The sequence below is a fragment of the Brachycentrus maculatus genome, unplaced genomic scaffold (genome assembly GCF_059751285.1).
Source record: "Brachycentrus maculatus isolate JH-2025_06_01 unplaced genomic scaffold, ASM5975128v1 h1tg000597l, whole genome shotgun sequence".
Taxonomy (NCBI): domain Eukaryota; kingdom Metazoa; phylum Arthropoda; class Insecta; order Trichoptera; family Brachycentridae; genus Brachycentrus; species Brachycentrus maculatus.
The window spans coordinates 363,851-435,939 of record NW_028281337.1 but is presented as its reverse complement, the minus strand read 5'-3'; the positions used below and the strand labels follow the sequence as shown (position 1 = coordinate 435,939).

At 31.2% G+C, this 72,089-nt stretch overlaps 2 protein-coding genes across 10 annotated transcripts in view; one reads left to right on the top strand and one right to left on the bottom strand.

Annotated features, from left to right (window-relative positions):
• Positions 1 to 24,830: 24,830 nt before the first annotated feature.
• LOC148301176 (fructose-bisphosphate aldolase-like) lies at positions 24,831 to 50,046 on the bottom strand. 9 transcript variants are annotated; one of them, XM_088273705.1, is made up of 10 exons: positions 50,002 to 50,046; positions 39,026 to 39,182; positions 37,955 to 38,046; positions 36,830 to 37,004; positions 35,837 to 36,040; positions 35,318 to 35,433; positions 34,403 to 34,502; positions 32,750 to 32,949; positions 30,803 to 30,877; positions 25,686 to 25,881 (listed from the first exon to the last, which is right to left on the bottom strand). In XM_088273705.1, exons 2-10 carry the CDS (start codon positions 39,135 to 39,137, stop codon positions 25,786 to 25,788), a joined length of 1,170 nt encoding a protein of 389 aa, XP_088129831.1. In that variant the 5' UTR covers positions 39,138 to 39,182; positions 50,002 to 50,046; the 3' UTR covers positions 25,686 to 25,785. The 9 variants fall into 9 exon arrangements, with proteins under 9 accessions (XP_088129823.1, XP_088129828.1, XP_088129831.1 ...); XM_088273697.1 differs by lacking the exon at positions 30,803 to 30,877 and having other exon boundaries at positions 24,831 to 25,881; positions 36,830 to 37,007; XM_088273702.1 differs by lacking the exon at positions 30,803 to 30,877 and having other exon boundaries at positions 24,831 to 25,881.
• A 10,750-nt stretch (positions 50,047 to 60,796) lies between these two features.
• The window catches only part of LOC148301175 (ras-like protein family member 10B), a 174,612-nt gene continuing 163,319 nt past the window's right edge, over positions 60,797 to 72,089 (top strand). The window contains exons 1-2 of the mRNA XM_088273710.1: positions 60,797 to 61,408; positions 66,083 to 66,256. Of these exons, the coding sequence (XP_088129836.1) occupies positions 66,121 to 66,256 (136 nt within the window). The 5' untranslated portion in view covers positions 60,797 to 61,408; positions 66,083 to 66,120. The remainder of the gene's footprint in view (positions 61,409 to 66,082; positions 66,257 to 72,089) is intronic.

Genomic DNA, 72,089 nt, shown 5'->3' with positions numbered 1-72,089 from the left:
ATGTATGCAACTCTCTGATTTTTACTACATATATCTCCCTTTCATAAGACATTATTTATTTATAGTTCACAAACAATGAAAAACACATTATAAGAAATGAAATACAGTGGAATACAAATTCTTTGAATGTTTTTCAACAATTAGATGAAAACACAACAGACTAACAGAAACAAATAAAAGTGCAGGTTAAAAAATACATGTATAAAGAATAAAAAAATTGTTGTAAAAAAGAGTAATAACAATTAAAAGTAATAAAATAAAAATAAAATAAAAAACTTTTACTTTTTATAACTAGTTAGTGTCCAGGGGCGGTAGTACTCGCTTATCGGTACTAACTTTGTAATAAACCGTTAATAAATATTGCTTCACCCTGTATTTCCATTCCTTCGGATATCTCGCATTCATGAGATTCTCCTATCCAACGAATACGTTTGCATATACCGCCAGATTTGAATATCATCCCGGATGTGTCATTCACAGTGTTGCCAGAACACGAAAACGATTTCTAAGAAAGAGAAAAATTCACAGAGCAGCTCGAATTTGAATAAAAGTACCTACTTAGAGTGACAGGAGCAATACGTTTGGGATGTTAATATGTAGGGTCTTTAATACGTTCAGTTTGACATTATCAATCGATCACAAGTTGTCATCGGTTGGTTAAATGATCACACGTGCAACATTCACCATATTACCCATGATTGACAACCACACTATTGAAAATTTTGGAACTCCTACATGTGTTTCTTTTTTGTCTTTTTTTTATTAATAAAAAAGATCCCACAAAGGCATGGCCTGTGTGTGGGTACCTATACAATATAATTTAGTCATAGTAAAGGGTTTAAGGGTATAGGTTTTATAAGTAGAGCTAGAATAAAGTGTTAATATAAAATACAAAAAATACTCGACTCTCAGAAAAAAATATTCTTTTAAATAAAATTAAAAAACTTAAAACATAAAAAAAAGAAAAAGTAAAAAGTAAAAAGCTAGCGAACATGCACTACAAGAAAAATGAGCTTAAATCTGTCTCTTCTATAAATAATCCAAGCAAATTTTAAAATTTTAAAATTTTTATGAAAAAATATAAACATACATATAAACATATGTACATATAAACATACATATAAAAATAATCACATAAATAAATTTATATTTATATGATTATTTTTATGTGTATGTTTACATGATTATTTTTTGACATCTCATCAAAGATGAAGAAGATCCTACATGTATCATTAATCTTACACACTGCACATGTGAGTTTACTGTATCCGTCTACGCTTGGATTGGGAAAGCTTTTGTTCAACAGAGACCCTTTTGTTTGGCTGTGAACCTCAATAGTGTGATGGTCACCCCGCTCGGCTACCGTGCTGGAGGTCCCGGGATCGATTCCCAGGGGTGAGGTCAAATAATTATAAATGATTCTTTCACTGTAATATTTACTCTAACCGAGGGCTGATAACCTTTTTCATGTGTTAACTATAAAGATAACACTGCGTTTATATGATGCAGTGCCCTATGCACCATTAAGGTGCGGATAAGAGTTTGAAGAAGAAGAAACTCAATCATAGTTGGTGCCGAAAAGTAGCATGTGAAAAAAGGTATCAGTTGAAGCATAAATATAACTTTTGAAATTAAAGAGTGTGGTTGTTATTAAATTTTTATTTATTTAAATAGAAAAATTAAAATAATTATTATTACATTCTCTCTCGTTTTTTTCTAAAAAAGTGTCAACAGGTGAAAAAGTCAATCGTCATCTCTGCAAAAATTGTGACGCTTTTATTTTTGAGAATACCGTAATATCTATTTAAAGAAATGACCAAGTAGTCTAAAATATTAATTTTCACTTAGCGTCTCGCAGTAAGCTGACAGAATTTTGTTTATTTAACAAAAATTGTGAAAACATTTCTCTGGCGTCACTTTTGACTGATCCCGGGAAAAGTATCGTAGCATATTTGGGACGGAGGGAAACGCCAGTTTTCGTATTGTGTTTGTAAAAAACAGTCTGTCTTCGTCATAAATGCTTTCTAATGAAAATGGCGTTCTACGTCAATCTGAAATTTCTGTACCAAATATATAAATAAAAAATTAAGCAATAACATTTTATTTATTGTTTCGGCATTAACTTTGTGGTAAGACATGTTACAATGATTAAAGAAAACACTTGTTTTATAACACTTGAGTTTTATTAAAGACCACATGTTTCGGATGTTAAATTTCTATCATTCAGGTCTGTATAGTAACTAAAATATAAAATATAAAATTGTTCTATAAATAAGGAGAGGGAAAAGTTAGGGGGAGGTGGTTAGTCAAGGGGCGGAGTTTTAAAACATAGGAAAAATGGAAAACAAAGGTGAAGAATCTTGAAACAATATCTTATTTAATAAATTATTATTAGAATTTTTTTTTTTTTTTTGATTTCTAATTTTTTTTAATAATTCATAATTTGGCCTTTATGTGGAACTACGTGTAATCATTTTAATTTATGAGAGTGGAATGAGTGATTTGTATCTATTATCTATTCCGAAAAATCATTACTAACAAGACCGCTACGATGTTCTTTAATTCTAATCTTTAAATTTCTCGCGGTTTGGCCTATATATTTTTTATCACAATCTCCACACGAAATTTCATATTTTTTTGTCAACTGCATACCCTTTTTCGCACAATCTGATTCCAATTAAAGTGTTTCTTTTAAAAAAAAATCTTTCTTTTTAACAAATCCACACTTAACTACCAGTTAAGAAATTGTGGTATTTAAAAACTGTATTTAAATTCAAAATAAAATATTATATACATTCCGACTACAAGATACGAAGATGGTTTACAAAGTGTTAAGATTCTCTTCGCCCTATATGCCCATACCATCTCAATTGCCTTTTCTCTACCTCACTATTGATATCAGTTAAGATATAGTCGCATTTACCAAGTATACTTTAAATAAAAAATAAAATATTAATTCTAATTACAAGTTATCGCCCACATAATCGCATATGATACATATGTACACGAAACGGACGCGTCCGGACGGTGTCGCATATAAATTTACTACTTCTCTAGAAATATTAGGACTCGTGAATGAAGTCTGTTGAATGAAAGCTCACTGCTCCAAGTTTAGCAAAAGCGTAGGCTTACTATAAGAGACAAGTCAGTGCAATTTGTTGTGACTTGGTGCATAATATTCGTGTGTACACACACACACACATACACACACATATATACATATATATATATTTATATATATATATATATATATATATATATATATATATATATATATATATATATATATATATATATATATATATATATATATATATATATATATATATATATATATATATATATATATATATATATATATATATATATATATATATATATATATATATATATATATATATATAAATATATATATGTGTATATATTTATCATATGTGTGTATATAAGGGTGTTTAAATAAGGGATGCTAATAAAAATATGAGATATTGTGCTTGGTATGACATTATGTATGTATGTATGTATGTATGTATATATATATATATATATATATATATATATATATATATATATATATATATATATATATACATATATATAATATATATATATATATATATATATATATATATATATATATATAAATTTATATATATATATATATATATATATATATATATATATATATATATATATATATATATATATATATATATTGTGCTTGGTATATACAGCAAAACCTCGATATATCGGACTAATTGGGGGGAGGGGGTGATCGTTAAAGCTGGTAGTACGTTATATAAAAATAGGTTTAAAATAAATGAAAAAAACCTTTAAAAACACTTTATTAAGATATAAATAAATAAACAATACAAAACACAACAATTATATTTATTGTCTTCGGACACTCGTCGTGAAGTGATTTTGTTGTTTGATATCGACGAGCATTTTTTGGTTATCCTGCTTTGAAAAATGAATCGAGTTAGTTTTTTTTAATTATTTTTATAATCAACTCTCTAATATTACGAAGATGCTTAAAATATAGTCGAACTTCGTTATCTGACGAAAAGTAAATAAATCATATTAGATCGTCTAGATGTGATCTAACCACTGATAACTTCATTTTTGGCAGTGTTGTTTTTGCTCCAGCTAGGTTTAGTCTACGAACAGGACGGCATTATGCCCCAAATTTTAGCGCTAGGCGTATGACGTGTTTATCATACCCGCAAAAATTGTTTACATGTGCCAATACTTGAATTTATGCATGTTTATTTTATTTTTATATTAATATATTTACATTTTTATTTATAACATAATACATTTGAAACATTTATACATATGGAAAACTTTTATATTTCGATTCGCTGTGCCTCTCCAAAAAGAGACTGAGTTCTTGTGCTTGGAGAGGGACTTACACTCATGGTTTAATGTTATATAATAAATGAAAAAATAGTTTTTTTGTAGATTTTTTCAAGATTTAAATGCACAGAGCTTTAATTTTTTTCCTAAGCATTTTTATATCATCTGTTTTTTATTTCTTTAGGGAGTTTATTGAAATAATTGATTGCCAAATATTTGAAATTTTGCTGAAATTGCTTAGTGTTGCATTTTGGAGTAGAATGTTTATGTATGCTTAAATTCAAGTATGACTTCTATTTGACGAACTTCTGATATAACATAAAGGTGGAATTGTATAATTGGCTTTATTTTCACTAATGTAACTATTTATTTTATTACTTTTTTAAACGTAAAGCTGTACAATTCCTGAACAAAGAAAAAAAACGAAAAAAATCCGCCTTAATGTGAAATAAAAAACATCCTATTGATATTATTATCAACAGGATGTGTTAAGTTTTTTTTACATTTCATTGGATGATTTATTCGTTATATCAGAAGTTCGTCAAATAGAGGTCCGTTATATGGAGGTTTTACTGTATTCGAAAAGCATTGCGTGACGTCACTTAAACGCTTTAACAAACTTTAACGCTTATCTCTCTTATTTAGTAATAGTTTGTCTCTTGCGAGTTTTCGCTTCAATTTATTTTCAAATATAAGTTAGATAATAACCCCATGATTTATGATATGATATTTTGGTCACTCACGCAATGTTAGACGTTTTGGAGACATTCTTATAAATAAATTCAACTCGAACCGCGCTGTCTCTAGTAAAAAAAATATTGTCTTCCACATAATTTAGGTGCGTGAACAAATTTTCGACGGAAATTAATGGCACCAATAATGAATGGGGTGTTTATTGGAAACTTTTATTTATCCACTTTATTTTTTTGCATATACAGGGTCGATCGGACAATATTTCTTCAGAATACATTATAGAGTAATACAGCTCAATAAATCAATAGTCAAGTAAACTCGTTTTTCTAGAAAATTCGATGAGAGAGAAGGTCGGAAAATATCTTACATAGCGAAAAATATATCTATATATCTGTATAAACATATCTCGGTATCTGCTATTTTTTTTGGTGGCGGAAAAAGGCACGAAACATTATCTTAAACAGCGAAATAAACACGTAACATAACCTTTATTTACGAAAAAATAAGTTACATTATCATTAACACTGAACAATCACGTTACATTATCTTTAATAGCGAAAAATTACATTATCTTAAATAGCAAAATAACAGGAACATAATCTTTATTTGCGAGAAAATAAGTAACATTATCATTAACACCGAAAAAACACGTTACTCTTAAATAGCGAAAAAACGTTACATTATCTTAAACAGCGAAATAAACACGTAACATAATCTTTAATTGCCAAAAATTAAGTGACATTATCATTAACACCGAAAAAACACGTTACACTATCTTAAAAAGCGAAATAAACACGTTACATTATCTTAAATAGCGAAATAACAGAGACATTATCTTTATTTGCGAGAAAATAAGTAACATTATTATTTACACCGAAAAAGCACGTTACACTATCTTAAATAGTGAAATAAACACGTTACATAATCTAAAATAGCGAAAACACAGGTTCAATTATCTTTAAAAGAGAATAAAACAACATTTTGAGTGTGTCCAAATACTTGTTTACAAATCTGGATTATCTCCAATTATAGGAGTTATTTTTTTATATTATTATGTGATATGTAGACTTCCTTATTATTCTTCATCTATGTTGAGAAGTAAAAAAAAAATTGATAATAAAACACATTACATTGTCTTTTATGCCGAAAAAAACGTCATACAATCTTTCATAGCAAAAAAAAAACACGTTACATTATCTTCTTTAACACCGTATAAATTTATAAAACATCATATAAATTTACACATACCTTCATGTGTGAGTTCTGGGCAAAATCTATGATTGAGTTAAGTAAGCATTTTATTTAGCAGAGCCCCTTATTTAATTAGATATATGCAATATTCTACGAATTATTTCACATACTAGAAAACGCCTGATTTTTTATATTATACTCATAGCTGGCCAGTTATTTGTTTTAAATCATTCTAAGTGTGTCCGAATCATAGTTCACAAATCTGGGTCTAATCACTTAAGGATTATTTTTATGCCAAATAAAATAAAAGGGGTAACATGTTGTGTCGGGTTGTGGTCCCGTGGTTAGTGTTATGGATAGTGTTAAGTTAGAGTTTCTCGGTTCGTACCTAACTCTACCACAATTTGATACCTATTTCAAATATTGAGCCGCTTAGACTCACAGAAATAGTATTAAATTGAATTATTTTTGTGAATAATAAATCTTTATATTTGTGATTTTATTATATTACTTAGAATTGGTGTCTGAAACCAAGGATTTACGACCTTCCCTTTATGTAAATTATCAACGAATTAATATAGTGCTAATTGGATGCAGTGCCCTATGCAAAATTTGGTAAAAAATATAAATTATGCAACATCCTAGAGGCGATTTCGAGAATAAGATAAATAGTATATGTGACAAGATTTATTCCTTGTAATTTCTATATGGACGTTAAAACAAAAATTTAAAATGTAAGAAATTAATTTAAAATATAATATATTTTTCATTCGAAAGCCATGGTGTTTTTTTCCGCAAGAGATGGAAGATTGCCAACCGGAACTTAATAAGCTCTCGTGATAAAGCTTTTATAACTATATGTGGTTCTCATCAGCGATGAGAGAAGAGAATTTTTACGATTTCATAAAAATATTCTTTAAAATACTTAAGAATTATATATATATATATATATATATATATATATATACACTTATATATATTTATATATAAATATATATATATATATATATATATATATATATATATATATATATATATATATATATATATATATATATATATAAATATATATATATATATATATATAAATATATATATATATATATATATATATATATATAAATATATATATATATATATATATATATATATATATATATATATATATATATATATATATATATATATTTATATATATATATATATATATATATATATATATATATATATATTTATATATATATATATATATATATATATATATATATATATTTATATATATATATATATATATATATATATATATATATATATATATATATATATATATATATATATATATATATATATATATATATATATATATATATATATATATATATATATATTTATATATATATATATATATATATATACATATATATATATATATATATATATATATATATATATATATTTATATATATATATATATATATATATATATATATATATATATATATATATATATATATATATATATATATATATATATATATATATATATATATATATATATATATATATATAAATATATATTTATAATCCCTTCAAGAACGTCATAAATCAAAAAACTTGATTTTTCAGGTGAACGTTTTTAATGTTTAAAAATAAAATACAATGTATTAAAAATACATATCAAGCCACCAGTTGAACTTTTTACTGTGCAACAGATCTTTTTAGGTAAAACCTAAAGGTTTTTTTCTCCAATCGAAAAATATTTAGTTCATTTAAAAAAATAATTCAACAAAACCTTTTCTTCAAAATGCAAAAACAATACTTTCTGCCCTGTAGCGGGTAAATATTAAGTTAAAAATATGCCCTTTTTGCTGGGATATAGTACATTTTCTGGGTACTCCGAAAACATTCACAACTAAAAATTGTCGATTTTTGATTTATGACATTCTTGAAAGGACTGAGCGATATGTATATTTACTTCCTATGTATTATTATTATTGGTTTTTTCCCTCTTTCTACTGCTGGATGTAGACGTCTTCTATTTTCCAGACTTGCTTGTTTTTGCTTATTTTAAATTGTTGCTTTATTTATTTCTAATTTTTCTAGATTACAGTCTCTGTTTAGATAATCTAGAAAAATTAGAAATAAGTAAAGCAAAGCAACAAAGGCTTACCTGCAATAATAAATAACCAACTAAATTTGACTACAAGTACACTTTTAAAATATTTCCATTGTGATTCTAATGCCTTCTTTCTCTTTCAAAATTTTATTTTTGTACAAATGTCAGACGATCCCCGTTTATTCCCCTCCCTACAGATATCCATCTCATCCTGGCGAGCAGGAACCCAATTTTGTACAGACTGTTAGTTGTTTTTCTGAAATTAAATGCAAAAAATTTATAGTTTATCTTTATAATTTATAGTCTATCATATTTTATAATTAAGAATTCAATTAACTTGACATTGGCAAATGCATTGTATTACATGTGCAACGCCATTTCATATTAAAAAAAAAATGTCAGATAATAATTATTTTATTTTTAATGACCGGACGATGGAATGATTATTCTGAAACTGGTAGTCACGAATTAGTGTTTATAAATGTTGTATTACTTATTTATTTATTTATTTATTTCAAAACATATTACATACATAAATCATATATACATAAAATATTCTTGATAAGTAATTTATATTTCTCATTTTGGGACATGGGATTAAGGTCAAGAAGACTGGAACACAAATAATAAAGTAACAAAAAAGATTTTTTTAAATAACCAAAACTAATACTTACACAAAGTAAACGATGAATCATAAGGAGAGTGTATGGTTTATGTGTATGTATAAGAGGCCATAGATTGTTTGCAATGACAGATTGATTTGGCGTTCAACTCTCTTTTGGCGTGATGGTCAGTTAGCAAGTCAGTTTTATGAGCAATCGAGTCCGGAGAAGTGCGATTTGATGATGGCTTAGTTCCGATGGTCACCTGATTGATTCGCTGACCTTTATTCGCAGGTGTTTCCCGGGAGCCGATATTCCGTTTTGGAACTCGGTGACAATCGCGTGGCTAGCTGGCTTGTCGCCAAACACCGCTCTGCCAAAATATTCATCTCCCAATATATACTCCACTCTGGACGCCGTGGTCTATTTAACATTCGAAGGGCTCAGATTACAAGTGACATAAATGCAAAAAAGGTCAATTTTTCTCATTTTTTAAACACCGTATCCGATTAATCAGAAAATCTTTATTACGATTAAGCATTGTTTGTTATATCAAACAGTATATCTCTCTACAACAATTTGAGTTTGTCGAAATACTTGTTCGCAAAATCTGGATTATCTTCAATTACAGGAGTTATTATCATATTATTTTTGACATCTCATAGCCCCGTAAATGCCCAGACTTCCATTCTTCTTCATCTTTGATGAGATGTCAAAATAATAAGTATATCTCTCTCTTACCTTTATCCGCATCCAATGGTGCATAGGGCACTGCATCGTATATGAAGGCAAGGTGATCACTCCTGTGCTAAAACAGTATACATATAAGAAATTGGATGTGGAACAGATCCGCTGAGGCGCTGTTTAAAGCTGCCTAAGATAAGGGCAATTACTCTCAAGTGATAGCCGACGTCAGAGGGACCTGACATGACATGTACAGAAGAAGAGAACATATCTCTTTCATGACTTCATCCCAACTTATCGTCTTTGTAGACTTTTGAATCAGCTCTCCTCGTCTTCAGGTTGTAGGTCCTTCTATCATATACAACGTCACCTAGGCCATGCTTTCGAATCATGTTATCTTTCTGCAGCATCCATGAATTGTTTGTCCTTCATCTAGATGTCTTTCGGGGAAGATTCATGGCGATTGCCTGGTTCATAATATGATTAGGTTTTCTACGTCCTATGTGCCTTTACCATCTCAATTGCCTTTCCTCTACCTTACTATTGATGGCTGTTACACCCAGGCTTCCATGAATGCGTGAACTCTTTATTTTGTTTTTTGACATCTCATCAAAGATGAAGAAGAATATGGAAGTCTTGGCATTTACGGGGCTGACGACCGTCATAGACTGATTTAAGTGATCACTTTACACACGTGTAACATTCACCAATTCAACCCATTATTGACAACCACACTACTCAAATTCTTGGAAGTTCTATATATATGAACAGATTTTAAAACATTATTCTTGAATCACTAGAACTTCACTAGAGATATCTATTGGTGAGATGATCTATATTTCATCATCTTTATTTTGTCTCTAAGGGACACTCCAGCTGACCACTGACCATATAAGCATTAGCATTTCAGCAGTTTCTAGTAGCCTAGAGTAGGTGTTAAAAATCGTCGAACATTCGGAGTCATAAAGGAGTTCGGGTCTGACAATTGTTTGGTAGACTTTTCCTTTTAGCTTGGCTGGCATTTGGTATATATGTATATTATATAAATACACATACATAAATGGGGAAAACGAATTTTTATTACGGAAATTGTTACTTATACCTCAATTGCCTCCACATAGCTGGCCGATGATGAAGACGAAGTGTGAACTGTCAGCGACACTATGACGCAAATTTAAATAACGACTCTTTTGATGGCAAAAATCAAAGTCACATCTTATCTCGGTCATCAATCATTATATAAGGTAAATAAAGTACTGCTAAACTTGTACACACACACACATATGTATATATATATATATATATATATATATATATATATATATATATATATATATACACTGTCCGCCTCCGTAGTGTAATGGTCAGCACGCTCGGCTACCGTTCTGGAGGTCCCGGGTTCGATTCCCAAGGGGGGTAAAATAAATATAAGTGATTTTTTTCACTGTCATATTTATTCAATATTACCCTGGACTGGTACCTGAAGCGGAGGGCTGATCACCTTTCCTTCATGTGTAAACCATCAAGATAACACTGCGTTTATATGACGCAGTGCCCTATGCACCATTGAGGTGCGGATAAGGGTTTTTATTATTATTATATATATATATATATATATATATATATATATATATATATATATATATATATATATATATATATATATATATGTATATATATATATATATATATATATATATATATATATATATATATATATATATATATATATATATATATATATATATATATATATATATATATATATATATATATATATATATATATATATATATATATATATATATATATATATATATATATATATATATATATATATATATATATATATATATATATATATATATATATATATATATATATATATATATATATATATATATATATATATATATATATATATATATATGTATATATATATATATATATATATATATATATATATATATATATATATATCGAAATAGTTAACAAAAATAGAGAACAACCATTAAAGTCATAAAATAAAACTTATCCAACGAAATTATTATTTTCAACATTTACATAAAGTCTCTAATGTAGATTTCAAAAAACAGCAATTCTCCAAAAGGTGATAAATATTTTAATCTAAATTTATCTTTGAGATCCCAAAACGATAACCTTCCGACATATTAAAAATAAAGAAGATATTAAAATTCTTAAAATAAATTAATATAAAATATATTTAATACAATAAAACAATGCAAAGAATAAAACTCTCATATCATTTTTTAGGATTAAAAATAAACAATGAGTGTAAGCACCTCTCAATACTTGTTGAACAGAGAATATAACTAACGTTTTGATGAAAATATTGATGATGTAAATATTTCTCAAAATTTCCAAAATGTTTGATGTATTATTTAATCATTGGTTTTCCAAGTTTTGATTATGCAACGCTAACACCCGCGCTCACTGCGCATCAATAGTTAATAGTAAGGTCAAAGTCACTTCATATTATGATATATTTTTATATATTATTTACAGCACCTTGAACTTGATAAAAATATTATTTTTATAGTAGAAATATAAATGCTTCTTATCGACTTATTATTTTCTAGGAAAAAATATATGTTATTCTTTTGAATTGTGTTAAAATATTTATTTTTGTTGAAATATAATTTCAGTTCAATATCTGATCTTCTGATGTTTTAAAATGGTGTTTTTTTTTTGGTTTGCTACTAATTTCAGGATACATTGTCTCATCTATCGTTGAGGTTCAAGTCTTTATTTTTTATACTATGTGTACCCGGCCACGCGTTGCTGGGGCTCAGTCTAGTTAAAAGGAAAAGACAGAAAATAGGTAGTATTACTTACAAAAAAGAGAAATATTTGTGTTTTTATTATTTACACAAATATTTCAATTTCATACTATTTCTGTGAGCCTAAGCGGTTCATTATGAGAAATAGGTATCAAATTGTGGTAGAGTGGGTTCGAACCGAGAAACTATGGCTTTAGAGTCTGCGACACTAACCACGGTACTACATACAACCCGACACAAATATTCATTTCGAGAGATCGCATTGCAACTGCATTCGGTTTACTTTTATCCTTCTTTTGCCAACTCCATTCTTCCCTTTCGTGCATTAGGGTTAGAACCAGGAGTCCATTGTACATTGCCAATTTAATCCATAGGAACTTGGTTTAAGGCTCAATATACGAAAAATCACCAATAAATCCAGGTTACATTTGACGTTATTGAATTTTTTTGTTTAAAACATCGCTTTTTAATAGAAAATTAGTTTTTCTGCTAAATAAAATTTCTGTCCGCCTCCGTAGTGTAATGGTCAGCATGCTCGGCTACCGTTCTGGAGGTCCCGGGCTCGATTCCCAGGGGGGTTTAATAAATGTAAGTGATTTTTTCACTCTAATATTTATTCAATATTACACTGGACTGGTACCTAAAGTGGAAAGCTGATCACCTTTCCTTCATGTGTAATCGATCGAGATAACACTGCGTTTATATGAAGCAGTGCCCTATGCACCATTGGGGTGCGGTAAGAGTTTTATTATTATTATTATATATTCTGAAGCGGAGGGCTCATCCATTTTTCTTCATGTGTAAAGATCAAGATTACACTGCGTTTATATGATGCAATCCCATATGCACCATAAGGTTGCGGATAAGGGTTTGAAAAATAAGAAATATTGTAAAATAATCAAATTCCAATATATTCTATAAAAAAAATGTCCGCAGAAACACTAACGAGTAATTCTTTAAGTATGAATGCTGAATTAATAAACATGATACATATTTTAATTTATTGGGTTTGAGGAAATATTTTAATCGTTGACCTTGAACGTTTCCCGATCACAGAATTTAGTTTTTGTGAGACAAATCAAAGATTTCCTGGGTATTTCCCATTACTACTTCCGGGAGGCAAAAACTACCGTTTATTAATACAATTAATTGTCTTCTTCCTAACGGTAGTATTAAACGAAACAAGGACACTGTCTTTTTTATCAATTAAGGTAAAAAAACAGTACACTGAACTTACTTTTTACACGTTTTTTTAATTAAACGAATTTGAAATAACACGGTGCAAAAAGGAGAAATTAAAACATTCATTTAGGAATGATACAATTATTGATTTGGAATTTCCTACCCCTCTCGCTTTCCGAAATCAAGCTTCCATAACTTACCACGAAGGAATCTCTTAAGATCCCTTAGGTGTACTCTCAAACATACAAATTCAGTACGCGACTGTTGTCTGCGCACAAGAATATCTTGTTAGTCCACTACACTCACTTATCGTGTGAGTCCACTACAGCCATTTATAGTAAGATTGAGACAATCTAAAAATTAACTCCTAAATCCAAATCCATTAATATCTGGGTTTCTCCACATAGGAGTAATTGTATTATTTTACTATATTTTTGTTACAATTTACAATCCAACCACAGATGGCTGTAGTGAAATCACGCATACAATCACGAGATTAATAATTTATTTGTGAACAAGTATTTGGGCACACTAGAAATGTGTCATTTTTGTTAATGTTGATTTAAAAAAATAATAAATTAAGATACAAAAACAAATAATAATTTTATTAATTGATTCGGCAGTCACTTTGTAGTAAAAACTATTAATTTTTAATTAAAGTTTTTCTTAGTAAATACCACTTTTATAATAGTGGTATTTACTATGTAAAACTGAAATTATAATTGAATAAATATATAAAATAAAACCCTTATCCGCACCCCAATGGTGCATAGGGCACTGTGTCATATAAACGCAGTGTTATCTTGATCGTTTACACATGAAGGAAGGGTGATCAGCCCTCCGCTTCAGGTACCAGTCCATGGTAATATTGAATAAATATTACAGTGAAAATTTCACTTATATTTATTTTACCCCCCTTGGGAATCGAACCCGGGACCTCCAGAACGGTAGCCGAGCGTGCTGACCATTACACTACGGAGGCGGACAAAAATAAATGAATAAATAATGAATTTAATTTCTTGATATCCTGAAATGATTTTTGTACTAGGTTTTTATACATCATATTTACTTTTATTAATTCAGTGTGTTTTTTTACACGGTATCGCTTTAAACGTATCCACCGTGTAAATGGAGGTCGTGTAAATAAAAACACCGTGAATGTTATACTAGACCGGTCGCAGATGTCGCAATACTCGAACGGGCATTTGTTTGAAGAGGAAACAAGTCACAAATCCGGAAGTTTAATTTTGTCGCCTAATCCATTTCCTCTTTGTTTTATGTAGCATTTTTTCCCAGATAGCAACATCAACTTGTTTTTATCGGAAAATACGTTAAATAAGGTTTTTCTACCATCAAGGTTATGTGTTATTTAGTTATACTAAGTATGAAGGAAGAGATATGGTCTCGTTTTTCAAATTTCTTAGGACTTGCCAACAGTAATGTTCTCCTTCTTTTTCTTCTTAGGCATTGTGGTCTGTTTTTAAGAGAGATTACCCTCCTGCGATGTTGATTCCCAGCTGTCAATCCATCTCTTTGACGGTCTGCCCAGGAGTCGTCTACCTTGGGGTCGGTTTTTGTGTTTAGTTTAGTTCAGCGTTAATGTTTGTACAAAGATATAAATAAATAAAAGTAATATATGGTAACATAAATTACTATAATGTACAAATAATAACGGTATTACCACCATTGCATATACTTATATGAAACTGTAAAAAAAAAACAGACTAATGATGCTGGTTCAAAATAAACATAAATACAGCTCCCGATATTTGAGTAGTGTGGTTGTCATGGGTAGGAAAGGTGAATGTTACAAGTGTAAAAAGTGATCACTGTGCACAAATTATGTCATACAGATAAACTTAAATTCGTGTAATTTTTGAAAACCTATAACTTTGTTCAAAATCTACTCTCTATTTAAACGTAATAAATACCTGTATTTTATTAGGTATAATCAAGCCAATGACAATATACAAACATACACACACACACACACACACACACACACACACACACACATATAAATATATATAGTAGTAGTAGTAGTAGTATATATATATATATATATATATATATAAAATATACAAATATGGACATTTTTCATTACCTTTTGAACCCGTTTTTATAAGTCTTTATAATTTTATGATTTTTCATACAATTAACCTTTTAAAGTTTTAATTACGAAACGCTTCAATGATTAAAAAAACTAATTTCAACTATTAAAAAACGCATTTTATTTTTTTGTTGAACTCGAGGTCCGATGCTCGAATATTTTCGACAAATTGATAAATTTATATTTAATTATTTCTTCAATATGTTTAGTCAAGTGTTAACCATATTTATCATAATTTTTAGCATCCCAGGGCTTACGACATGTCATTATCCGGCTTATGCGTAAATATATATATGTATATATATATATATATATATATATATATATATATATATATATATATATATATATATATATATATATATATATATATATATATATATATATATATATATATATATATATATATATATATATATATATATAATATATATATATATATATATATATATATATATATATATATATATATATATATATATATATATATATATATATATATATATATATATATATATATATATACATGTGTGTGTGTGTGTGTGTACACACGAATATATGAATATCCATGAATAAAAATATGTACCAAGTCATAATAAATTGCACTGACTTGTCTCTTATAGTAAACCACCTACGCTTTCGCTAAACGCAGATGGCAGACGTCCTGCATCTTTACAAAAATAGACATAAACAGTGTCCTATGTGTCATTGAGTGCAGATGAGGGTGAGAAAGGAAGGTTCTGATTGACACTTATAAACTATGAAGTTATTTGAAGTGATTTTGAGTTCAATTTAAATATTAAATGTTAAAATCAAACACTGATTTTTAGAGTCTAACAAATTGGATTTTATTGTTTAAAAAAAACTCACCAAAATAATATTAGTGACAATTCTTTCACCTTGTTATGACATTTTCAAACACTACATAATATAACTATATAACATTACATAACATATTTCACATAACATAACTAGTTTCCATAACAAGACGAAACAATTATCACACATTTTATTATGTTGTGTTTTTAAAAAATAATAAAAAACGATGTAGTAGACCATATAAATCAGTATTTGATTTTAACACATAATATATAAATAACGAAGTTCCCTATGCAGCATTGGGCGTGAATAACGGTAAGGAAAAAACTAGCCTTGTTAGAAGATAGGATAAGCTATGCCTATTCATGGGAACTTCTGTTCATCTGCCTTGGGGATAAATGTATATGTATATGTAGGTATGTACTACATGTATAAATACGAGATGTCGTTTTGTCGTAAAATCACCTTAAGATTCAAGAATCGGACCTGCAATTAACGCTAGGTACATCTAAATTACAAGATTAATACGCTTAAAAGGTGTTTTCTCGGTAAATAATGCATCGAGTCTAAAGTTTTTCCATTAACAAATTAATATTTGCTCGATAGATTCAAGGGAAAACCTTGGATTCGATAATTTTGAAGTACTACTTATGTTTTTTTTATCTTATAAGATTATTAATGCGGTGAAAATCATTGACACAATTACGATTTACATTTTTTTGTTTAAATGTTTTTTAAACACAAATTATGCTCATCGCCGAAGATAACCGAGAATATCACTCTATTTTGTATAGGTATATATATATATATATATATATATATATATATATATATATATATATATATATATATATATATATATATATATATATATATATATATATATATATATATATATATATATATATATATATATATATATATATATATATATATATATATATATATATAAATATATAAATATATATATGTATATATATATATATATATATATATATATATATATATATATATATATATATATATATATATATATATATATATATATATATATATATATATATATATATATATATCTGGATTTAAAATTGGAGTCAATCATAAGTTAGTATTGGGATCAATATTTCATCAAATTTAATCAAAATATTGATACACATACCTCTTTTACTCAAAATAACTTAGATTATTATGCAATAAAGTTGCACAACCTGCTTCTACAATCCATAAAGTCATTAAAAAAAATAAACTAAACAAAAAAAGCTTATAATTAAAATGTAACTTTATTTTAAAATCACTATGAATTCAACGTGATTTTAAAACAAAGTTACATTTCAATTATAAAACGAAAAATCACAAAGTTAGTGCTGCAAATATAAATGATTTAAAATAAGCTATTCATACATGGATTATGAAGGTTTTGTGCATTTAAAAATAATACATATGAATATATCGTAGTCGTACAGGAGAAAGTGACTAACTAAGAAAATGCAAAATGTTCAGGAGGGCCATTTAAGTCACATTTGCTTGGCAAGCAAATAAACATCAATGCAGTTAATCATTTTTAACAAGTCAATATATTAAACTTCCAAGTTTAAAAATTCTTTGGGATTTTTTCAGGGTAATATTAAGCCAGTAAGATATCAAACAGTCAATGATCACGTTTTAGTAAAAAATGCACTTGGTCACTTTCTCCTGTATGACTACGATACGTACATTATAATTGGCTTTGCTGTCATGTAACTTTATGTAAATTTAAATAAATAAATAAGGTTCATTACCAATTTTCATTCATTTAGTTTTTTTTTAATTAGCATTGTATAATGCGCCCTCGACACAGGAAAACTCAGTAAGGGCACATCATTGTAATTTTTTAATTATGTGTACGATGAAAATTAAATAAATAAATTCCGGAACATCAAGGAAGTCAGGCCGCATTGACTAGAGGCGCAGATAGATCGGTTTATTGATTTAAGGTCAGTTATCAGACGCTCTATAATTATCCGTGACCTTGGCCTAATCTCCGAGAAGAAATCCTAACTGGGCGGATGCAATAAAGGTACTCTTTCTGTACTTACATGGACAGAAGAACCCACACGACAAAGGGACGAATGCCAAACGCTGTAAAATAGGTCAAACAAAAGACTTCCTATAGGTGTCTCAAATTGAGACGAAGTATGTATTGTTTATATATTGTATATATTATACATGTGATAGATGATGTCCACCTCCCTAGTGTAATGGTGATTGGATAGATGATAGACGATAGATGATGTCCACCTCCCTAGTGTAATGGTCAGCACGCTCGGCTGCCGTTCTAGAGGTCCCGGGTTCGATTCCCAGGGGGGTTAAATACATAAAAGTGATTTTTTTCACTCTAATATTTATTGAATATTACCCTGGACTAGTATCTGAAGCGGAGGGCTGATCACCTTACCTTCATGTGTTTACGATCAAGATAACACTGCGTTTATATGATGCAGTGCCCTATGCACCACTGGGGTGCGGATAAGGGTTAGAGAAAGAGAAAGAGATGATGGATGTCCGAGCATCCCAGGGCTTGCTGGGACTATCACAGTCTTTATATAAAGTTATGGAATGCTCAGACTTCCATCTTCATTCATAGATGTATCAGATCAAGTTAAGACCCAACATAAGTACGATAAATCGCATCTTAATTTTCTTTAAAACCGGGTTGCATTTGGCGAGATTGAATTTTTCCTACAACACCGTTTTTGTATTGAAAACATTAGTTTTTCATCAGGTTTTGAAAAGAAAAGACTTATTGAAAGGTAAGGAGTTATAAATGTTTTTTTTTCAATATAAATTATATTTCTAAAAATAATTTGTTAAAATCAGAATGCGTTCAGCCACGCTCAGGGCTGGTCGTGTGCTCATGCTCAATTTAAAAAAAAGGATTTTATTTATTGGATTTTTTTGTTGTTTTTAATAAAACATAAGTATACGGATTTTTTTTAACAATCCTTACCTTTCAATGACTCTTTTCTTTTCAAAACCTTATAATTATTTCGATGAAAAACTTATTTTTTTCAATGCAAAAACGATGTTTTAAAAAAAATCATTTACGCGAAATTTTGATTTATGAGATTTAGATAAAATAAAGTTGCGACATAACGAATACTTCGGCTGTCCAAATTTAAAACACAGTAAGGGACATTTTTTGTAGTACGTTTTTTTTGCATATTTGGACTAAGTAGAGTCTACTTAATCCATAAATGCAAAAAAATCGTACTACAAAAAAAATGTCCCTTACTGTGTTTTAAATTTGGACAGCCGACTTGGCATTAATATTTTTTCTTCACGTGTCCAAACCATCTCAACACACCTTTATGTATTTGATCGATAGTGCTTATCTCAGTCTTGCATTCTTTCATGAATATGCCTTTAATTTATTTTGATTAGATAGTCAGAATTCCCGATTGATTACAATTTGGCACGTGCCACACATATTTACTTTGGCAAGCGAGTCATAGAATCACGACTTTGTATAATAATTTGATTAAACGTCTGTTTCAACGTTATTATGCAATATCCTTTACAAATTCATAACCAATTTGTTCCATGAATATAAACTAACTAACTAAAACTAACTAACCATCACGCCGCTTCCCCGCAGGGGTAGGCAGAGAGAATCGGACGCCACACCACTCTGTCTTTGCAAACATTCTTTGCCTCTTCTACATTCATGCATCTCCTCACCCGGCGATTATTACGACTCCTGACCCGGCCGCTTTCAAGTATTTGACATGCCTGATTGTGCCAAGTTTTCCTCGTCGTCCTCTGCTTCTTTTTCCAACTACATTCGCCCCATAAATTTGTTTAACCGTTCTTTCTTCACTCATACGCTCCACATGTCCAAACCATCTCAACACACCTTTCTTAATTTTATCGATAATGCTTATCTCCGCCTTACATTCTTTCCTTATTTCATCATTCGAACATCTATCAAACATCGTTTTGCCACACATTCGTCTGAGGGATCGCATTTCGACTGCATTCAGTCTGCTTTCATCCTTCTTTTGCCAACTCCATGCTTCGCTTACATACATAAGGGTTGGAGCCAGAACTCCATTGTGTACTGCCAGTTTAGCTTCCGCTGATAGATTTTTATTTGCTAAAACTGATTTTAGTGCACCATTCACTCTGTTCCCAGCATTCACTCTCCTTTCTATGTCTTTATCAATCTTTCCATCCCTAGAAAACTGCTAGTAAATAGGATTGTATGTTTATACATACCTTCTTCCTTCTCCCTTGGAACTTCTTATTTATTTTGAATTTAGAATTTTTTTCATCGATGTAAAAATTAACAAATAACAATATTTTGAGTGTGTCCAAATACTTGATCACAAAATCTGAATTATCTCCAATTACAGGAGTTATTTCATATCATTTTTTGACATCTCATCGATTCTGAAGTTTTATAAATATGAACCAATTTTGAAACGTTATTCTTGAATCAATAGAACTTCACTAGAGACATCTAAGGGTGAGATGAAAAGATTCGGACCTCACATTCTGATAAAATAGTTTCCGCTCAATGAAAAGTTTCTTTTCATCGCACCAATAGATGTCTCTAGTAAAGTTCTAGTGATTCAAGAACAACGTTTCGAAATTGGTTCATATAATATATAGAACTTCCAAGAATTTGAATAGTGTGGTTGTCAACAATGGGTAGAATTGGTGAACGTTACACGTGTGTAAAGTGATTACTTAAACCAGCCTATGACGGTCGTAAGCCCCGTAAATGCCCAGACTTCTATATTCTTCTCCATCTTTGATGAGATGTCAAAAAATAATATGAAAATAAATAACAAATTAGTATGATATTCGTTGAGTTGCAACTAAGTGTTCTCTAAACATAGGTAACATTTTAACTAATCGATTTTTTTCTTCTTCTTAAAATTGGCCGTTTTCGCATTGAAAAAATAAGTTTTTCTTTGAATTAATTTTATGGTTTTGAAAATAAAAGAGTAATTGAAAGGTAAAAACTAAAAAAAAATATATTAAATTGTTTATTCTACGTATATTCTAAATAAACAAATAAAAATCCAATATTCATATGCAGAATATACGAAGAAATGTCGTACCATGTATATATTCTATGCATGGCACGTATGAACATTCTTCAAAAAATCGGGCTTGAACAGACATCTGGCCTCTCCGGTGGAATGAATTCTGTGTTTGCGAATATCCCCTTTAATTAAAATCTCAACATAGATGAAGAATATGGAAGTATAGGGCTTTTAATGGTCAAGGTGTTGCCTCGGTACTCCCTACTGCTTAGATGTCCATCGTAAATTTTACGAATGTCCGTAATCGTAAGGCCAGATAGTAGTACCATCTATGTTTAAAAAAGCTAACTCGTTTATATATACATACATACATGTATTTGGTTCTTGACAATTATGAACTGATTGGTCAAAATCTGAATATTTATTTAATTCACCCTGGACTGGTACTTGAAGCGTGGGACTGATCACCTTTTCTTTATATAATTCACGATCAAGATAACACTGCGTTGATAATATGCAGTGCCCTTTGCGCCATTGAGTTCGGATAAGGGTTAAAAGAAAACGATATGAATAGCAAAGTTGTCAAAAAAATTATCGGCGCCTGTAGATAGGCAAATATTGTAACACATAAGACAACAGTTTGCATTAACATGGCGCACGTTTTATAAATGAAATTTACAAAACTAGCGCCATGTTAATGCAAACTGTTGTCTACTGTGTTACATTGTTTGCCTATCTACAGGCGCCAATAATTTTTATTTTATTTTTTGACAGCTTTGCCTTTCATATCTTTTTCTAAACTAACTTACTACTCGTTTTTAACTTACTACTACTTACTCACGCCGCTTCCCCGCAGGGGTAGGTAGAGAGAATCGAACGCCACACCACACTTTCATTCCAAACATTATTCGCCTCTTCTACATTCATGCATCTCCTCATACATACCCGACGATTAGTACGACTCCTGACCCGGCTGCTTTCAAGTATTTGACATAAAAGCAATGTATTTCATGTGCAATGCCATTCTATATTAAAAAAAAAAAGTATTTGACATACCTGATTGTGCCAAGTTTTCCTCGGTCTTCCACTGCTTCTGCAATCTTTTTCTTTTAAACCTTATTATACGAACTCCATGGTGCATGGGGCACTGCATCGTTTCACGAAGTGCCATCTTGAACGTTAATTATACGAAGGGAAGGTGGTCAGTCCTGCGCTTTAAGTACTGGTCCAGGATGATATTAAATAAATATTAGTGAAAAATCACCGATTTATTTTGAGCCCCCTGAGAATCGAACACAAGACCTTCACAGCGGTAGCTTAACACGCTAACCGCTACCTTACGAAGCAAGAATGTTGTTACATTTATGCTTTTTATTTAAAATAAAAGTACTGGCTAGTTATTACCCAATTGTTGTAAAGAATCATCTCAAAGGTGTTTTTCTTCATCATTTGACCCTTATCAACCCATCCAGAGGGTATGCCTACATCAATGAAATGCATTTCATCGATGCAGCATTAAATAAATCATTGATAGCATCTCTTTTTTTAAAGAAATAATCCGCAAAACCTCTTTTTAAAGGCTTATTCGCAAGTAGGATAGTAAGGGAAGGTATGGTAAATGTGAATATATCACAAACATCCAAACCAATTTCAAATGAATATTTCTTTTATTCATTTTGCTGTTAGCGAGAATCAAACCCGCAACACCAGTTTTGCAGTCGAGCGTCTACCCAACTACGTCACAGAACCTGTCGTTTAAGTTTGGATTATAAAATTTAAAATATTTCCACCACATCATATACATATATATATATATATATATATATATATATATATATATATATATATATATATGCTACATCTTTGAAATTAGAGTTATATTTGAGTCAATTATAATTAACTAACCATCACGCCGCTTCTCCGCAGGGGTAGGCAGACTGAATAGAACGCCACACCACTCTGTCTTTGCAAACATTCTTCGCCTTTTCGACAGTCATACATTTCCTCATATATGTATACATACATACCCGACGATTATTACGTCTCCTTACCTGACCACTTTCAAGTATTTGGCATACCTAATTGTGCCATGTTTTTCTCGGTCTTCCTCTGCTCCTTTTTCCAATTACATTCGCCTCGTAAATCTTTTTTCCCATTCTTTTCTCACTCATTCGTTCTACATGTCCAAACCATCTCAACACAGCTTTCTTAATTTTATCGATAATGCTTATCTCAGCTTTGCATTCCATCCTTATTTCACATTTCACATTTTCTGTTAATACCCAGAATTAAATAACGTTTCCATCTTTGTTGCAATCAATATTCTTAAGGTTCCTAACACATACCTCTTTGGTTAAAAGAACTTTGATTATTATGCAATAAAGTTGTACGACCTACTTCCATTATCCATAAAATCACTAAAAAAAGAAGCTTTATATAAAAAAGCTATTCATAAATGGATAATGGAGGTGGATAGATCTGAAACCGAGTCATTTTGACATATTGTATTTGATTGCATGTCATAAACAATTTTCTTTAATATAGATTTATAAATAAGCTATAATTGAAATGTAACTTTGTTTTAAAATCACTATAAATATTTTATTACCATCAAGTTTTAACAAAATATTTAAAGTGATTTTAAAACAAAGTTATATTTTAATTATAAAATGAAAAATCACATATTTAGTGCTTCAAATATAAATTATATTATAAATAATAATAATAATAAACCCTTATCCGCACCCCAATGGTGCATAGGGCACTATGTCATATAAACGCAGTGTTATCTTGATCGTTAACACATGAAGGAAGGGTGATCAGCCTTCCGCTTCAGGAACCAGTCCAGGATAATATTGAATAAGTATTACGGTGAAAAAATCACTTTTATTTATTGTACCCCCCCTGGGAATCGATCCCGGGACCTCCAGAACGGTAGCCGAGCGTGCTGACCATTACACTACGGAAGCGGACAAAAATTGGCGGACATATTGTAAATAAGTATTGTAAAATGATGACATTGTCGCTGTGGGGGGTAAAAACTGGCTGCAAGCAGCAACCTACCGCAGGAAATGGAAAGAAGGGGAAGAGGCCTATATCTAGCAGTGGAGGTCAGAGGGCTCAAAAGAAGAAGACTGTAAAATGTGTCCTCGGCACAGGAAAACTCAGTGACGGCACATTATTGTAATTTGTAATTATTTGTATGATGAAATATAAATACATAAATTAAGAATAAAACAAGTTTAGTGTTTTATAGACTGTATTTTATTTATACATAAGTTACATTTATTGATGATTTAAGGATGTGTTTTTGAACCTGCATTTCTCGTGTGTTTTAAATATACGTACATTAATTATAACTTGATCAAATTCCTACACATTAAACTATGTATAATATTCACTATACTTTTATATAAAGTTCATTTAAATATCAGAGAAATAAAAACATGCATTCTATTTTAATACACATAAAGAATTTCATGATAAAGAAATAATTATTTACTAAGAAAACCCACCAAAGAGAAAACAGTATAATAAATATCAATTTGATAGATATAATATTTTTTTCGTTATAATATGTAACAACAAGCAAATTATTTCACACATTGACGTGTCTAATTCAACAGTTTTTTAATCGTAAACTTTAAAAGTTACATAACGAGTGAGAACATTAAAGGATTTTCAAAAATGTATATAATTATAAAATAAACACGAAAATGATCATGTATATAAAATAAAAATCATACTGTTCAAATATTTATCAGCTGTGAAACAAAATGCCAATGAAGCGACAATGCTTAGTAAAAATAAAAATTTTTGAGAGATCAACAAGCATACATAGTGGTTGATAATGTTAGCTTTGCCCATTTTAACGAGACATAAAATGGCAAGACTTCAAAAGATAATTAGAATTTAAAAATAATAAATCATCTTTGATGGCTTCTGAAATTTGTTTTAAATTTCAACAGAGAACGATCAATCTTTGGTGAATGCTTTCCAAATCCTTTAACTTTATTAATTTCCTAAATTGTCGACAGGTGTCGACGCTACGTTTAATCGAAGGAGAAAGCCATTAAAGAGACAAAGTGGATAGATAGACATTTATATAATTATAGCATTTTGGTTTACTAAACATTTTCATACACTTTTGAGGCAAAGGTTCTGACTATTTGCAGTTTGCTGCAGGAACAGCTGGGAGAACTTAATAAGCGTGGTTCTGAACGAACAGGGATGCATCAGCTCCGGCTCCTACGACTGACCCGGCAACGTATTTGCCAAGAGAAGCGTCTCCGTTGGCCTAGAAAGAAAGAAGAAAAAAACATGATAAAGTAAACATTTAAGTATTAACCTTTCCGTTTGTAGTGCCACAACAGTGGGGCCATAAAAAAACAGGTTTGAGGCATGGTGATTATTTCAAATTGACAATATTTATTTATTACGTGCATGCCCTTTTTTATTATTTATTTAATATTCATTCATTCAAACCCTTATCCGCACCCCAATGATGCTTAGGGCACTGCATCATATAAACGCAGTGTTATCTTGATCATTAACAGATGAAGGAAAGGTGATCAGCCCTCCGCTTCAGGTACCAGTCCAGGGTAATATTGAAGAAGAGTGAAAAATCACTTATATTTCTTTGACCCCCCCTGGGAATCGAACCCGGGACCTCCAGAATGGTAGCCGAGCTGACCATTACACTAAGGAGGCGGACTAAGGAGGATATATTTAATATAGTTACAAAAAATTTTATAATTTTATATTTTGTATATATAAAGTATTGTGGCAATATAATACACTCTTATCATTCACTGTCATGAATTAGTTCTTATTAAAGTGGTATTACACAAAGTGAACGATGAATGATAATGAGAGTATTATATTAAAATTTTATTCATTTGCTAGACATTTCTACTTTTAACAATCAATAAGCTGTTCTCTCCAAAAAAGAGTCTAAGCTCTTGTGCCTGGAGAGGGACTTATGCTCACTGTTTATACTTATGAATAATTTAATAGTTTTATTTTTATTTTGTGTGTATGTTTTTTTCCCAATTAATATGCATAAAAGACATTTGAATTAAAATTAAGTTTTAAAATTTAAAATGCATTTATGAAAAAAAACTCACTCTGCAGGGTGCAACTTTTTCATTAATATCTTACTACTCAATCGGTTAATTTTATAAAACACCGAATTTTGCTATCATAAACCATAATTTTTCCTTTTTTTAGACCATCACTCCGAAATTTTATACGAATCAATTAATTTTTTAACCCATTATTTGTGAAATGCGATGCCAAGTATTTAAAATAAAAATATTATAATTCTATACTAGTGTCATCTGCCAACGAAATCATGAAACTCTAAATGATTTGTCAAAGTTATTATATACAAATCAGTAGCATTTTTTGTATGTGCGTAGGAAAACCATAAATGGTTTCATAATTCTGCCTCTATTCGGATTTTATCAAAATCCTTTGATTTTTACCATTTTTCAACTCTTATTTTGGACAAATTCCCAAGGAAGATTAATTTTGATCTGATAATTAACCATTTTTATTCATGTGTTAACCTACAAGTAATTTTTCCGGTTGTACATAAACTTTGTGATGTGAAGGAAGCTAGGAGTGTATGTCAGGACAGAAGAGTGGCGTTCCATCCTCTCTGCCTACCCCTGCTTGGAAACAGCGTGATGGTAGAAGTAGTAGTAGTAGAAGTAGTACATAAACTTTTGTATCATAGTGCTACTGTTTTGTATAATGGCATTGCCATGTTTTATAAATCTACATTTTAATTTTGGATTATAATTGCAAGATCGCTTCTTTAAATTGTTCTGGGTAATGTATTATATTTTTCAAGTCATAACTTTCCACCTCTTCTTACCTTCAGGTAAACTTTTGACGAGGATAATCTTTAAAAAAAAAAGCAGAAAGGGCGATTTCGGAGATTCCTGTCTTTGATTCCAATACCCTAATCGTACAAAATAAGGACTTCCACATATAAACGACATCAATTGAATCAATTTACATCTTAAAAAAAAATTCTTGCCATCATCTAATTTGGGATCACGAAAATACAGCATTGACACAAACCAGTGCCTTGCGCACCATAATAATAATATACGATTTTGCTTAAGAAACTACTTACCATACTAAGTGCTCAATTGATATACAAACCATCCAATTTCTAATCTACAAAGCAAGCAAAGCTAGGGAAATTTCAACATCAAATTAATAGGGTGTCACGAATGTATTCTTATTCAGCTCGATGGATCGTGTTGAACTCCCCATTTACAAGGTACATACAATCAACTCAATACCGTAAAAAAAGGTGGTTCCGTGGTGTCGCAGATTCTTAAGTCTCTTGGTTCGAACCCACTCTACCACAATTTGATACCTATTTCTAATAATGAACCGCTTAGGCTCACAGAAATAGTATGAAATTAAAATATTTGTGTATATCGCTCACCCCTTTCAAGAACGTCATAAATCCAAAATTGTAAATTTTCAGTTGTGCATGTTTTCGGAATGCCCAGAAAATGTACTACATCCCACCAAAAACGGCATATTTTTAACTTAATATTTACCTGCTACAGGGCAGAAAATGTTGTTTTTGTAATTTGAAGAAAATGTATTTTGTAATTATTTTTTTAAATATACTAAATATTTTTCAAATGGAGAAAAAACCTTCAGGTTTTACCTTAAAAGATCTGTTGCAAAGTAAAAAGTTCAATAAGTGGCTTAATATTTATTTTTATTACATTTTGTTATATTTTTGAACTTTAAAAACGTTCTCCTGAAAAATCAAGTTTTTTGATTTATTACGTTCTTGAAAGGAATGAGCAATATAATAAAAACAGAAATATTTCTCTTTTTTAAATTAGATTAAATAAAAAAAAGCATTGTATGACGTATTCGTATGCGTAGAGCGAGTAGGAACAATTTCTGTGATTTCGGATATACTTTTTTGAACCTGAACGTACAGGATACGGCTTGTTGCATTCAGGCGATAATATAGCGAGCATGTCATGTACCTCGTATGGGTAGGGTGATTAATAAAAACCTAACCCTTAACCGCACCTAATGGTGTATAGAGCACTGCATCGTATTGACGCAGATCGTTACTAACGAGAAGGCAAGATGATCACTCCTGCGCTACAGGGACCAGTCCAGAGTAACATGAAATAAATATTAGAGTGTAAAATCACTAATATTTATTTTTTCCCACTTGGGAATCGAACCCGAGACCTCAAGCATGGTAGCCTAGTGCGCTAGCCACTACACTATTAATAAAAATACATAGTTTTATGTCTAATTTTGGGAGGACTTTGTTCAAATCTCAAATTGCTATTTTACATGAATTTTTATTATAAGTTTTTCTAATTTCTGCAAAATGACTAACAAGCTTTAACTATCAAAGGGCGTTTGTGCACTACACGGTATTTCACTGTCCGGCACGTCAGTTAGCATATAAAATGGATGATTGGCTTGTGCTTTTGTCCATCTTTCTTCAGATCGGTGCTCTTGATCGGTGCGTGAACACGTTGCGCGTAAATTCGATCACGCTAAACTGTCGCAGTAGCTTTCATTTTTCAAAACTGGACTGCTGGACAGTAAAATTCTGTGAAGTGCACAAGCGGCAAAAGGTTCCTTTTTAAGATAATATATTAGATTACATAACTAATCTACATTACACATATCCCTCATTCCTTTTAAGAACGTCATAAATCAAAAATCGTAAATTTTCAGTTGTGCATGTTTTCGGAATGCCCAGAAATGTACTTTATCCCACCCAGCAAAAGAGGCATATTTTTAACTTAATATTTACCCGCTAGTAACAGAAAGTGTTGTTTTTGCATTTTGAAGAAAAGGTATTGTTTAATTATTTTTTTAAATATACTAAATATTTTTCAAATGGAGATAAAAACCTTCAGTTCAATAAGTGGCTTGATATTTATTTTTAATACATCGTATTATGTTTTTAAACTTTAAAAACGTTCTCCTGAAAAATCAAGTTTTTTGATTTATGACGTTCTTGAAAGGAGTGAGCAATATTAGATTACATAACTAATCTACATTACACATATCTATTTACGAGTATTTTTAAAATGTGCACAAAAAAATAGAAAAATTGGTGAGAGGGTGAGAGGTTAGGTAAGGATTGGTTAACAACACAAGGGAAAAGAAATAGAAACATAAAACATTCAATTGTTTATTGAAAAACAAAAAAAAATAACAGTAAATGCAGGACTGATTAATTTTGTTTAAAAATGCATGCTTAAAAATATAAAGCTTTTTTATATTTTTACAAAAGCGGTAACAGATAAAAAAATATCTAAAAATACATCAGAACAAAGCACATTGAGCAAAATAATTATATATATATGTAATAAAAAAAATTAACAGTTAAAAAAATAACATTTACAGATTTCTGCTAGGAATTCTGAATATAAAAAAAATGTATTTAAGTATTAAAAACAGATAAAAAAATAACAGTCTTTTTACCATCTATGGGAGTGTATTTTAATATTTTTGAATAAAATTAATAATTCAATTCTTTATTTGAACTTTTGTGAGCTAAACTCAACTTGATTAAGATTTTTAGCCATTAAAATGTTCAACTTTTAATTTTTAGTTTCATAAACTGATTCGGCAGTCATTTTGAAGTAAAATCTATCCATTTTTAATTTTTGTTTTAGTAAGTACTTAAATGCATACCACTATTGTGGTATTTACTAGGTAAAAGTTAAATTATTTTAATTTTTACTTGCATGAAATACACAATAGTGCACATTTTTTAGAATATAAATATTGGAATTTGATGTTTTTTTAGAAATAATTTAAAAAAATAATTTTAAAATTTCTTTTAAACTCCTTTCAATCACTTTTCTTTTCAAAACAAAACAAATTTATTTCGAAGAAATACCTTTCTTCGTTACAAAAACGATGCTTTAAGCAAAAAAAAACAATTATGTTGAATGTTACCTTGGCTTAAAGAAATTTATGTTACGGGCTATGAATTATCTCGCCAGAAAGTAGATTTTTATCAAAACTTTGATTAAAAAATTATTCATTTAAAATTGTTACGAAAAAAAACTCCCATAGTGGTTTTAGTGAGGAATAGCATTGCGATTTCATCTAAAAAATCGTTGGCACAATATTGGAATAAAGTCCGGAATGTGAGTGTTTTGTTTGATGCATTAATACGCATGTGTTTTGACAAAGTTTGACTTGGCGCCGGCCAAAGAGCCGATTGAGCCGGCTTCGTATTTTCCCTGGCAAGCCAATCCATTGGCCTGCAAAAGTTGATTGGAAATGTTTAAATTTCATTTTGGTGTTGAGATTTTTTAGTGTCAATAGCGGTGTCGTATCCAATGTTGCGTTTGAAGGAAGACACATGCATAGCACGGTAGACGTCGGGCAGGAAGAGAATGAAAATGTAAAACAAAGAAAATTAGGAAAATGAAAAATACACACACAAAACAGATACCGTAGAACGGGGCTACTTGAACTTTGATTTGTTACTTGAGCCCAGTACAAAAAAATATTTAGATCTGTGTTTGGTCTACAATAATGATTCATTGTTTCCCTGACAGGTGACACTTATTGTCACGATACATTCATTATTGTAGATCAAATACAGATTTAATTTTTTTTGTGCTGGGCTCAAGTAACACATCAAAGTTCAAGTAGCCCCGTTCTACGGTAAATAAAAATAGTGGAAAGTAAGTACAGTGCCAGCTCGGTAATTGGAATGTTAATCGTGCAGAGTTGTTTGAATTAAGGTATTGTTCGGATTACTGAGTGTTTTGAGAATGAGAGAAAAAAAGGAAATTTCGGTTAGTGAAAATTCTCCTTATTTTACATTTGTATATAGGTAAAGAATGAATAGTTAAAAACTTTATTTAAGATTAAAGAAATCAGATACAGCGGAATCTCTCATAACGAGGACCTCCCAAGAGTAATTCGCATGACAAGCAAAAAATTAGAAAAAGGTTCTCCCTTAACGAGTGACGTTTCGCATAACGAGTTACAGAGAAGGGGCAAGTCTCTTTTTCACGACATTCACTTGTGAACCAGGACTTAAACGACAGTCAAAACCAAACTGTTTCGGTTAACGAGTAATATTCCGGAACAAATTATGCTTGTTATGAGAGGTTCCACTCTAATTTCATTGGAATCAACGAATTTAACTAAGGGCTAAATCACGCATTCATCTTAAAACCATCAATTGCTCAGTGTTCCGGATGACTACTTCAGCCCAGTTAACTAACTGATGACTATGTTGAAGGTGGAATTTTTGAAACTGGTATAGTTCGGATTACAGCGCCTTTCGGATTATGGAACATTCAGATTAGCGAGCTAGCACTGTATATTTTGACAGCTTGAAGGTTTTGAAGTCAACTGGTTTAAGCTGCCACAGTCGGGGATTATCCAGTTTTGATACAAAAATTTTGTTGCGCGAACTGTGTTCTGCAGTCGTAACCGACAGCTGCAGTCGATTTGAAGATGAGTGTATGCAGAACCGAGATTTTTATATTGAATTAAATTTTATGACTTACAGACGTCTCTTTTAAAGAGGTTTTACTTATATTCAGGTTCGACTGCATATGTATGTATGTACTAAGTAAATTATTGTTAATTACAGTGTTATTTAATCTAATACTACGTGTGCAGAAAAGCAAGTATAATGCAATACATACGAGGCATCTATCTAAGTTTAAAAAAAGCAATAAAAAATATAACAACGATAGAAATGAGACAACGTTTAGAACATATTGTCGCGCCGCCCAGGACGACCACTGCTGACAATCCATCAGCGGCTCTCGTCTGAACTTTGGGATGCAGACCTGACTTTGGAGGGTGTAAGGGAGCTGGCGGCCGATAGAAAAGCTTGGAGACAGTTTGTGGTCTCCACATGCTCCACATAGGGAGCGGATATGGTTAAACGAAAAAATGAATAATGTATTCCTTTCTCCTCTATATAAGAGGATATTCTGTCAATTCCGTATCTTGAATCGACTAAATATTTCAGCAGGTGGTGCTCGGCTAAAAAGCTTGAGAATCTGCGGGTATTTAAGATAATCCACAGATACTCAAACTTTTTTCACCCGACCACCGCCTAGATTGGATATTCAGAGAAACAGTCTGGGTTGATTATTAGTTACCTTGGCCCTCTTGAGGAGCTCCTTCTGCGCCAGGGGCACGTTCTCGGGCTTGCCGGCCCAGGCGCGCAGCACGGAGGCCTGCAGGGCGCGCCCGTAGCTGAAGGTGAGCGCCCAGGGCTTGCGCCCCACGTACTTGTTGATGGCGTCCAGGTTCACGGAGGCCTCCTCCTCCGACTGCCCGCCGGAAAGGAAGGTGATGCCTGCGGGAAGAGGCAGACACAATCAGGACTAGACCCTAATCATTTTGCATTAAATACACTCGAACGGTACGTAAACAGTACTCGCAAGACTCCCGTCAGATTCAAAGAAATTAATTTTTATAGCAAGAAAAAACATTACTTTTTTTGGGCAAATATAGAGAAAGTCTGGTGTTCATCCCAAATGTGTGTATTTTTTATAAGAATTTGTGTACTAAAATAGTTTCATAAATGTATGCAAGAAGAACAAAGAGACGCAGTTCATCGATTTTTATTTTGTTTATAATATTGTCCCCACCACACGTAACTCCTTTAAAATCATATATAAAGGGTGGAGGGAAAATTTTTATGTGCTCAGATAAAATTAAAATTCAAACATGTATACGTCGCGCTCGCTCTTTTTCTATTGGTGTCGCTTTGTTTTTCTCGCCCTTATAAGTGTGTTATAATTTTTGATATATTGGTGTAGCTTTGTTCTTTTCGCCCTTATAACTTTGTAATTTTTTATAAATAAATAATTGTCTTCATTTATGCCTTTCCGTCTTCCTCATCACAAGTGTTCCAGTACCATTAGCAGTAACATCTGGTTTAAACCAAGTATGGATCGCTCTGTGCATGTGACTTTCTTTGCATTTTCTTTTCTTAGAGCCATGGTCTCTAAGTGCGTATGTATTCACTGGCAGTATGCAGGATTCATGCGCCGGGCGTAGTTGGGTAGACGCTCGACTGCAAAACTGGCGTCGCGGGTTCGATTACCAAGTGCAAAATAAATTCAAGAAAGATTTATTTTCAATAGGTATGGGTGTTAGTGATGTATTTTTCACATTCACCTTCCCAATCCTTACTATCCTTCCTGCAGACAAGCCTCTAATAGAGGCTTTGCGGGCTATTCCTTTTAAATTAAATCAAATGAAATGTGTTTTTCATTTTGGACAGTAAATACTTTTCTCCGCCTCCGTAGTGTAATGGTCAGCATACTTGGCTACCATACTGGACGTCCCGGGCTGATTCCCAGAGAGGGCCGAATAAATATAAGTGATTTTTCACTCTGATATTTATTCAATATCAAACTGGACTGGTACCTGAAGCGGAAGGCTGATCACCTTTCCTTTGTGTGATACCGATCAAGATAACTCTGCGTTTATATGATACAGTGCTCTATTCACCATTGGGGTGCAGATAAGAGTTTTGAAGAAAGTCTGGGTATTACAGGGCTTATGACCTGATCCGTGATCCGAACCATGACCAGGATCCAAATAAAGGGTCTCTGCTAAATTAAAGCTTTCTCAATCCAACCATAAGATGGCTCTAGTGAACTCAAGTGTGCAGTGTCATGAGATTAATTATGTATGCAGGAGTTAAGAGGTGAGGATTTAGAAAAATACTCAGGCATATTTTACATATTCTTTTTCATGTATATTGAGTTGTCAATAGTGTTTAGAATTTGATCTCTTACCGACAACGGCGGCTGGAACAGTCCTCTGGAGAGCTGTCACGGTGGCCTTAGCAATGTCAGCGGCGGTGTACTTCTTGGAGCAGGACTGTCCGGCTGTGACCTGGCGAGGCGAACATTCATTCAATTAATAATTAATTCAATTTATTTATATTATTCTCAATATTATTATATTTAAAGTATTTACTTTGTGGTTAGTCATTTTTACTTTTATATATTTCTTAGTAAAAATGTTACAAAAATATTTTGTATAGTTTTTAGTGTGTGAATAGTGCTATGGTAGTTATGTTTGCATGCTACGGTGGTGATTGTCCTGACGAAGAGACGGGTACATCTCGAAATCGGTAGACATAAAAATCTCAGTGAGTGGTTATATACTAATATAACTATCAATTTTGAAAAAAAATTTAAGCCAATTTATTTATTTTTGATAAACATACACATTACAAACTAAAATTTAAGGCGTATACGTTAACTAAAATCTGAAATAAGCAAGAATACTACTGCTAAAGATGTAGAAGAATCCCGCTTCGGAATACTCCTTCAGACACATATCCGGCGCTAGCTATTTCTACAGGCATAACCATCGGCAGGTTGGTCCTGTATATAGGAATATGAAACAATCTATGCTGACGCTGTCTTAGGTAACTATTGCGAACATACAGACCAATGCTCTGGATAAATTCAGGATTATCGATCATACCGCGCAGCAATTGATAAAAATGCGTAATCAAATACACATTCCTTCTAGTCTCTTAACTGTTGTAGCCAAGCATACCCCGGAGAAACTCGGTCAAGTAGAGCCAAGGAAAATAGCCATCCTCTTCCATGTAGAAATACCTCATTCATCAACATTCATCCGATTATCCAACACTGAATGCAAGTTATTCCGGAGCGTGTTGGGAAAGTGCTACGTACCATGTTGGGCTTGAGGAGCGTTCCCTCGAGGAAGACGTGGTGATCGCTCAGGGCCTTGTATACGGCGGCGAGGACGGTCTCCGTGACCTTCTGGGCACGCTCCAAATCATGGTCACCTGGAATTCAAACATCAGAGTTGCAGTATAATTCATGAAAATATATATTCCATTGCTGCTGTCTGTAGTGTTGGGTGGTGTTGGGTGGTGATGGGTAGTGTTGGGTGGTATTTGGTAGTGTTGGGTGGTGTTGTGTAGTATTGGGTGGTGATGCGTAGTGTTAGGTGGTGTTGTATAGTATTGGGTGGTATAGGGTAGTGTTAGTGGTGTTATGTAGTATTGGGTGATGGTGGGTAGTGTTGGGTAGTGTTGGGTGGTATTAGGTAGTGTTGGGTAATATCGGGTGGTGTCGGGTAGTGTTGGGTGGTGGTTGAACACGACTGCGTGTGAGTAGCGGGGTAATGTTGGGAGGTGTTGGGTAGTGTTGGATAGTTTTGGGTGGTATCGGGTGGTGCTGGCTCACCGTCGGGCAGGACCTCAGGCTCCACGATGGGCACGATCCTCTGGGACTGGCAGATGGAGGCGTAGCGGGCCAGCACGTTGGCGTTCTCCAGGATGGACTGGTAGGAGGGCGTGTTCTTGCCGATCTTCAGCACGCAGCGCCACTTGGCGAAGTGGCAGCCGTCCTTCTTGTACTGGGCGCAGCGGGCGGCCAGGTCATCCAGACCTGGAACCGAGAAACATCTCAACATCTCCGGAGCACTAGACAAATGCTACAATATACTATAGGACTGCCTTGGAGAATCAGATAGGCCATTAACCTTTCCGGGAGTACAAAAATTGATGTCCGACTTTCTCTGGAGAGTGGGTTTTTTTTTCTTCATTAAATCAATGCATTATGAAGAAAGAAATTATGATAAAATAATTTTATAAAAAAAACGCCTATTCATTATGACAAAATTACACACAAATATCTACAGACGTCATTGCTATACAAGTTACATCATACTAACTGACAGACTTCGACATTCATTAACGTCATACTCCTTTAAGGAAAATTCGCACTGACATTCATTTACGTCCATACGCCCGGACAGGGTAATTAGTCAGTCTTGGGAAGAAGCTGTTGAAGATGCCTTCAGACTATACATTCCCAAAAATGTTTGACACAAAGTTATACAACATGTATTCTGTTTTAAACATACGATTTTAATTTCATGGGTTTTCTTTGACAGCACAAACTTTGTTTTAAGTAAAATATTGTGGGCAAAACATATTTTTTTTAGTTTTAGTGTTTAAATACCAACCAAAGATAACAGTAAAAGAGCCATTTTATAAATAAATGTCACCGGGCTTTAGTTATAAGAGCGGCCGTTCATGTACTCCTTTGAGGAAAGTCCAAAATGCTGAAGACAATATACTCGGGCGCAAGTTGGGAGCTATTATAATTAATATAATTATTATTGCATCCAGTAGTGGAGGACAGAGGGACAGAAGTGTTGAGGAGATCAGTTACCCTGGGTGGTGCACTCGTCTTCGGACCCCATGAGCGGCACGACACCCTTGTCCACCTTGATTCCGGGAATGATCCCCCTCTTGTTGAGCATCTCCACGAGCGGGGTTCCATCGGCGGCCTTCTGGTACAGAGTCTCCTCGTACAGGATGACTCCCGAGATGTTCTCCGAGATGGCCTGCTGGGAAAGGACGCAGCACCGGTAAGGCATCGTTCAAACACGAGACAGCGTTCAGCGGTTTAGTGGAAGCAAGTCATAATTCGTGTTTGTGGGCGGCATATCGCTCACTCCTTTCAACAACGTCATATATCAAAAAACTTGATTTTCCAGGAGATCATTTTTAAAGTTTAAGAATATAATAAAATGTATTAAAAATAAATATCAAGCCACTCATTGAACTTTTTACTGTGCAACAGATCTTTTAAGGTGAAACCTGAAGAGTTTTTCTCCATTTGAAAAATAATTGGTATATTAAAAAAAAACAATTGAACACCTTTTGAATACCTTTTCCTCAAAATACAAAAACAACACTTTCTGCCCTGTAGCGGGTAAATATTAAGTTAAAAATATGCCTCTTTTTCTGGGATATAGTACATTTTTAGGGTATTCCGAAAACATGCACAATTGAAAATTTATGATTTTTGATATATGAAGTTGTTGAAAGGAGTAAACGATATCATAAATGTTTCTGTGGTTGCTGGTGTATTTTATTGTTCCTGAATGTATGGGATACAGCTTATTGCATTTGGGCGATGACATAGCAGACGTATCACATATGTTTGTATCGGTAGAGAAGTCAATATTACCCTGGACTGGTACCTGAAGAGCAGGATTGAAACATCGCATCAATTTGATGCAGTGCCCGAAGTACCATTAGGTATGGATCTGGGTCGGCAGTAATGGAAAATTTAATATGTTATCAATAAATAAAATTAAAAAAAAACATTAATAGAACATCTTAATGCTTCAATCAATTCCAATAATAATAATTATGAATACTGCCATTTCGATATTTGTCATTCTGAAATAATTGATTGAATATTGATCTTTGAACTGTCTCTAGCGTCTAGCTGTCTGTGTTGATTTCAGCAGTTGGAGCGAAATGTAAAAAATAATGGCGGACTCACGCTCTCAGTGCTGAAAAGCAGTTCTCTGTAGTTGCGACGGTGTTCCTCATTGTTTTCAACTCCAATGTCTTGAAGACGCTTTCCCATGGTTCCTGTAAAAAATGCAAGAAAATTGTTAGCACATTGTTTTTGGGTATAACAACATTTTCCCTAATTGTGTGAAAGCAGGATACGTAAAAATACATTTTATTCTGAATCATCCTGTTGGTTTTTGCGGGACACATTAAATATTAAAACAATTGTGTTCAGCTAATGCACAATATAATGTGCAATCGTTTACTGGTTCTCTATGCTACATATTAACCTAGTCGGCTTGAATACGGGGATTGAAATCTCCCATACGAGAATTTTAATTTGATAACTTTAGTGTTATAAGAGCTACTTACAAAATATTTTTTGTAATCTTAAAAGTAATATAAAAGAAAATTTACCTTTTTTATTATTATAAATTGAAATCATTAAATGTTTCAAATAATGTTTTTAATAAAAAGCACCATCAGTCGGTAGGTACCGCGAGTTCTACATGCTTATATATCAAGACGTTTATTTTTGTCTGATAGAGACATGTTATTTCTTTCACTCTAATAAATGTGGTATTACCACAAAGAGAGAGTGAGACAATTAGAATAGTCTGTTTTCGTTTGATCTGATTTTCGGCCTCTCGCATATCGTCTTGCTCTCGCTTAATCTGCGCATAGCTGCGCGCTGGAAAGGACATGGAATCTGTGACTCAGCTGGTGGCGAGTTACGAGCTGCGTACTACAATTTCCATACAAATATGAACTAGGGTATTTTGGTACCCCGCTTCGGATCACATGTAATTTTTTGATGATCAGTACGGGAAAGGTTGTACATGCGGAGCATGCACTTAGACTGTATATAACATATGCAACGAAGATAGCTACCAGTTTAATTAAGAGAAGGGAAGCATTTCACTTTTACGTCTGATACAGACCAACCTCTAGAGCGCCTAAAAAGTTTCGCTTCAATAAAACAAGTCATCGGGTATTAGGGCAGCATGAACAGTAGGATCAGAGGGTTGAGGGTCTTATTAGAGAGAAGTTTCCGTACCGGTGGACTCATCAGCGGCGAGGATTCCCTTGCCGGGAGCCACGATGGCGTAGGCGATCTTCTTCAGCTCCTCCTGGAGCTCCGCGGACGGGTAGTTGAAGTAGGTGGTCATCGTGAAGGGGTGAGATTAGGAACTGCTAATCTGAGAACTGTAGAACTGGAAAGAAGATGAATACACCATTATACAGTAATTCAAGAACATTTTTTTCATATTTTTTTTTCAATAAAAAGAGAAATATTTTTGTGTTTATCATTTTCAAGAATACTTCAATTTCAAACTATTTTTTGTGAGCTTTAGTAGCTCATTATTAGAAACAGGTATCAAAATTGTGGTAGAGTGGGTTCGAACCTAGAAACACTGACTCAACTGCGACACTAACCACGGGACCACAACCCGACACATTTTTGATATTTCGACATAGATGAAGAAGAATATGGAAGTCTGGGCATTTACAGAGCTTACGACCGTAATATTCGCGGCAAGCAACCGACTTCGGATGGAGCACTCGTAACGCTGTACTGACTATACCAATGCTCGCATCGTAACGTGTTCCATTACGAAATGACACCGGTCAGTCCCCACATGATAATTTTAACATTCTACCTATGATTGACAACCACACTTCTCAAATTCTTGAAATTTCTAGATATATTAATCAAACTCGTAACACAGTATGAGCGAGTTCACAATAAATCAATTAATGAAAATAATAATACATTTTTTAGCATCTCAAAATTGATGAAAAAGAATATGGATGTCTGGGTATTTACAGGGCTTATGGCCTGTCATTGGCTAGTTAAGTGATCGCTTTACACACGTGTAACATTCACCATTCTACCCATGGTTGACTACCACACTACTTGCGTCCATTATAGTCTATAAATGTTCATTATTATGATAATTTTTAAGTGTTTATTTTTATTGCCAACATTATTTTCGTTTTGTTTTTAGAGGTAAGCGCGATTGGCTGCCGTGCTGGAGATTCCAGGTTCTATTCCCAGGGAGGAGGTCAAAATAAATAAAAGCGTTCTAGTTTTCACTCCAATTTTTATATATTAAGTATTACCCTCACCTTGCCTTCATATAATACTGCTCAGCACTGATCACCTTGCCTTCATATACTAAACAACCATCAATTTTATACAGTGTCCTATGCACCATTGGGTGCGGAAAAGGGTCAACTGACGTGATAATTTAATAAATGTATACTGAATATTCATGAATTTATAGCTTCCTTATTTTTAGTAATAGCTGTTACGCCTTGCAAAAAAAAATGCTAAAAATTTCACTGCAAGTCGAAACAGATGTCACAAAAATACAGCCATTCGAAAAATTATCAATATTTTTCAGTAAAAAGTTATACACATTTTTTTTTTAATTCAAGAGAAATGTCAAAATTTTATCTTACCCAAATTATGTATAGAAGAAGAAAAGAAGAGTAAGTTGATAAGTGATTTGGAAAAAAAAAGTATAATTTGATATTTTTTCTTAATTTAGGATTTTTTAAAGGAGGAACTGCAGGCAGCCCCGGCGGGCGCCGGTGCAGCACTGCGCAAAAACTGACCCCAGACAAGCGAACTATTCACGGGGATGTTTCAGTTACGTGGGGGGCGGGTTTATAAAACGAGGTTTAATAATATAATAGTTTTGAAAAAAAATTTCGACGTATTTTAACGCCTTTATACTCCAAGTCAAATTATTATTTCGTAGGTTTACCAAAGGAAATGGAAAGTTACGTTAGAGGCCTATATCCAGCAGTAGAGAACAGAGAAGGCTATAGAAGAAGAAGAAGAAGGTTTACTGTACCTTTAACGTTTTTATTTATACTCAAATTCATCATTTTTATTTTTATTTTTTATAAAATGGAAGGTTTTTATTTCAGAAAAAAAAATAAGTATAAAATAATCCAAATTCATTAAATACTTCGGCAGTCACTTTGTGGTCACTACGGCTTATGCAACACTGCTTCGCAGACTTTTGACACCACCCGATTTTAGGTTCTGATTGATCTGATCGTGCCAAGTCTCATTCGGGCTCACATTCGCCAAATATATGTTTTTAGTCGTCATCTCTTTATTCATTAGCTCCACGTATCCATACCACCTTAAATAACTCTTCTTAATCTTTTTGATTATTTTCATTGATTGATTTGGAAGTCCTCTGAGTTAAAATCTATTTATAATTTAAGTTTTACGAAGCAAATACATAACACTATAATTTTAATCGATTTATCGATTCCGGTCATTAAAAAAATACCTTTTCAATTATCCCTAGCTTAGCCTTGCATTATTTTCTAATATCACTATTTATTGAAAATGCAATTTCACAGTTTTTATATGCAACACCAAGCAATTTCAGCAAAACTTCAAATATTTGGCAATCAAACATTTCAATGAACTCCCTAAAGAAATAAAAAAAATTGATGATATAAAAATCCTGAAGAAAAAAATTAAAGCTCTATACATTTAAATCTAAAAAAAAATATATAAAAAAAACTATTATATCTTTTATTATATAACATTAAACCACGAGTGTAAGTCCCTTTCCAAGCACAAGAGCACAGACTCTTTTATAGAGAGGCACAGCGAATCGAAATATAAAAGTTCTCCATATGTTTAAATGATTCAAATGTATCATGTTATAAATAAAAATGTAAATATATTAAATGAATAAAAAAAAATTGATTGGGCATAAACTTTCTGAAATGACATGCCGATTTAAATAAAAAAATAAAACACTCGTATAAGAGCACCTTTTTGAGTTTATTAATCAATTTTAAATCAGAAAAATGAATTAAAAAACCGACCTTAACATGACCCGACCTGCGCAGTTGGCAGACTCGCTAAGGGCGTAGGGTCCTTTGCGTAGGTCACGTTATCGACTCGGGCCTACGTGCAAGGCGACACTTGGGGCGGGTTTACATCGAGTCAGCTACTGGCGCCAGTACTGGCATCGAGAACTGGCTTACACTGTTTACGCGTAGTCAGTTGAGGTTTTTATTTCACGGTGCCCACACGCTTTTAAGGCCTAACATACGATAAACCGCAACAAATTTTTCTTTAAACCCAGGTAACATATCGCTCACTCTTTTCAAGAACGTCATAAATCTAAAAACTTGATTTTTCAGGAAAACGTTTTTGAAGTTTAAAAATATAACACAATGTATTGAAAATAAATATCAAGCCACTTATTGAACTTTTTACTGTGCAACACATCTTCTAAGGTAAAACCTGAATGTTTTTTCTCCATTTGAAAAATATTTAATATATTTTTAAAAAATAATTAAACAATACCTTTTCTTCAAAATGCAAAAACAACATTTTCTGCCCTGTAGCGGGTAAATATTAAGTTAAAAATATGACTCTTTTGCTGGGATATAGTACATTTTCTGGGCATTCCGAAAACATGCACAACTGAAAATTGACGATTTTTGATTTATGACGTTCTGGAAAGGAGTGAGCGATATAACGTAATTGATTTTTTTGCTTAAAACACCGTTTACGTAATGAAGAAATAAGTTTTTCTTCGAAATAAATATATGATTTTGAAAATAAAAGAGTTATTGAAAGGTAAGTAGTTAAAACAATTGTAAAATTATTTATTATATCCGACTTGAATTTAAGCATGTATAAATTATAATATTTTTTTACACATTCATTATTATTTTTTTTTTTTTTATTTGTATACATTTATTTAAATCACAATTTTGACATATTAAGAATATTTTTTTGCAGATCCACCAAGCCACCTTGTGTGTCTTGTCGGTGGAGTTCTTTTTTAATAAATTTTGTATTGTTTTTAACGATTTTAACCTAATATACACACAAAAAAACTTGACCGGATTTTTGTCCGTTATATCCGAAGTTCGTTAAATAGAGGTCCGTTATATCGAGGTCTTACTATACAAGTACAGTGGAATCTCTTATAACGAGCACAATTCTCGCTAAGCGAAACATTTCCCCCATAGAAATCAATGTAAAATACGCGAATATCGTGAAAAAGAGACTACCCCTTTCTCTGTAACTGGTTATGCAAAATGTAGCTCGTTAAAGGAGCAACATTGTCACATTTATTGCTCGTTTTGATAGATTCCACTGTAATAGTAATACGTTAAATTAATTTGCTCCAACTCACTCACTTCGAGACAGCGCATACAGCTCTGCAGATAGACTTAATTAATATACTGACTACAATTAAACAAATAAACACATTTTTATAGCAAATGTCAGTCCCAACAGTGCGCGATTCAAGGTCCGAATGCGAGCCACGCGATTGGTCGAGACGGAGGCGCGTCAGACAGGCCCCCGGACAGCTTTCAGCTCTCGGTAAAATTCCGACAAACAAGTTTGTTTGAATAATAATATAATATATTAATTAATATGTATCTCCGATAAGACAATCGCGGCGAAAACAACAGACGGATCCCGGGTCGCCAGGGAGACGACTTCAATTGAAAAACGTGGACATGATTGCGTCATATTTTAGTAAACAAATTATTTATATATTTTTTTTAACATCTCAACTTGACATTCTATCCCTAATCGGCACCCAATGGTGCATATGGCACTGAATCGTATTGACGCGGTGTTATCTTGATGGTTACTTTCATGAAGGCAAGGTGATCACTCCTGCGCTTCAGGGACCAGTCCAGGGTAACAGTCGTCGGGTTGTGGTCCAGTGGTTAGTGTCGAGGATTCTAAGTCAGAGTTTTTCGGTTCGAACCCACTCTATTACAATTTGATACCTATTTCTAATAATGAGCCGCTTAGGCTCACATAAATAGTATGAAATTGAAATATTTGTGTTTATAATAAAAACACAAATTTTTCTCTTTTTATATAAAAAAATTCAATAAATATTATAAGTCCACTAATATTTTTTTTCACCCCCCATGAAAATTAATATTGATGAATAATTACCAATATTGATAAATAAATGTTAGCTATTTTAGTTTTTTTCGTTGAATATTGTTTAGTTTTTAAATTTAATAATAAATTTTGATACTTTACATAGCAAAAAAACAATAATAAATTTGGGTCTTTTAGATAGCGTCATTTTCGTAAAATACTACCTCAAGAGTGTGATAATATCAGCACAGTTGTCTGCATTCAAAATCGGTTTCATCCTCACAACCGCCAGTTGGGACATCCTCCCTTAACCTGATTTTGAGTGTGCCAAAACGCTCGATGCGTTTGTAAATGAGATGTGCATACCACAAGACGAGATTGGAAGTTCAATGCCATCGGGAGATGAAGCGTGAGGGACCGACTGTTGACACTGTAGAATTTCTGGCATCGATTCACTGCCAAGTATGAGATTACAACATACGATGCAGAGCTAGATCAATATTACATAACAGAATGTGTCAAGCAAAGTGGAATGACAATTGTATCGATAACTCGGCAGAAACAAAGAACACTTTCTTTGAGTTTGTTAATGTAAACATGACTAGCTTTGAGAACATCTGTAGTTTTCGAAACTAGTCGTGTTTACATTATTTATTACATTCGGTATTAACTTAGTGGAATGAAATGTTGATTAATTTAAAAATTAAACACTCGTAGAATACCAATAACTGAGTTTTATTTCATTACACACGACTATGTTTCGAAAACTACAGTTGTTTTCATCGACAGATGATTAGAAAAACTAAAAAGCATTTTATTTTCAGGTAAATATAGAGGTGGGTGGGGTAAGAAACCTTAACCCCCCCTCTATTTATTATTATCACTTCCACCAGCTATTGACAGGTCGTAAGTTTAATAAATACCCAGATAACTCCTTGTAACTCGAATCTAGTATTTGTATGCTAGAATTTGAACACACTCAAAATATTTTAAATTACATTCATTTTAAAAAGGGTAATATATAGTTTATTAATAAAAACTTTTAAAATATTTTTTGTATGGAAAACATTCGAATCCAAGCTTGTCCTATTCATGACCTTCAGACCACACTTTCTCTAAAATATCCAGCACAAAGTTGCCTAACATGTATTCTATTTTAAGCATAGTTTTATATGAGAGAGAGAGAAGCAGAGAAGCAGCGCAAATAACACCTACTCTAGGCAACTAGAAACTGCTGAAATGTGAATGCTTAGATGGTCAGTAGCTGTGTCCCTTAGAGACAAAATAAAGAGTTATTTTTTGACATCTCATCAAAGATGAAGAAGAATATGGAAGTCTGGGCATTTACGGGGCTCACGACCGTCATAGGCTGGTTTAAGTGATCACTTTACACACGTGTAACATTCACCAATTCTACCCATTATTGACAACCACAATACTCAAATTCTTGGAAGTTCTATATATATGAACCAATTTAGAAACCTTGTTCTTGAATCACTAGAACTCCACTAGAGGCATCTATTGGTGAGATTTAAAGAAGCTTTTTACTAAGCAGAAACTCTTATATTAGTATGTGAGGTCCGAATCCTGGATTATAATCACACACATGAGAAACGCCAGAAAATACCATTTTCATTTTTATTATTAAAGCTTATAATTTGACCAGATAATTTATTTACAACATTTTGAGTGTCCAAATACTTGTTCATAAAAATCCAGATTTTGTGAACATGTATTTGGACACACTCAAAATGTTGAAAATAAAGAGATCACGCATTCGTGGAAGCATGGGTGTAACAGGCATCAATAGTAAAGTAGAGGAAAGGCAATTGAGATGGTATGGGCACATAGGACGTAGAGAACCTGATCATATTGTGAACCAAGTAATCGCCATGGATCTTCCTCGAAAGACATCTAGAGAAAGACCAAAATAGTCACGGATGCTACAGAAAGATAACGGCATAAGACATAACAATAAACAGACAGCATAATATCCCAGAAATACGCTATCAGCATATCTGTCCATAAAAATCTACAAAGCATAAGCACAAATTATTGTATAACAGAATACACAAAAAAGTAAAAATATGTTAAAAGATACAGTACAACATTTTGAGTGTGTCCAAATACTTGTTCACAAATCTGGATTATCTCCAATTATAACTCGTCAGCCCGGTAAATGCCCAGACTTCCATATTCTTCTTCATCTTTAATGAGATGTCAAAAAATAAAAGATACAGTAACGGAAATTATATTTAAAATTTAACAAACTAACTAACCATCATGTCACTTCACTGCAGGGGTTGGCAGAGAGAATAGAACACCACACCGATCTGTCTTTGCAAATAATCTTCGCTTATTCCACATCATGCATCTCCTCATACATACCCGCTGATTATTTCGACCTCTGTACCACGCCCAAGTATTTGAAACACTTGATCATGCCAAGATTCGCTCGGTCTCCCTCTGCTTCTATTGCCAACCACATTTGCCTCATAAATTTGTTTTAACGTTCTTTCCTCACTCAACGTTGTTGCACATGTCCAAACCATCTAAACACACCTTTTTTAATTTAATCGATTAAGCTAAAAATAAAATTTTAATCAATTTAAATTATTTCATTCAGTTATATTATTTAATACATAATTTTATGAATGTTAATACGACATTTTTAAATAAGTTCCCACATATGTTGCTGGATATAAATAATTTATACTGCGAGATCCGCAGTTTGAATGTTATAGAAAGGTCAGAGATCACACGTAGTAGCGTGTAATAAAAATAGTCTAATAATGTATGCTTAAATGTTCTAACATCTCTTATGCAAAACTGACATATTGAATGATAATTTAATATATTTTGCATATTAAAAACATTGTCAACTTTGTGGTATGGTAATACAACACTCTCCTTATCATTCATCATTCACTTTGTGTACACCACTTACTACTTCACGACTGCCACTATTGGCTAAAAAAACTTAGTTTTTAACATAACGCGGTTTGCAAGCGGACTACTCATATTATGAAATTGTTTGGATAGTTGCATTGGTCATATGTAATGATAACGTAATATAAACCTGGAATTAAGTCATATGGCAACATGTTATTGACATAAATATACTAACATATTACAATTCTTAAGATAACAAAGCGCTGTAAGTAAAAACATTGTAAAATATTTGCTATAGCAGATAAGAAGTAATACGTAAAACAGTACCATTTGCAATCGTTCTCATATAGGCGCTGTGGTGTAGTTAGGTAGACGCTCTACTGCGTAACTGGTAACGCGGGTTCGATTCCCGTCAATTGCAAAATGAATTGAGGAAATATTTATTTTCAATCGGTATGGGTGTTTGTGATGTAGCCTGCAGGCAAGCCTCTAAAATAGAGGCTTTGCGGGTTATTCTTTTTAAATAAAAAAATAATAAAAATGCTTAAAAATCATCAATGCTTAATAATTTGTTATAATGCTTATTAAGTTAATTATTTCTTATTTTTAATTTAAAAAAAATTATAATTAACACTTGTATAATACCACTTAATTTGTTTTATTTCATTACACACGACTAGTTTCGAAAACTAAACAGATGTTTTCATCTACAGCTGAAGAGTTAAACTAAGTTAATCATGACAGATGTTATGGTGTAACTGGGTAGATGCTCTTTAAGCGCATCTTTATAGAGCATCTACCCGGTTTGGATTAGACAATCAAACGATTCTCTAATCCGAACGACCCACTGCACGATTTACATTCGGATTAGCTAGCTGACACTGTATTATGAAAAAGTACCGAAAAGTCATTCTAAGCTGAGACAAAGATATGGTTGTCAGGGAGTTTAATCAACATATTTACTGTCGCGGGGCAATATTATTTATTCAAATACTGAAGTAGGTACAGTACTTATTATTCCCAACATTTTGATTGATAAAACTATCAGGAGAGGTCAAAATGACACAATTTTTATTTGAATGTCTCCAAATAAAATACTGGGATTTGATAACAGATGTAACACGAAGAAAATTTAAGAAAACATTCTGTATTTGCACTGATAAATATGGTGCTATATTTAAAGAGAATTGATAATTAAAATAATAATGCGATAAGTGATATTGAATTATTTTATACAAAGTACATAAATTCGCTTTTTTTTAAGTTGGTAATACTTTAAACCTGTGGCGTTATGCTGGTGTAATTTTTAGATGACTGCAGTCCAATTTGACAAAATGACTTGTAAATTTAGATGGTCGTATTTAAATAGTGTATTTAGTTATTATAAAGCTTTGAACAAGGAAATATGTAAAGTATTCTTTGCTTTTTTTACAATTAACATCTTTATCTACTGAAAATAATGATTTTAAAATTTTTTGTCCGCGTCCATAGTGCAATGGATCAGTACAGTCAGCTACCATACTGGAGTTCCCGGGTTTGATTCCCAGGGAGGGTGGGGGTCAAATAAGTATGAAAGATTTTTTCACTCCAATATTTATTCAATATTACCCTTCATGTGTTAACGATCAAGATAACACTACGTTTATATGATGCAGTGCCCTATGCACCCTTGAGTACGGATGTGGGTTTGAAGTAAAATTCTTTATAATAAAAAAATAACAAAATAGCCTGATTGTAGAAAACTTATTCTAACTAAATATTGAATACTTAGAATCATATTTATCAAAGCCCGTTTGTTATGAATTGATCTAAGATTGTAGTTTTTGCAGAAACCATTGTCGAAATATTGATAAAAATGATGCAATTTTTCGAGGAATTATCGATAAATATTAATTAACCTTTGATGTATGAAAAATAATTTTATTTCTCACAAAAACGCATTCATTTTTAATATACATGCGAGCATACTACAAAAATAGAACAAGTCAGTAAAAATAATTTTGACATAAGCTTGTTATTCTTCTCCAAACCTTTATCCGCACCCCAATGATGCATAGGGCACTGCATCATATAAACACAGTGTTACCTTGATCGTTAACACATGAAGGAAAGGTGATCAGCCCTCTGCTCCATGTAATAACAAGGTTCGATTCCCAGGGGGGTGTCAAATAAATATAAGTGATTTTTTCACTCTAATATTTATTCAATATTACTCTGGACTGGTACCTGAAGCGGAGGGCTGATCACCTTTCCTTCATGTGTTAACGATCAAGATAACACTGCGTTTATATGATACAGTGCCCTATGCACCATTAGGGTGCGGATAAGCATTTGAAGATAATTAAAAATGCGATGTAAATAATGCTTTGAAATATGGAAAATAAAATGTGGTATTCTTAATTTAACAAAAACTGATGTAATTCATTTGAAAATATTAAATTAAAGCAATAATTTAATAGTAATAATCATATAATAAAGAAAAAAGTATATTATTTCTTGTAAAACAGAAAAATGAAGTACAAATATATATATATATATTACTTGGTACAGATAAATCAATAAAAATATGGAAAACCTGACATAAGTCAGTATGTTATAATGTAAGATAACTCATGTGATAAAGAATACAATATAAAATGTAATATACTTAATTAACCCCAGTACTGATCACATGTCCTTGAAGGGGTCAAAACATAAGGACTTGAAGGTTAAATATATTAATAGATTTTTATTTTCTATCATAATCAATAAAAAATACGGTGGCTTCGACACCTATATTTGACACGTACGCCTCGAAATGGTCTTCAACGCAAATTAACGAAAAATCAAAAATACTCCATTGTACGTAAATTATTTCGGTCCAATTATGAATTCTGATATCCAAAAAGCTTTGACCCGCGAATGCCGACCGGTTATTATATAAAATTTATGCAAGACGTGTCGTATTTGTGAGGGAGTTGGCCACAGTTTTATCGTTTCACATTGATATAACCTACAAAGATTCCGGGATAAATATATTGATTATCACAGAGGACACGAAATAAAGCTCGAAATAACTGCGCATATTTGATCTAGAGACCCATGAACGAGTAACATCAGTTGGACCATTAAAAAAACTGACAAAAATATTAAAAATCCGAACTATTATTTAAACATTGACAGGACGTCAGTATGAGAAAAAAAATACATCACTTATGGTAATAGAATCCGGCAAATCATTAAAATTATTCACTCACCGAGCTAGGGAAGCCTGTTCGCTCGAACACAAACGAAAACTATCTGGATGAACTCTGGTCTCTATCGTTCAGAACTCTTCGCCAAAGGTCGTTTGAAGGTCCAACAAGATTTGTAAATTCTGACTGAAAATGTGAAATAACCAACCGCCCATCTGGCGGACATTTTCCAGATCAAATGAAAATTTTGTCGGTAAAGCAGGGCGCGGCAGTTTTGAAGTTGAAAAGTGAACGATATAGTGCGCTCTTTTGTCGATAGATGGCAATATAAAATTACAATAAATTTGTAATTTTTGGGATAGATGTCGCTTTAAATAAAATTACTCATCTGTAGAACGGGAAAAATGAAAACAGTATTTTTAGAAACTTTTCATGGTTTAAATATTTTTTAAATAAATTAAAGAAGTCATCCGTCCGCATTCTTACATTATGCATAAAATAAAAATAATATGTACGATAAGTTCTTTGTACGAAGTCTTTGATGTGATAATTTACAAAAATGGCGCTTAACTTGGCTTTTGTATACTGCAGCTGTCTAGTTCACAAATGTCAAATATGATTGACGTACAACGCCATTTGCAAAAATTATAACATCCGATAGGGTGAATAATTTTGTGTCATCAAATACATATAAAAAATAAATCACTTGTATACCACCATTTTTGAGTTTATTAGTAAACACGACTAGTATTGAGAACATCTGATGTTTTCGGAAACCTGGACAGTGTTGTATACTCTTCATACCATTTATAAACGTAATGAGTTTATTACGACTGAACGAATTCGATTGAGTCAGCCAAATAATGAATTTGGCTTCGGTCCAAAATATAATCGACCACCACATCTATTATCTGTATCCAAGTTAACCCTTTGTGAGCTTCAAACTATTCCCAAAACTATGAATTCGTTATAAATTTAAAAAAATATATTTAAAAGACTTGAATGACTTTACAATACCAAAATGCAATACCACACAATTCCAATTGAACTTTAAATAATATGTATTTGGGAACCAAATACTTCAATAACCTTCCTAGAGATATAAAAAAATTGAAGACATTAAAATGCTTAAAATTGATTACTTATATACTTACCTGTTAATCGAAGAAAAACATTATTTTTTTTTTAAAGAAAATCTATCACCCAAAAACATAAACATTAAATAATAAATGTAAGTCCCTCTCCAAGCACAAGAGCTTAGTCTTTTTATTGAAGAGAACAGCGTAATTAATTTCAAGATTGTAATCTAGAAATGTCTACTAAATTAATGAAATTTAAAAAAAAACTTTTGCAGCTACATACTTATATTAAACAAATAACAAAAAAACTTGTAAAAGGCCAGTTTTTAGATAAATAATGTAAACACGATATATTGTATATCGAGAACTACAGATGTTCTAACTTACAGATAAACAGGTAAATACACAAAGTTGTGTTTGCTGTTGTTGTATTTTCATCTGTCCGTGGGAACATCTATAGTTCTCAAAACTAGTGGAGCTTACACCATTCAACTCAGATTTTTTAGAATATTATAAGTAAGTATATGTTGAAATTTTTGTCAATATATCAATTTTCGAACCTCTCAATAACTCTTTTCTTTTCTCAACCATACATTTATTTGAAGAAAAATGTATTTTTTCAATATAAAAACGGTGTTGTAAGCAATAAACAACCGATTTATTTAAATGTTACCTGGGTTTACAGAAAATGAAGTGCGGGCCATCGAATATCCCACCTGAAATGAAATGGAAACAAATTTTCAATCAATTTACAGTGGAATCAATACGTGTTATTTCGTGTATTGCACTTTTGTGCATGGTTCATATATATTTTTGTATGATTTAAATTATATAATTATAATTAATACAATAATAAACGAATAACTTTCCCAGGTTTTCCTTATTTCAGGGATCCGTAAAATATTTCATGAGGGTCCCGCCGCCAATAAAGTTTGAGAAACGATGCAGTCAATAAATCTCATATTATCACTAGAGTAGGTACCCCCATGGTCACAAATACAATATAATAGCATTATAGTATTAAAGTAAACCACTAAAACCAGTAGCTAAGCTAAAAAATAGTAGAGTATTTTGCCCGCACAGGGGATAAAAGATATATTCGTCTGCCAGTTCCGAAAAACAAGGCAATAAATCTACAAATGGTATTTGTGAGAATCACACCAAATCAAGTTTTTTTGTTTATTTTAAATAAATAAAAAAATACTGAGCGTTTCTCACCAACGAAAAGTATGTCATTTCATGAATTGATTTGTCACTTTATCGTAATATCTATCGATTTTTAATGTAAGTTTTGCTTGGTAAATATCACTATTATTTAAAATCTGTTTTCATTATTCACAATTGTTTATAATCATTTTCTATTTAATTTTTTTTCCATTTCAACAATATTCATCATGTTTCTAATTTTCAAAATAATTCATATTTATTTTCCGCATTTCATTATTAAAATTTAATGTGACAAGCATTTTGATGCAATCTGGATAATTTTTTTCATTATCACAATATTTAAATTTTCATTTGTACCTAAAATCTTTATTATTTTTCATTTTTCCGCGTTTCATTCTATAAAAATTGATTGACATGTATTTCAATGCAATCCGCATAATTTTTCAAGGATCATAATTTTTACAATTTCATTTTTCATCACGTTGATAATTTTCCATTAATTTTCGTTTTTCCAAGTTTTATTCTTAAAATGCATGATTTTTTTTCCTTTTCATAATTTTCACTTTTTTCATACTTATCATAATTTTCCACTTTTGACTTAATTTATTTTGTCTAAGAATAAACAATGTATCATACAATATCACACCGAGGCGCCCATGAGGTAGTATTTTACGAAAATAGCGCTTTTGTAAATTTTTCAAAATTACTCTTGTTATTAAATTCATAGCATCACACATATCGCTCACTTCTTTCAAGAACGTCATAAATAAAAAAAAAAGATTTTTCAGGAGAATGTTTTTAAAGTTTAAAAATATAACACAATGTATTAAAAATAAATATCAAGCCACTTATTGAACTTTTTACTGTACAACAGATCTTTTTAGGTAAAACCTGAAGGTAATTTCTCCATTTGAAAAATATTAAGTATAATAAAAAAAAATATTAAGCAATACGTTTTCTTCTAAATGCAAAAACAACATTTTCTGCCCTGTAGCGGGATATTATTAATCTTAAAAATATGCCTCTTTTGCTGGGATATAGTACAATTTCTGGGCATTCCGAAAATATCCACAACTAAGAATTTACGATTTTTGATATATGACGTTGTTGAAAGGAGTGAGCGATATGTGATCGCTTTTCATATAGTTTTTTCTTAGTACATTAACTAGTTTCAACGTACTCTGGGGCCTAATTTTAAACGTTTTTTCTTGATTAAAATTATATTGTGACCATTCCCTTAGGTACCTACTTTCTATATTAAACATTTAACAACATAAACGCTCGTAAAACTTTATTAAATAAAACTTGAACGTTATTTTTAACTTTTCTCCAACTGATTTCGACAAGAACCTTGTCATCTTCATGGTTGTTTTATTTTTTGAAATTTTAAGTTTTATAAAAAGTACCACAAAGTTTCTGCAAAAAAAAAACATTACAGAAAAAAAACTCAACAACTTTTCACTCGAAAATTGATAGTCATTTAAGCAATTCGATTCACATTTTTTACAATAATAATACTTAGTAGGAATAATTTGGAATTTTTTGTTTCAAAATATTTTGCACGTATAATCTTTACAACATTTTATGTATGTCAAAAATATTTCTATGAATAGCATGGGGGTCTTTGAATACCCCCTCTTTGGAACATACGTAATTTTTAGATACTTCACTCGAGGAAGGTTAATGAAAAAAAAAATTAGATAAATTAACCAGATTGTCTGACCCTTCGGTAGGTTGACCCTTAACGAATTGTATAAATTAACTTTTTTTATAATTAGGTTTTTTTTACATGGACCACTTTTTGCCAAACGACTCATTAAAATAAAGTTTAAATTAAGTCAACTTTTAATCCCTTGAGGAAATTAAGTATTTATTTCTGGTTTCTTTAGTAGCCATTTCCATATTTTGGGGCATATTAGATTATGGAAAGTTTTCAGCCACAGGGAATTTTATTTTGACTTAAGTAATAAAATGAATACTAATAAATGTAAATTAATTACAAACTTTGTAACAGTCTGAAATTTCTTTATCTCTCTTTATATAAAATTTGATTTATATAATGTCGGAATAATTAACCGCGAAAACGGAAAATGAACAATTCGGTGGGCCAATTATGGCAGTGTTTCTTAACTTTGGGGTCGTAAGAAAAGTGGGGATGAATATATTAACAAATGGGACTGATGAGTGTCAAAATAGTGTTAAATACATTTTTGAATGGTAAAATAAGGCTGAAATATTTATTATCGAAAAAATAATAAAGGTATGTTTAGATGTAGAGAAAATATGCAGGAGATGGCGTTAAAGGTGTATAATGAGTGCAGGGAAGGTAATTTGTTGATGAATGTTGACAAATCCAAAATAATGGTTTTTAAAAGAAATTTTATTTTAAAAGAATAACCTGCAAAGCCTCTTTTTTAGAGGTTTATCTGCAGGTAGGATAGTAAGGAATGGGAAGGTAAATGTGAAAAATACATCACAAACACCAAGACCAATTAAAAAAAAATATTTCTTGAATTTATATTGTAAATGGCGGGAATCGATCCCGCGACACCAGTTTCGCAGTCGAGCATCTTTCAACTAAGCCATAGCGCCTGTCAAGCATGGTGATATAGGGAAAGAATGCAAGGCTGAGATTAAGCATTATCGAAAAAATTGTGTAGAAGTGTGTTTGGATGGTTTTGACATTTGAAACGAATGAGTGAGAATATAACGGTAAAACAAATAAATGAGGCGAATGTAGTTGGAAATATGAGCAAATGAAGACCGAGGATGACTTGGCATTTTTAATATTTCAAATACTTGGGCATGGACAGATTTAGAATCGAATTAGTTGCTCATTATGTAGTATACCATATATAGAATCACTGCAAATTTTATGGAACACTAATTCATGTCTCGAACACCAACAAAAGTTTGGGAAACCCGGTATCAGGTAAAAGGGGTCACCAATTAAAAATGTTTGGGAAACATTGGATTCGGATTTTCAATTAACGTTCAAAGTTTTGTCCGTAAGGAAATTCTTCTGAGATAAAACTATTTTAAGTCGCTGTGAGTATGCAGAGACGGTGTAAGGACTTAATTTAGAAAACTCAGTAATTTCTATTTTAGATTACATTATACAGATCGCTCACTCCTTTCAACAACGTCATATATCAAAAAACTAAATTTTTCAGATCATTTTTATTGTTTAAAAATATAATAAAACGTATTAATAATAAATATCAAGCTACTTATCAAACTTTTGACTGTGCAACAGATCTTTTTATGTAAAACCTGAATGTTTTTTGTCCATTTGAAAAATATTTAATATTTAAAAAAAATAATTAACAATACCTCTCCTGAAAAACAACGTAAATATTTAGTTAAAAATATGCCGCGTTTGCTGAGATATAGTACATTTTCAGGGCATTCCGAAAACATGCACAACTCAAAATGGACGATTTTTTATAAAAGACGTTGTTAAAAGGAGTGAGCGAGATGTATAAAATATTGTATGAATACGAGCCTTATAAAAAAATGACCTTGCCTGCTTTTTTTTATTTTGTTTTATTTACACCTAATGCCTTTAACAACATTAACAAAAATATGTACAATTACAATTAAGAATACATTTATGAAAATCATCACTTACAATAATCATCACTATCATAAAATAGATTTAATACAATACAATAGAATTTCACAACAATTTGTCCCATAAATGACAATTACATACAAGAAATAAATCGGAAAATTCTCGATTGCGAATTGTCTTAGTAAGGCGGACAAAACCGTATGTTCAGAACAACACAGATTTACAAGTGGAAGGTCAACACTATCCTACATATTATTTGATCTATAAGTAATACATGTTAGATTCACTAGAAAATGACGGAGTTTTCCGCGGTTTTCTCTCAGCAATAAGCAAGCTGAGAAGTTCCCGATAGTCTCGCACTAGATTATCCCTCCTGTTCCCAACACAGATGAAAATAAAACATTCTTTAGCTAGAAGAGAAAAAAATCTATTTAATGATATATAAACCTTGTACGTAATAAGCTAGGTAAATAATAAATGCAACTCCCATATATTGTATAAAAAAGACAATCACGATGGTTTTACAAATTAGGACGCTATGATCATCATTCTTGTTTGTATTATTCTTGGTTGTTAAAAAGTTTACAACATTTTGAGATTATCCAAATACTTGTTCACAAAATCTGGATTATCTCTATTTACAGGAGTTATTTTCATATTATTTTTTGACATAAAACCATCTCGTAAATGCCCTGACTTCCATATTCTTCTTCATCCTTGATGAGATGTCAAAAAATAATATGTTTAAAAGTTCCCGGTGCAAAAAGTTTGTGTCACCTTATATTTGACTTAACAGGGAAGCGGTATTTGAAAAAAAAACAACACAGATTAAAATATTTTTTTTTTTAGTTAGAAGAGACAAAAATCCATTTAATGATCTCTAAACCTCGAACATAAGAATTAAGGTAAATAACACATGTCGCCCACTCCTTTCAACAAGTCTTATTTAAAAATTCAACAATTTTCAGTAGTGCATGTTTTCGGAATGCCCATAAAATGTACTATATCCCAGCAAAAGCGGAATATTTTGAACATAATATTTACCCGCTACAGGGCAGAAAGTGTTGTTTTTGCATTTTGAAGAAAAGGTATTTTTAAATTATTTTTTTAAATATAATAAATATTTTTCAAATGGAGAAAAAACAATCAGGTTTTACCTAAAACGATCCGTTGCACAGTAGAAAGTTCAATAAATGGCTTGATATTTATTTTTAATACATTTTATTATATTTTTAAACTTTAAAAACGATATCCTGAAAATCAAGTGTTTTGATATTTGACGTTGTTGAAAGGAGTGAGCGATTCAACTCCCATCTAAAAAGAAGAAAAAAAACTTTTTTTAAAAAATATTTTTATTTAGAGCGATATCTATCGAACGTATGTTGGGTCTTAATGCAAGTATTTTGATTTTAAGTTGAAACGTACCGAAGGTGCAACTTTTCCCCAAAGCTCAATACCGTTGCTGTCATGGCGACGGTTGGCGAAGTTTGGGCGCCAAAAGTTTCAATCTTTTCCCGCCTAATTAATAAGGCTCCCCGCAGATTAGGGAGTACGGTAGATCGAGACGGGAATCGGGAAAGTTGAAGGTATAATTACGCCGACATTGGCCAAATCTCTCTCTGCTTAATGTACCTTGGGGTAAATGAAATATGCTCGGCGGACCAAGAAGGGCGGTCCAATTATCTTTTGTAAATGTGGAAACGAAATGGAAGAATTATTACCAATTATGATTATTAATTTCACTATAGAATCTGAGATATTACGTTTTTTATAAATAAAGGGATTGTTGATTGTTTTGACGTTCTTAGGAAAAAAGGTTGAAATCGGTACAGGTGATATATATTATCGGCACGGGTGATATACTCGTACATATATCGCTCACTCCTTTCAAAAAACGTAAATTTTCAGTTGTGCATGTTTTCTGAATGCCCAGAAAATGTACTATATTCCAGCAAAAGAGGTATATTTTAAACTTAATATTTACCCGCTACAGGGCAGAAAGTGTTGTTTTTGCAATTTGAAGAAAATGTATTGTTTAATTATTTTTTTAAATATACTTTATATTTTTCAAATGGAGAAAAAACATTCAGGTTTTACCTAAAAATATCTGTTGCACAGTAACAAGTTCTATAAGTGGCTTGGTATTTGTTTTTAAAACATTGTATTATATTTTTGAACTTAAACGTTCTCCTGAAAAATCTTTTTTTTTTATTTATGACGTTCTTGAAAGGAGTGAGCGATATATGAATCTAGTTGGTTTTTATAATTTACATTTGAAGCACTAACTTTGTGATCTTCCATTTTAAAATTGAAATGTAATTTTGTTTTAAAATCACTATAAATATTTTTTTATAACTTATTATAATGTCTACCGGTTTCGAAGCTAACCGCTTCTTTATTTAACCTGATTAATACTAAAACACAAACCAATCACTCATCATCCCTGATGACGATTCCATGTTTTGCTTCCGTACATCAAAGTCGATACTAGCACTCTGTTGTGAACTGCCAGTTTAGCTTCCAAAATTGTTCCAGTTTAGTTTCATTACTAATATTTTATTTTAAAAAAATGGTGTTCATTCAAATTTGAACAATGTTTAGGAACGAATTTAGTGAAAAAACGATTTTTTTGTTTGATTTATTTTTTTATTCTCATTAACTGATTTGGCAGTTAGTTTTTACTAATATCTATCCATTTTTAATTTAAGTTGTATTTTGTAAATACCGCTATTTCTTAAAATCTATCGTACCACGTGTTTCGATACATTCCGCCTCATTTTCAAATGATTTTAAGAAATAATGGTATTAACTAAGTAAAATTTAAATGAAAAATATATTATTTATATTGAATTTCGTTGCCTCTCGTTTGAAAAACATTTAATTAAATGAACTGCCAGGCCATTTCTCAGTGGGACGCAATTCGTGAAATTAGTATTCTCATTAGAATGAATACGTGAAAAGTCCTGAAATATTTCCTGAAATTGTAAAAAAACAATGCCTTAGAAATGTCCAAATCCGGAAGAGAGATTTATGGAGTTGCCCTCCCTAGATGTAGGGAGGGGAGGATAAGGCTATAAATTCTATTGGAGGGCGTACTGATGAAAACAATTTATACCCAACTTTGTCCAAATGATAATACATAACTGCTTTAAATAGAATTTCCTAATTTATTACCATGGTCCATTGATTCCTTACATTTTTCATTTGACAATTTTACCATGCTGAATCGAACTTATAAAAATACTACAAAACACTTAAAAAGCTACAAAAATGACAATTATTTTTTTTAACATTTTGAGTGTGTGCAAATACTGATTCACGAATCTGGGTTTCTCTACTACGTATTTTAAAAGTATGGACATGTCAATATGTATAAATAACTCCTTAGCTGATAAACCCAGATTCGTGAACAAGTTTTTGGATAAAATTTAAAATGTTGTGAATAAAATAACTGGTCAAAATATAAGCTACAAAAAATGTAAAATAATTTGTTTCGGCGTCTCCCAGTATGTAAAATTGTCCAGTTAGCATCTCGCATACATCTTAATAAAAGGGTGAAATACTTCACGATTCTTGTAATCATCATATGTGATATCATCAAATATCATCATATGTAATATCATCCGTAGGGTAAATAATCCAATGTTTAACGGCGTAAATAATAAAAAGGTTAAGAAATCGTTTGATAAATAGCACATTGCCTTTAAAAATAAACGCTTAAATTCACATACGTAGCTACTTACGTATAAGTGGTTAAACTTTCAAAATTTCCTTTGATTTTAATCCAAGCGCGCACTTTGAGATTGCTTTAGAAGTAATTCTACACTCATTAATATGCCTGAAAGCGTCTGAATTTTCACATTTTTATTTGTTTTTTCTTCCATTTCGTTCTGTATAGTTCTTTGTAAACTTGTTCCAGTGCATTTATTCTTTTAGCATCGTATCTTTCCGCCCCGACGAATCTTATTTATGATTCAAGGCTTTTTCTCGGAAAAAAATCTTAAATTTTAATTAAAATTTTACTTGGTAAATACCACTATTAAAATATGTTGCGACACGTGTTTCAATGTATTTCGATGATTGAGTATCGAGATCAAACACCATATCGCTCACTCCTTTGAAGAACGTCATAAATCAAAAATCGACAATTTTCAGTTGTGCATGTTTTCGGAATGCCCAGAAAATGTACTATATCCCAGCAAAAGCGGCATATTTTTAACATAATATTTACCCGCTACAGGGCAGAAAATGTTGTTTTTGTATTTTGAAGAAAATGTATTATTTAATTATTTTTATAAATAAAATTACTATTTTTCAAATGGAGAAAAAACCTTCAGGTTTTACCTAAAAAGATCTGTTGCACAGTAAAAAGTTCAATAAGTAGCTTGATATTTATTTTGAATACACTATGTTATATTTTTAAACTTTAAAATCGTTCTCCTGAAAAATCTAGTATTTTGATTTATGACGTTCTTGAAAGGAGTGACCGATATGTGTAGTTAAGTCTAAATTTTAAAGTAGTGCCCTTGATATTGAAGGATGAAGAGGGGGTAGGAGCTTTTTCTTATTTTTTTTATCAGTGGGAATATTGAAAATTGTGAGGAGGCTTTAGTCATTTTGCTTTTTTTTTTTAAATCGTATATATAACGTCATATATATAAAAGAGACCTATTTTAAAGTTTAAAAATATAAAAAAATGTATTAAAGATAAATATCAAGCCACTTATTGATCTTTTTACTGTGCAACAGATCTTTTTAGGTAAAACCTGAATATTTTTTTTCCATTAGAAAAATATTTAGTATATTTACATTTTCTGGGCATTCCGAAAACATGCACAACTGAAAATTGATGATTTTTGGAGTAAGCGAATTGAGGCAATTGAATAATTCTAGCCCTTGACAACTTTATAGTTTGTTAGATTTGCTTTATACCGTTGGGCTATCCGCTCATTAATTTCAATCAGCCAAATACGTGCCCAGAAAATATTCCCAAATCGATTCCTACACTGTGAATTGCGCACACTCCTCGGAGGCTGTTAGTTCCGAAAACCGTCGCCAGGGTCGTGCGCCTATTTTGTTTATCGAATCTCGCAATTTTAGGTTATGTCATAATTTCACACATTTCCTAATAACCGTCGCGTTTTTTGCATTTATTTCGCGTTAATATATTTTGAAATGATTTATTTACACCCCCCCTATTGGCGCGATGAAGACAAACTATTTTTTGTAGCATGTTTGAGGTTACGTTTCCTCGACGACATCTCGAAAACTCGTTGTTGTTTTGTTAATAAATATGACTTATCTTAAGTTAAACACGGGATTTTAGTGATTTCAAAGTAATATTTGTGGTTGTGTCAAATGCTATAAGTAGATTTAAAATGTTATAAGTGTTGAAATGTTATTAAATCGTTTAATGTAAGTTGGTGATTATTGTCACCACTTAAAGTTATTGCATATTTTTGTATCAGTATCTCACGAGCAATATGAATGAAAATGTTTAAGTTTTGCCTGTTGTTATCTGAAATCATTAAGTTTAAAGTATTTTTAAAAGATATATCGTAAAAATAATTTCCGAAAAGCATTGAACCTTGGCTATAAAAATATTTTAAAAACATGTGACATATCTGTAAAGAGCGGCAAACTTTATAAGGTAAGCACTATATAAATAAGGGTGACTTTAAACGATATCAAAATATTTCCTTGGGAAATTTTTGAGGCTTTTATAAAAAAGTGTGATAACTCTCTGAATTGTTAGTTTAATGAATTATAAAAATTGCTATAAACTATTTTTATATTCACAACATTTTGAATGTGTCCAAATACTTAATAGGAGTTATTTACATTTGTTATATCTCAATATAGATGAAGAAGAATATGGAAGTATAGTAATTTAGAGCGTTTCGAACTGTCTTAGGCTGGTTAAGTGATCATTGTACACACGTGCAACACTCACCATTCTACCCATGACTGATAACCACACTCTTCAAAATTTTGGATCTCCTATGAGTACATATCGCTCACTCCTTTCAAGAACGTCATTTATAAAAAAAAACTTTATTTTTCAGGAGAACGTTTTTAAAGTTTAAAAATATAATACAATGTATTAAAAATAAATATCAAGCCACTTATTGAACTTTTTACTGTGCAACAAAACTTTTTAGGTAAAACCTGAAGGTTTTTTCTCAGTTTGAAAAATATTTAGTATATTTAAAAAAATAATTAAACAATACTTTTTCTTCAAAATGCAAAAACAAAACTTTCTGCCCTGTAGCGGGTAAATATTAAGTTAAAAACATGCCGCTTTTGCTGGCATATAGTACATTTTCTGGGCATTCTGAAAACATGCGCAACTGAAAATTGACGATTTATGATTTATGACGTTCTTGAAAGGAGTGAGCGATATATAATTTAATCTCATGACACTGTACATGTGAATCAACTAGAACCATCTATAGTTTGATTTGGAAAGCTTAAATATAGCAGAGAACCTTTTATTTGGATGTACATATGCAAGATCCGAACTTTGCAAATTATTTTATATCTTACATTATTAAAACGATTTCCAAAAAAAATGTTTAAAATTTTAATCAATGTTCCAATCATTTACTGTATAGTGATAAATAATATGGAGAGTTGTCAAAAATATAAAATACTTTACTTTTATAAATAAATAATGTCATAGATGCAGAATTCGGTGACGGTAACAAGACTATCAAGAAGCACAGTGACTGCCATAAGCAAAGTTTTTTTATTGCGTAAATTGCTGTTACGTTCAACAGATGGCACTGCCATTGCGTCAAAAAAAAATGTTTTAAAAAATGTTATTACCTGTCACTATCTTTAAAAAAACATGTTATTTACCGTAGGAGATTTATGATTTTTTATATATGATTTTTTTTATTTATATTTATGTGTTAATGTGTATGTGTATTTATTCAATATTACACTGGACTGGTACTTGAAGCGGAGGGCTGATCACCTTTCCTTCATGTGTAAACGATCAAGATAACACTGCGTTTATATGATGCAGTGCCCTATGCACCATTGGGGTGCGGATAAGGGTTTAAAAAAAATGTGTATGTGTACATACATATTGACGCGAACATAATTATTTTCGAATGTCGTTTTAAATGTTAAAATTACTGTGAATTATAATTACGTGATAAAAGAGATTTATCATGAATACGGCGCCATATAAATTATCCAATAGATAATATTATATTCTCAATATTATTAATATTTAAAGCATTTACTTTGTGGTTAGTCATTTTTACTTATTTTTTTTTTACAAAAATGTTAATAAAATTAGTATATAACCACTCACCGAGATTTTTACGTCTACCGGTTTCGAGACGTACCCGTCTCTTCGTCAAGACAATCACTAACACAGCATGCAAACAATACTACCCTTCACCACCATAGCACCATTTACACACTCAAAACTACACAAAATGTCTAACACATGCGATTTTTGGTCGACCCGAAGACCAACATGCACTATAGTTTTCAATACAGACATGCGTTACGAGCCGAGGTTAAACGTACATTAAAATTAGACTAGGAATCGAATCTTCTTATATACTTGTAGGATGAAAGGAGTGGGGGGGTTCGAATTGGATATTGACGAATCGTGTTTAACCGATGTCGAATCAAACAATGGACTATATGTAAAATTCATTTGGTTGTTAATTAGAGGAATATTATTTTTAAGTGCTTTCCTAATATAAAAAATCTCCATATTATTTAGTTTTAAACCTTTATTATTAGTGTTTAATATTTTTACTCCCGTGTCTTTTTTGAAGACGTGATTTGATTCTATGAGGTGATTGGAAAATTCGGAGAAGTTATTATTGTTTAGACATCGTATGTGTTCTTTTATTCTGGTATTAAAATTACGCGACGTTCTAAAATAATATTATAATTGGATATTCAGGTAAGTTTGCTTACGTATTTGTATATATACATATTTCCTTTGTTCTAAAATCTCCTTAGGCAATATTTACTGGAAAATATTCGGAAAATCAATCCGGAACAACATCACAATATTACGATCTCTTGTATTAAGTTTCGTAAAATGAAAGGAAACATGACTTTGTCGAATAAAAGCTTTGATCTCAAACTTGTGTCATATGGTTAATTTTGCTTTATAACGTATCTTGAAAGCTTTTGATGAAGCAATTACCTTGAAAATGTATGGATTAAATTACATAATGAAAAGCCTGAAGGCTCGAATTATATTTTTCGATAATTGTTTACGTGGTAAAAGTATGTTTGGTTTATGCTGAGTTGGTATATCACTCATTCCTTTCAACGTCATATATCGCTAACCCCTTTCAAGAACGTCATAAATCAAAAAAGTTGATTTTTCAGGAGAACGTTTTTAAAGTTTAAAAATATAACACAATGTTTTAAAAGTAAATATCAAGCCACTTATTGAACTTTTTAATGTGCACACACAATAGATCTTTTTGGGTAAAACCTGAAGGTTTTTTCTCCGTTTGCAAAATATTTAATTTATTTAAAAAAATAATTAAACACTTCCTTTTCTTCAAAATGCAAAACAACACTTTCTGCCCTGTAGCGGGTAAATATTAAGTTTAAAATATGCCGCTTTTGCTGGGATATAGTACATTTTCTGGGCATTCCGAAAACATGCAAAACTGAAAATTGACGATTTTTGATATATGACGTTCTTGAAAGGAGTGAGCGTTATGGCAAAATATAGAACCGAAAATAATTATTTCAACATTTTACCTTCATACCTGCAGCAATAACAATATTCTTCAAATATCTATAATATATTTTACAGGCATATCAAACGATATATAAATTTACAAGACAAGGATATGAGATTGTTGGGTTAAAAACTAAATAAAATATCCACAATAGTAATATTTTATTTAAAAAAATAAAAAATCGTCATTTTTCAGTTGTGCATGTTTTCAAAATGCCCTGAAAATGTACTATATCGCAGCAAAGGCGGCATATTTTTATCTTAATATTTACCCGCTACAGGACAGAAATTGTTGTTTTTGCATTTTGAAGAAAAGGTATTGATTTTTTTTTAAATATACTAAATACTTTTCAAATGGCTAAAAAACATTCAAATTTTACCTAAAAAGTTCTCTTGCGCATTAAAAGGGTCAATAAATGGCTTGATGTTTACTTTTGAAACATTTTATAATATTTTTAAACTTTAAAAACGATAAATCAAGTTTTTAAAAAAAAAGTATGATGTTGTTGAAAGGAGTGAGCGAAATGTTATACCATATCCCCATGGAATATAATGTATTCCACCTTTAATGGCAAATTTAATATTTATGGTTCGCTGTTTATATTGATAAACATAACCTACAAACTATACATTCGATTTTGATCATTTGGATGCCTTCGCTTCTATTAATGAATTATTCACAAAGCGATATAATATCAAGACCGTATCGCATCCCCTCGTGATCCCTAGAGGCATATAAATACCATTGCTCTTACAATTCCGAAGGATATCGATAGGGTAATATATTAAGTAATGATAAGAACAAACCGAAACATTGAATAGTATTTTTGGTAACTGATTACAAATTAGTTACATAAAAATGTGATAAAATTGATGAAACGCTAGAAAATTTACATTTAATGATAAAAAATTAATTAAAAAAAATTGGTAATAATCGATTAAAAATTAATTTTTTGATAATGTGATATTATTGATGAAATATGATAAAATTTACATTAATCGATTAAAAATTAATTTGATGAAAATGTGATATAATTGATGACATATGATAAAATTCATGAAAAATTTAAAATTTGATATTAACCGACTAAAAATTAATTTTTTGAAAATGTGATATAATTGATGAAATATGATAAAATTTATATTAACCGAATGCAAATTAATTTGATGAAAATGTGATTTAATTGATGAAATTTATAAAAGTTATGAAAAAATATAAAATTGATATTAACCAATTAAAAAACAATTTTATGACAATGTGATATAATTGATGAAATATTATTAAATAGATATGGACAGATTCGTAATAATTTTTTTAAAATGTGTTAATTTTGATGAAATATTATTAAATTGATTGTAACTGATTATTTAAATAATTACTGTTAAAAAAAGTGAAATATTTATTTTCAATTAGTCTGGGTGCTTGTGATGTATTTTTTTACATATACCTTCCCAATCATTACTATCCTACCTGCACGCAAGCCTCTAAATAAATAGAGGCTTTGCGGGTTATTCCTAAAAAAAGAATGATTGCCTATTTATTTAATCGATTGTAAATTGTGATTTAATCAATACTTTGAACTTTTTCAGATCCGGAAATCGTCCCGGGATACCGGACATCCTCAGGAATGGGTAAAAAGGCAGCTGGGAGCCGGAAACGCGACAAGAAGTCCTCGCCAGTCAAAGGGAGGTCGCAGAGCGAGCAGGAGGCCGAGCCCCAGGCGGCGCCCCCGCCGGATGTAGTGCAGTTCAAATATGGAATACGTAAGTCTTCACTTCCTGTGTACTTCTAAAGTCAATATCCGGTTTCTGTAGCGATTGGAATTGGAAAACTGAGATCGGGGATTCAGACTAATACCAAAATTCCAACTTATCGTTACTTATAGCTCAGTTCGGTCGTTTTACTTGGGTGATGTAATGGTTGGCGCGTTTGGCTACCGTGCTGGAGATATCGGGTTCTATTTCCTGGAGGAGCAGAATAGTAATTATTATTAAATTTAAATACTGATAAATAAATATAATGAAAACTGATAAAGAAGCAAAATTCATCTTCCTCGGGAATCGGTTCAAAATTAGGGTTGAAAAATGGTAAAAATCAAATAATTTTGCAAAAATCCATAGAAATAAAGGAAAAATTACGATACTCTTCATGGTTTAACTTAGCTATATATATATATATATATATATATATATATATATATATATATATATATATATATATATATATATATATATATATATATATATATATATATAAATATATATATAAATATATATATATATATATATATATATATATATATATATATATATATATATATATATATATATATATATATAATATATATATATAAATATATATATATATAAATATATATATATATATATATATATATATATATATATATATATATATATATATATATATATATATATATATATATATATATATATATATATATATATATATATATATATATATATATATATATATATATATATATATATATATATATATATATATATATATATATTAATGTGTGTGTGTGTGCGTGTGTGTATGATCCACATTTCATAGTTACATTTAATATTATACGTTTAATTTTTATTCTATTCAATGGATGTACGATGATCGAATTATTCATTTAATATACATTTATTCCCTAATTAATAATCTTTTGTTTTAAATATTTGTTTTTTTTTATTATTAACAAAATTATTTTTATTTCACACATTTTCTGTGAGCCTAAGCGCCTCTTTATTAGAAATAGGTATCAAATTGCGGTAGAGTGGGTTCGAATCGAGAAACTCTGACTCAAGAGTCCACGACACTAACTACGGGACCACAACCCGACACTCTTCTCTTTCTATTTCCTCTTAAATCCTTGTTTTATTAACATTAGAATGTATTTTGTAAAAAAACAACCGGGTTTCGGGAATCAAATTAAAAATAGTCCAATATCCTGGAACTTCGAATAAGGTCCTTGATCGTATAACCTACTAAATAATGGATAGGCACTTAGCTTAACATAATATATTATTGTCTCTTAGCAAAAGCGCGATGTATAATACTTTTTGCCTCGACGTTGACAGCTCACTTCACTCGCAAGATGAGTTCTGAATATTATTTTATCACCCTTTTTAGACAACTTTGTGGCCTTTCCCGAGAAGCATTATATTTTTCATTGCTTTTCCCACTGGATGTAGAATTATCTACTCAAAGACTTACGGCACGTCTATTTACTGAATATTTGCAGCAGCCTTCATCATTCAAACTGTTGAGAGAATCTTGTTATTTTAAATAATATGAATTGAAAAATATTTTCTTTTGAAAGATAATTACGTATAATTATGGTCTTTTCAAATGTTTGATAGGAGAAAGTATTTTCCTGTTCAAAACCTTTAATATAAATCATAGAATTAAAAATTAACATATGTATGTATGTATATATATGTATATATATATATATATATATATATATATATATATATATATATATATATACATATATATATATATATATACATATATATATATATATATATATACATATATATATATATATATATATATATATATATATATATATATATATATATATATATATATATATATATATATATATATATATATATATATATATATATATATATATATATATATATTTATATATATATATATATAAATATATATATATATATAAATATATATATATATATATATATATATATATATATATATATATATATATATATATATATATATATATATATATATATATATATATATGTGTGTGTGTGTGTGTTAATCATGGGTAGTTTGGTGAATGTTACAAACGTGATAGTGATTACTAAAGCAGCCTTTGACAAGTCGTAAGCCCTGAAATATTCAGACTTATTCTTGTTTATCTATATTGAGATGTCTATATAAATAACTGCTAAGTGAACAAACAAAGATTTGTAGATAAAGATTATGACACACTCAAAATATTGTGTATGAGACCTCACATTAGAGGAAGACCGAGGAAACCTTGGCGTTATCAAGTATTTCAAACATTTGAAAGTGGTCAGGTCAGAAGTCAGCGGGTAATAATAGGAGAATAATCGGCGGGTATGTATGAGGAGATGCACGAATGTGGAAGAGGCGAAGAATATTTGCAAAGACAGAGTGGTATGCCGTTCTACTCTCTCTGCTTATTCTTACGTGGAGGCAGCTTCATAATTAGTTATTTGGTTAGTTAGGCACTAAAACGCCTTACCCAACTGTTATGATGTATTTTATTTATTTTTTCAGCATTTACTTTGTGTTAAAACATATTACAATGAATAAGGAAACACTTGTTTTTATACCACTTGAGTTTATTAATGACTACTAGTTTTGGAAGCTTAACTTCCATCGTCAGGTCGGAATAATAACTAATTATAAATAATAGTTATTATTAAGACCTCACAATGGATGTTTAGCTTCCAAAACTAGTAGTCATTAATAAACTCAAGTGGTATATAAACAAGTGTTTCCTTAATCATTGTTAGGAGGTATATTCCTCTCCTTTCCTTCTCCTTCCTGCTAAATGTATTATTTTATATCATACCCTTTTTTTAAATCTCTGAATGTTTTTTAATAGTTTTATAACATAAATGTGGAATTGTTTAGTTGGCTTTTTTTATTTAACTATTTTTGTTAATGTAATGTAATATTTATTATTGTTAATGTAACTATTGTTTATTTTGTATTTTTTTTATCTGTAAGCTGTGCAATTCCCGAACAAATAAAATAAAATAAAATATTAAAAATTCACAAAACTCGACTACGTGCATTCACGCACGCGTTTCACGCTTGATAAGGACTTTAAAGAATAATAAATATTTTTTTTCCAAAAAGTTGAAGAAGCTCGCATAAGGGAGGGGGTAGCTACCACCTTCCACTGTATTACTAACAGTGTATAGTCCGAGGGGTGGGAAACATTAAAATCCAAGCGTCAACTCCTAAATCCCGAACACAATGAAGGAACTTTTTTATTACTTCTTTAAACTCCAAGTTTTAATTTAACCACCGGCAATACTTACATATTTTCAGCCACTGGCTATACGCTTTTATAACCGAATGTACGTTTAATTCCAACTTGAGTGTTTTCGTTTACGATATTTTCAGCTTAAAGATAATTACAGCATTTTGAGTGTGTCCAAATAAATACTTGTTCACAAATCGCTCACTCCTTTCAAGAACGTCATAAATCAAAAAACTAGATTTTTCAGGAGAACGCTTTTAAAGTTTAAAAATATAATCAAATGTATCAAAAATAAATATCAAGCCACTTATTGAACTTTTTACTGTGCAACAGATCTTTTTTTAGGTAAAACCTGAATGTTTTTTCTCCATTTGAAAAATATTTAGTATATTTAAAAAAATAATTAAACAATACCTTTTTTCAAAATGCAAAAACAACTTTTTTTGCCCTGTAGCGGATAAATATTAAGTTAAAATTATGCCTCTTTTGCTGGGATAAAGTACATTTTCTGGGCATTCCGAAAATACATATGTACAACTGAAAATTGACGATTTTTAATTTATGACGTTCTTGAAAGGAGTGAGCGAAATCTGGATTATATCCAATTATAGGAGTTATTTTTAATATTATTTTTTTAAATCTCAACGAAGATAAAGAAGAATATAGAAGACTGGGCATTAACTTAAGGGTTACGACCGCCATAGGCTGGTTCATAGCTCAAACTTTACACACGTGTAACATTCATCAATTCTACTCATGATTGACCACCACTCTATTCGAATTCCTGGAACTTAGTAGGTGTACTTTGAATAGAAAAAGTTTGCGGAACACTGTCTTACACAGCTGTTTGAATGTAGTGGGCAGATAGTGCATATGTATTTATTACAAATTTCTCGGCCAATCCAAATTTTTCTAAATCCAAACAGGCCACATGTCCAATCAATTCGGATATCCGGGATCCCACCGTATTATAAGTGTGTCGCCTACTTTCAAAATCCGCCAGATCCATGTATGTCGATTTTACAAAAAATGCTAAATTCTCCGGGTAACATTTATGATTAAAAGATTTGTCTAACTTTAGATAAAATATTATGAAACAGAGAATTTTCCCATTATTAAAAAAAAATCAGTTATTAAAAAAAAATACGAGACACAAACCGATAATGACGTCATCTTAATTTTTGACAATTCCCCGCTCTCTGATTGGCCAATATAGGTCAGAAGGCGAAATCCATGAGTATAGCGGAATTTGAAATACAACGCTGTTAAGTATTTTTTAGCAGGGTATTCCAGTATATTAATATTTTAAACAATAAAACCCACAATTGGCATTCCGAAAGAGTAGTTATTATAAAATCTTGTAAACTTTTATCCGCCTCCGTAGTGTAATGGTCTGCACGCTCGGCTACCGTACTGGATGTCCCGGGTTCGATTGCCAGAGGGGGCAAATAAATAAAAGTGATTTTTTCACTCTAATATTTATTTAATACTGCGGAGGGCTGATCATCTTTCCTTCGTGTGTTAACGATCAAGATAATACTCATCCCAACCAACATAACTTTCATAAGAATAGCATTAACGGAGGATTTTTTTAATCGGCTGTAGATTTGTTAATTGGTGTTATATATTGTTTTGTAGCGGCTGTAAAAATCCCAAATAAATAAAATAAAATAAAATAATATAAAACACTGTGTTTGTATGATGCAGTGCCCTATGCACCATCGGGTACGGATGAGGGTTGAAAAAAAATTGGATCTGGCGGATTTCGAAAGTAGGCGACACAATTCAAGAATAAGATATTTCAGATTTGAAATTAGTTTTTCAAGGTGATAATGCGTGTCTGGGTGGGTGCCTTTGTGAGTGTCGATCCTCCCTGAAATTACAGAATTATTGACACGAAATTTCCTGAAGGAAGGTGTCTGAATTCACTTACTGAAAATACATGTTTTCAATTTGATCAAATAAATTGGTATTCGAGGATGACGAACATCTTTCTCTTTTACGGCGGAATTCAATTAGTTTCGTATTTGTGTCGTTTCAGCGATGGGAGAAAATTGAAGAATTTTTGAAGAAATATGTTTTTATATCGTATTGGGTGAATATATATAAATTTAATAGAATTTTATTCACGAAAATATTTTTTTAACCCTTATCCTCACCCCAACGGTACATAGGGCATTGCATTATATAAACACAGTCTTATCTTGATCGTTCGTCTGTATTGAGATGTCATAAAGAATAAAAATTACGATATTAGAAAAAATAGAAGACTGAACTAGGGTAGGTACTTGGAATAAAGATAATTCATTCAAACCCTTATCCGCACCCTAATGGTGCATAGGGCACTGCAACTTATAAACGCATGTTATCTTGATCGTTAACATTTGAAGGAAAGGTGATCAGCCCTCCGTTTCAGGTACCAGTCCAGGGTAATATTGAATAAACATTAAAATGATAATATCACTTACATATATAAATATAATTTAAGTGATACAGGTGCCGTGGCGTAGTTGGGTAGACGCTCGACTTCGAATCTTGCGTAGCGGTTTCGATTCCCGCAAATTGCAGAATTAATTTTAAGAAAGAAT

Coding starts and splice junctions, on each gene's coding strand:
- LOC148301176 (XM_088273705.1), bottom strand. CDS start 39,137: ATGACCACCTACTTCAACTACCCGTCCGCGGAGCTCCAGGAGGAGCTG. Junction 37,005..37,954: donor TGCTTTTCAGCACTGAGAGC/GTGAGTCCGCCA, acceptor CTTTCCCAGCAG/GCCATCTCGGAGAACATCTC. Junction 36,041..36,829: donor AGACGAGTGCACCACCCAGG/GTAACTGATCTC, acceptor TCTCGGTTCCAG/GTCTGGATGACCTGGCCGCC.